The sequence below is a fragment of the Triticum aestivum genome, chromosome 1B (assembly GCF_018294505.1).
Source record: "Triticum aestivum cultivar Chinese Spring chromosome 1B, IWGSC CS RefSeq v2.1, whole genome shotgun sequence".
Taxonomy (NCBI): Eukaryota; Viridiplantae; Streptophyta; class Magnoliopsida; order Poales; family Poaceae; genus Triticum; species Triticum aestivum.
The window spans coordinates 176,993,954-177,066,042 of record NC_057795.1 but is presented as its reverse complement, the minus strand read 5'-3'; the positions used below and the strand labels follow the sequence as shown (position 1 = coordinate 177,066,042).

Genomic DNA, 72,089 nt, shown 5'->3' with positions numbered 1-72,089 from the left:
ACACCACGTGATGATCGGGTGTGATAAGCTCTACGTTCACATACAATGAGTGCAAGCCATTTTTGCACGTGCAGAATACTCGGGTTAAACTTGACGAGCCTAGCATATGCAGATATGGCCTCGGAACACTGAGACCGAAAGGTCGAAAGTGAATCATATAGTAGATATGATCAACATAGAGATGTTCACCATTTAAAACTACTCCATCTCACGTGATGACCAGACATGGTTTAGTTAATTTGGATCACATGATCATTTAGATGACTAGAGGGATGTCTATCTAAGTGGGAGTTCTTTAGTAATATGATTAATTGAACTTTAATTTATCATGAACTTAGTCCTGATAGTTTTTTGCACATCCATGTTGTTGTAGATCAATGGCCCATTCTACCGTTCCTTTGACTTTTAATGCGTTCCAAGAGAAAGCTAAGTTGAAAGATGATGGTAGCAATTACACAAACTGGGTTCATAACTTGAGGATTATCCTCATTGCTGCACAGAAGAATTACATCGTGAAAGCACCGCTAGGTGCAAGGCCTACTTCAGGAGCAGATGGTGACGTTATGAACGTCTGGTAGACTCGATCTGATGACTACTCGATAGTTCAGTGTGCCATGCATTACGGCTTAGAATCGGGACTTCAAAGACGTTTTGAACGTCATGGAGCATATGAGATGTTCCAAGAGTTGAAGTTAATATTTCAAGCAAATGCCCGAGTTGAGAGATATGAAGTCTCCAACAAGTTCTATAGCTGCAAAATGGAGGAGAATAGTTCTGTTAGTGAACACATACTCAAAATGTCTGGGTACCATAACCACTTGACTCAGCTGGGAGTAAATCTTCCTGATGATAGTGTCATTGACAGTGTTCTTCAATCACTGCCACCAAGCTATAAAGGCTTCATTATGAACTATAATATGCAAGGGATGGAATAGACTATTCCCGAGCTCTTCACAATGCTAAAGGCTGTGGAGGTAGAAATCAAGAAGGAGCATCAAGTGTTGATGGTTAACAAGACCACTAGTTTCAAGAAAAAGGGCAAAGGGAAGAAGGGGAACTTCAAGAATAATAGCGAGCAAGTTGCTACTCCCGGGAAGAAGCCCAAGTCTAGACCTAAGCTTGAAACTGAGTGCTTCTACTACAAAGGGACTGGTCACTGGAAGCAGAACTGCCCCAAGTATTTGGCAGATAAGAAGGATGGCAAAGTGAAAGGTATATTTGATATACATGTTATTGATGTGTACCTTACTAATGCTCGTAGTAGCGCCTGGGTATTTGATACTGGTTCTGTTGCTCATATTTGCAACTCAAAACAGGGGCTACAGACTAAACAAATATTGTCTAAGGACGAGGTGACGATGCACACCGGAAATGGTTCCAAGGTCGATGTGATCGCTGTCAGCACGCTACCTCTACATCTACCTTCGGGATTAGTTTTAGACCTGAATAATTGTTATTTGGTGCGAGAAGGTCATTCATTTAAATCAGATAATAATGGTTGTTCTATTTATATGAGTAATATATTTTATGGTCATGCACCCTTGTTGACTGGTCTATTTTTGTTGAATCTCGATCATGATGATACACATGTTCATAATATTCAATCCAAAGGATGAAAAGTTGATAATGATAGTGCAACTTATTTGTGGCACTGCCGTTTAGGTCATATTGGTGTAAAGATCATGAAGAAACTCCATGCTAATGGGCTTTTGGAATCACTTGATTATGAATCACTTGGTGCTCGGGAACCATGCCTCATGTGCAAGATGACTAAAACTCCATTCTCCAGAACAATGGAATGAGCTACTGACTTATTAGAAATAATACATACCGATGTATGCGGTCCAATGAGTGTTGAGGCTCATGGCAGGTATAGTTATTTTCTGACCTTCACAGATGATTTGAGAAGATATGGGTATATCTACTTAATGAAACATAAGTCTAAAACATTTGAAAAGTTCAAAGGATTTCAAAGTGAAGTGGAAAATCATCGTAACAAGAAAATAAAGTTTCTACGATCTAATCATGGAGGCGAATATTTGAGCTACGAGTTTGGTCTTCATTTAAAACAATGTGGAATAGTTTCGCAACTCACGCCACCTGGAACACCACAGCGTAATGGTGTGTCCGAACGTCGTAACCATACTTTATTGGATATGGTGCAATATATGATGTCTCTTACTGATTTACTGCTATCATTTTGGCATTATTCTTTAGAGACGGCTGCACTCACATTAAATAGGGCACCATCGAAATCCGTTGAGACGATACCATATGAATTGTGGTTCGTCAAGAAACCCAAGTTGTCGTTTCTTAAAGTTTGGGGCTGCGATGCTTATGTGAAAAAGCTTCAACCTGATAGGCTCGAACCCAAATCGGAGAAGTGCATCTTCATAGGATACCCAAAGGAAACTGTTGGGTACACCTTCTATCACAGATCCGAAGGCAAGATATTTGTTGCTAATAATGGACCCTTTCGAGAGAAGGAGTTTCTCTCGAAAGAAGTGAGTGGGAGGAAAGTAGAACTTGATGAGGTAATTGTACCTTCTCCCGAATTGGAAAGTAGTTCATCATAAAAATTAGTTCTAGTGATTCCTAAAACAATTAGTGAGGAAGCTAATGATGATGATCATGAAACTTCAGATCAAGTTACTACCGTACCTCGTAGATCAATTAGAGTACGATCCGCACCAGAGTGGAATGTTAATCCTATTCTGGAAATCATGTTACTAGACCATGATGAACCTACAAACTATGAGGAAGCAATGATGAGCCCAGATTCCGCGAAATGGCTTGAGGCCATGAAATCTGATATGGGATCCATGTATGAGAACAAAGTGTGGACTTTGGTGGACTTGCCCGATCGGCAAGCCATAGAAAATAAATGGATCTTCAATAAGAAGACTGGCGCTAATGGTAATGTTACTGTCTACAAAGCTCGACTTGTTGCGAAAGGTTTTTAACAAGTTCAAGGAGTTGACTACGACGAGACCTTCTCAACCATAGCAATGCTTAATTCTGTCCGAATCATGTTAGCAATTGCCACATTTTATGATGATGAAATTTGGCAAATGGATGTCAAAACTGCATTCCTTAATGGATTTCTTAAAGAAGAATTGTATATGATGCAACCAGAAGGTTTTGTCGATCCAAAAGGTGCTAACAAAGTGTGCAAGCTCCAGCGATCCATTTATGGACTGGTGCAAGCCTCTCGGAGTTGGAATATACGCTTTGATAATGTGATCAAAGCATATGGTTTTATACAGGCTTTTGGAGAAGCCTATATTTACAATAAAGTGAGTGGGAGCTCTTTAGCATTTCTAATATTATATGTGGATGACATATTGTTGATTGGAAATCATACATAATTTCTGGATAGCATAAAAGGATACTTGAATAAGAATTTTTCAATGAAAGACCTCGGTGAAGCTGCTTACATATTGGGCATCAAGATCTATAGAGATAGATCAAGACGCTTAATTGGACTTTCATAAAGCACGTACCTTGATAAAGTTTTGTAGAAGTTCAAAATGGATCTGTCAAAGAAAGGGTTCTTGCCTGTATTACAAGGTGTGAAGTTGAGTCAGACTCAATGCCCGACCACTGCAGAAGATAGAGAGAAAATGAAAGTCATTTCCTATGCTTCAGCCATAGGGTCTACCATGTATGCAATGGTGTGTACCAGACCTGATGTGTGCCTTGCTATAAGTATAGCAGGGAGGTACCAAAGTAATCCGAGAGTGGATCACTGGACAGCGGTCAAGACATCCTGGAATACCTGAAAAGGACTAAGGATATGTTTCTTGTTTATGGAGGTGACAAAGATCTTGTCGTAAATGGTTACATCGATGCAAGCTTTGACACCGATTCGGATGACTCTAAGTCGCAAACCGAATACACATTTATATTGAATGGTGGAGCTGTCAGTTGGTGCAGTTCCAAGCAGAGCGTCGTGGCGGGATCTAAGTGTGAAGATGAGTACATAGCTGCTCCGGAAGCAGAAAATGAAGGAGTCTGGATGAAGGAGTTCATATCCGATCTAGGTGTAATACCTAGTGCATCGGGTCCAATGAAAATCTTTTGTGACAATACTGGAGCAATTGCCTTGGCAAAGGATTCCAGATTTCACAAGAGAACCAAACACATCAAGAGACGCTTCAATTCCACCCGGCATCAAGTGAAGGAAGGAGACATAGAGATTTGCAAGATACATACGGATCTGAATGTTGCAGACCCATTGACTAAGCCTCTTCCACGAGCAAAACATGATCAGCACCAAGACTCCATGGGTGTTAGAATCATTACTTTGTAATCTAGATTATTGACTCTATTGCAAGTGGGAGACTATAGGAAATATGCCCTAGAGGCAAGTTGTTATTTATATTTCCTTATATCATGATAAATGTTTATTATTCATGCTAGAATTGTATTAACCGGAAACTTAGTACATGTGTGAATACATAGACAATACATAGTGTCCCTAGTATGCCTCTACTTGACTAGCTCGTTAATCAAAGATGGTTATGTTTCCTAACCATAGACATGTGTTGTCATTTGATGAATGGGATCACATCATTAGAGAGTTATATGATGGACAAGACCCATCCATTAGCTTAGCATTATGATCGTTACAGTTTTTTTGCTACTGCTTTCTTCATGACTTATACATGTTCCTCTTACTATGAGATTATGCAACTCCCGAATACCGGAGGAACACCTTGTGTGCTATCAAACGTCACAACGTAACTAGGTGATTATAAATATTCTCTACAGGTGTCTCCCAAGGTGTTTGTTGGGTTGGCATAGATCAAGATTAGGATTTGTCACTCCGTGTATCGAAGAGGTATCTCTGGGCCCTCTCGGTAATGCTAATCACTATAAGCCTTGCAAGCAATGTGACTAATGAGTTATTTACAGGATGAAGCATTATGGAACGGGAAAAGAGACTTTCCGGTAAGGAGATTGAACTAGGTATGATGATAACGACGATCGAATTCGGGAAATTAACATATCGATGACAAAGGGAACAACGTATGTTGTTGTGCAGTTTGAGCGATAAAGATCTTCATAGAATATGTAGGAGAAAATATGAGCATCCGGGTTCCGCCATTGGTTATTGACTAAAGATGTGTCTTGATTATGACTACATAGTTCTCGAACCAATAGGGTTCACACACTTAATGTTCGATGACGATTTGTATTATGAGTTATGTGTTTTTGATGACCGAAGTTTGTTCGGAGTCCCGGATGATCACGAACATGACAAGGAGTCTCGAAATGGTCGTGACATAAAGATTGATATATTGGACGAAGGTATTCGGACACCATAATGGTTTCAGGATGTTTCAGATATTTATCGGGGAACCGAGGGGTTACCGGAACGCCCCGAGGAAGTTATGGGCCTTAATGGGCCATAAGGGAGTAGGAGAGGGGAGCCCACAGGGTGCCCCCCAAGGGAGTCCGAATTGGACAAGGGGGAGGGCGCGCAGCCCCCACTTTGCCTCTCCCTCTCCCTATCCTCCCCTCTTTCTCCTTGGAATAGGAAAGGGAGACCAACTAGGATTGGGAATCCTAGTTGGACTCCCCCTTGGTGCGCCCCCTCTAGGCCGCCGGCCTCCTCCCTCTCCTCCTTTATATACGGGGGCGGAGGGCACCCCAAAGGCACACCAAGAATTCTCTTAGCCGTGTGCGGTGCCCCCCTCCATAGTTTACTCCTCCGGTCATAGCGTCGTAGTGCTTAGGCGAAGCCCTACGCGGATCACATCATCAACACTGTCACCACGCCGTCGTGCTGGCGGAGCTCTCCCTCGACCCTCTACTGGATCAAGAGTTCGAGGGACGTCATCGAGTTGAACGTGTGCTGAACACGGAGGTGCCGTACGTTCGGTACTTGGATCGGTTGGATCGTGAAGACGCTTGATTACATCAACCACGTTAACTAATGCTTCTGCTTTCGGTCTACGAGGGCACGTGGACACCCCCCTCTCGTTGCTATGCATCTCCTAGATAGATCTTGCGTGATCGTAGGAATTTTGAAATTGCATGCTACGTTCCCCAACATTGACATGGTATCGGCTATGTGATGATATTGGATCATGGAACTACAACCGATTGAAATTGGAATTTCATCAAAAGTTTTATCCTATGCATCTGGTTCATTGTGATCAGAATTTTATATATATATATATATATATATATATATATATATATATATATATATATATATATATGATTTTTGGCCTCGTGAAGGAGAAAGTATCGCTCAAGCTTGGGGGAGGCTTAAGTCAATGTTATATTCATGCCCCAATCATGAGCTCTCAAGAGAAATTATTATTCAAAATTTTTATGCTCGGCTTTCTCATAATGATCGCTCCATGCTCGATACTTCTTGTACTAGTTCTTTTATGATGAAGACTATTGAATTCAAATGAAATTTATTGGAAAGAATTAAACGCAACTCTGAAGATTGGGAACTCAACGAAGGTAAGGAGTCAGGTATAAACCTTAAGTTTGATTGTGTTAAATCTTTTATGGATACCGATGCTTTTCATGAATTTAACACTAAATACGGACTCGATTCTGAGATAGTAGCTTCTTTCTGTGAAATATTTGCTAGTCATGTTGATCTCCCTAAGGATAAGTGGTTTAAATATCATCCTCCCATTGAAGTGAAAGTAGTAGAACCTATTAAAGTTGAAGAAGAAACTATTACTTATAATGTTGATCCTATTGTTCCTACTGCTTATATTGAGAAACCACCTTTCCCTGTTAGAATAAAGGATCATGCTAAAGCTTCAACTGTGGTTCGTAAGAGTAATACTAGAACACCTACACCCCCTAAACAAATTAAAGTTGAACCATTTGATGTTTTGGGCCTTGATTATATGGGACCTTTTGCTTCCTCTAATGGGTATACTCATATTTTAGTTGTTGTTGATTATGTTACTAAGTGGGTAGAAGCTATTCCAACTAGTGGTGCTGATCATAACACTTCTATCAAGATGCTTAAAGAAGTTATTTTTCCGAGGTTTGGAGTCCCTAGATATTTAATGACTAATGGTGGTTCACATTTTATTCATGGTGCTTTTTGTAAAATGCTTGCTAAGTATGATGTTAATCATAGAATTGCATCTCCATATCATCCTCAGTCTAGTGGTCCAAGAAACTTGATGATGCATTATGGGCTTATAGAACTGCTTATAAAAATCCTATGGGTATGTCTCCATATAAAATGGTTTATGGAAACATAAGGCATATTGGGCTATTAAAGAGCTCAATTATGATTTCAAACTTGCCGGTGAGAAGAGGTTATTTGACATTAGCTCGCTTGATGAATGGAGAACCCAAGCCTATGAGAATGCCAAGTTGTATAAAGAAAAAGTTAAAAGATGGCATGACAAAAGGATACAAAAGCATGAGTTTAATGTAGGTGATTATGTTTTGCTATACAACTCTCGTTTAAGATTTTTTGCAGGAAAACTTCTCTATAAATGGGAAGGTCCTTACATTATCGAGGAGGTCTATCGTTCCGGCACCATCAAAATCAACAACGCCGAAGGCACAAATCCGAGGGTGGTAAACAGTCAAATAATCAAACATTATATCTCAGGTAGTCCCATAAATGTTGAAACCAATATAATTGACACCGTAACACCGGAGGAGTATATAAGGGATACTTTCTAGAATGTTTCAAACTCCGGAAAGGAATATGTATGAGGTACAGTAAGTAAACTGACTCCAAAACTATTCTAATAGCAATTTCTCTCCATTTTTGAATATTTAAAAAATTAGGAAAATTAAAAGTAGTCTGAAAGAGACACGAGGCATCCATGAGGGTGGAGGGTGCACCCTACCCCCAGGGCATGCCCCCTTGCCTCGTGGCCACCTTGTGTGCCCTCCGGACTCCGTTTTCTTGCATGATACTTCTTATGGTAGGTAAAAATTCATTATATAATCTCCCAAAGGCTTTGACCACCGTACCACGACAAAATCCTCTATTTTTGTTTCGAGCTATTTTTCTGACAGATCTAGATCACCATGACGTCTCCAAGCGCCCCCAAGGACAAGTTTTTCGAGAAGGTCATCAACCCTTACCTCGCGGAGGTGCTGCAACACCCTCAAACCATTGAGATGCGTGAGGGGGTGCTGCACATCCGTGATGTTGAGGGACCGAAGAGGACCGGAAGCGTGGAGACAAGACTCGAAGCAATGGAGCAACAAGTTTTCAAGTGCCAAGGGATGGTGGAACATGGACTCAACGCCAATCACATGATGATCGTGGAGTTCACCAAGAATCACAAGCTGGATGCCAAGAACGTCGGGGAGGCCATCTTCAAGCTTCATGGGAAAATCGAGCACCTCCAGGCCCAGATCTATGACCCGCAAAACCAAAACTGTGAGTATGAATATAGATTCAAGAGGATGAGTTTGGCTGCAGATCTGAGGATCCTGGAGACTCTTTCATCTTTCTATGATGGTGAGCCTATGCCTTCGAAGATGGACGACAAGCCTACATCATCAACAACTCCATCATCGCCGCTTCCGAAGAAAGATACATAAACACATGGGTATGTGCACTCCCCTTGGCAATTTCCAAGCTTGGGGGAGGTGCCCCGGTATCGTACCACCATCACACTTCTATATTTATCGTTTTTCTTAGTTTGATCCTTTTGGTTATATCTTGATCTTGTAGAATAAAGTTTTAGTATGATCTAGCTTTGAGCTTTGTTTTGATCTCTATCTATATAATCGAGTCCCTGAGTTATATAATAAAGAGTAGTTTTGAGTTGAGGGCTTTGCTATCTTGCTATGATCTTGAGGGAATTAAAGAAAGAATAAAAAGAAATAAAAAGATCATATTGATCTTATGGAGAGTAATGACTTCACATATAAAGAGTATGATGAGTAAGAGTTGTTGAGAGTTGACAAACATAGTTTTGGTTATCATTGCAATTAATAGGAAGTAATAAAGAAGAGAGGTTTTCACATATAAATATACTATCTTGGACATCTTTTATGATTGTGAGCACTCATTAAAATATGACATGCTAAATAGTTGATGTTGGACAAGGAAGACAACGTAATGGGTTATGTTTTCTTATATCCGAATAAGTTATATTGTCTTGGATCATCCAACATTTTGAGCTTGCCTTTCCCTCTCATGCTAGCCAAATTCTTTGCACCAAGTAGAGATACTACTTGTGCCTCCAAACATCCCTAAACCCAGTTTTGCCATGAGAGTCCATCATACCTATCTGTGGATTGAGTAAGATCCTTCAAGTAAGTTGTCATTGGTGCAAGCAATAAAAATTGCTCTCTAAATATGTATGATCTATTAGTGTGAAGAAAATAAGATTTATACGAGCTTGTGATATGGAAGAAATAAAAGCGACGGACTGCATAATAAAGGTCCCTATCACAAGTGGCGATATAAAGTGACATTCTTTTGCATTAAGATTTTGTGCATCCAACCATAAAAGCGCATGACAACCTCTGCTTCCCTCTGCGAAGGGCCTATCTTTTACTTTTACCTTCTATCCTCATACAAGAGTCATGGTGATCTTCACCTTTCCTTTTTACACTTTTATCCTTTGGCAAGCACTATGTGTTGGAGAGATCCGAATATATATATATATCCACTCGGATGTAGGTTTTCATAAAGTATTATTGTTGACATTACCCTTGAGGTAAAAGGTTGGGAGGCGAAACTATAAGCCCCTATCTTTCTCTGTGTCCGATTGAAACTTTGTACCCATAAGTATCGCATGAGTGTTAGCAATTGTGAAATACTAAATGATAGTTAAGCATGTGGACTTGCTGAAAAGCTCCTATATTGACTCTTTCCGATGTTATGATAAATTGCAATTGCTTCAGTGACTGAGATCATAGTTTGTTAGTTTTCAATGAAGTTTCTGATTCGTACTTTACATTGTGAATAGATTGTTACTTTAGCATAAGAAATCATATGACAATATATGTTGCTGTTCTAAAGATGATCATGATGCCCTAATGTCCATATTTATTTTATCGACACCTCTATCTCTAAACACGTGGACATATTTTTCGATGTCAGCTTTTGCTTGAGGACAAGCGAGGTCTAAGCTTGGGGGAGTTGATACACCCATTTTGCATCATGCTTTTAATTATATCAATATTTATTGCATTATGGGTTGTCATTACACGTTATATCACAATACTTATGCCTTTTCTCTCTTATTTTATAAGGTTTACATGAAGAGGGAGAATGCCGGCAGCTGGAATTCTGGATTGGAAAAGGAGCAAATAATAGAGACCTATTCTGCACGAATCCAAAAGTCCTAAAACTTCACGGAGATTAGTTTTAGAATATATTCAAAATATTGGGCAAAGAAAGCACCATATGGGGGCCACCAGTCAGCCACAAGGGTGGAGGGCGCTCCCCCTGTGGGAGTCCAGGATTAGGGGGTCCTCGGACAGCCGGACTATATGCTTATGCCGGACTGTTGGACTATGAAGATACAAGATTGAAGACTTCGTCCTGTGTCTGGAAGGGACTCTCCTTTGCGTGGAAGGCAAGCTTGGCAATTCGGATATGTAGATTTCCTTCTCTGTAACCGACTCTGTGTAACCCTAGCCCCCTCCAGTGTCTATATAAACTGGGGGGTTTAGTCCGTAGGACAACAACAATCATAATCATAGGCTAGCTTCTAGGGTTTAGCCTCTACGATCTCGTGGTAGATCAACTCTTGTAATACTCATATCATCAAGATCAATCAAGCAGGAAGTAGGGTATTACCTCCATAGAGAGGGCCCGAACCTGGGTACCCCCGCCTCCTGTTACCATTAGCCTTAGACGCACAGTTTGGGACCCCCTACCCGAGATCCGCCGGTTTTGACACCGACATTGGTGCTTTCATTGAGAGTTCCACCGTGTCGTCATGGTAAGGCTTGATGGCTCCTTCAATCATCTACAACGATGCTGTCCAGGGTGAGGTTTTCCTCCCCGGGCAGATCTTCGTATTTGGCGGCTTTGCACTGCGGGCCAACTCGCTTGGCCATCTGGAGCAGATCGATAGCTACGCCCCTGGCCATCAGGTCAGGTTTGCAAGCTTGAACTGCACTGCCAACATCCGCGGAGACTTGATATTCGACGGATTCGAGCCCATAACAGGTGCACCCTACAGTCACGATGAGAATGACCTAGATTTGCCATCGGAAGGTGTTCGGGAGATCGCACCTGCAGCTGCTCTGGCTTTAAATCCTAAGCAGATCGTGCCATCCGAGGACGGGTGGATGGACCCCGCCACGGAGATCGCACACTCAGCGACGATAGAGCCAAACACAGATCTCACTTCCAAGGAGGTCTGTGTTTTGGACCCTCGGACTCGTCTCCGGCCAGGGGCTCCGAACCGCGTGCATCCATGCCCACCAAACCTGACTGGGCACCGATCATGGAGTTTAGCTCCGCGGATATCTTTCAGCACTCACCCTTGGGAGACGTGCTAAACTCATTAAAATCTCTCTCCCTGTCAGGAGGCTCTTGGCTGAACTATGTCCGGCTTGAGTGGGAAGCGGACGATGAAGAAATTCGTTACCCACCCACCACTCACTTAATAGCCACTGTCGATGAATTAACCGACATGCTTAATTTCGACTATGAAGACATCAACGGCATGGACAATGATGCCGGAGAAAAACGGGAACCACCACCCCCAGGGCGCGAGAAAGCCACCTCATCATATGATATATATATATGGTGGACACACCCAAAGAAAGCAATGGCGATGATGCAACGGAGGATAATCCCCTTGAGAAGCAAACAAAGTGCCGACGTCAGCGGCGCCGCTCTAAATCCCGCCATAGCAAAAACAGCCATTCCGGCACAAGAAAGAATAATACCCCAGACGATGCTAAAGATAACGATGACCCCGTAGGCCCAGCGATGGAGCAGGATAAGCCAGGGGACGACGAGCACATTCCGGGGCCGCTGTCTGATCACAGCGATGCCGAAGACAAAACCTATAAACCCATCTCGGAGAGGAGAATAGTCCAGACGATGATGCACACATCATCCCGGAAAAACACTTGGAACAAGAGCACCTCCACAAAAGGCTTATTGCCACCGCGAGGAGCTTGAAGAAGTAGCACCGACGACTTAAGGCTGCACAGGATACGCTCAACCGCAGATGGAGCAAAGTGTTCAACACTGACAAAATATACGGCGGTGATCGCCACACAAAGAGTTACCCAAAGCGCAAGCTGCTGCCTGAATTCGACCATGACGCTATAGAGCCCATTCCGCCGAAAAACAATACGGTCGATTTGCTGGACCGACCACCCCGTGGCCGGGACAGAGTGGCTAACGACGCTGCACACAAATCAGCACACGACCTACGTGAGCAACTAGACCAAAGAGATGGTATGGCCAGTCCATCTATGGATCTAGGAAACACGTCCCCATGCAGGATCACGGCCACCGAATCGACTATACTGATCAACTACCAGCTCAGAATCAACACCGAACACTACAACCGTCGGACCCACGCCACGATACATCCAAGTATAGGGGTGCCGCACACCCCCTGTGCTTCACCGATGAGGTGCTGGATCATGAATTTCCAGAGGGGTTTAAACCCGTAAACATCAAGGCATACGACGGAATGACAGACCCTACAGTCTGGATTGAGGACTTTATTCTTCCCATCCATATGGCTCGCGGAGACGATCTCCATGCCATCAAATACCTACCCCTCAAGTTGAAAGGACCAGCTCGGCACTGGTTGAAAAGCCTCCCCGAAAACTCAATTGGAAGTTGGGAGGAACTCATGGACGCTTTCAGGGCTAATTTTCAAGGGATCTATGTACAACCTCCGGATGCAGACGATTTAAGTCACATAATCCAACAGCTCGGAGAGTCGGCCCATAAGCTTTGGAACAGATTTCTCACCAAGAAGAACCAAATCGTCGACTGTCCAGATGCCGAAGCCTTAGCAGCTTTAAAACACAGTGTCCGGGACGAATGGCTCGCCAGACACCTTGGCCAGGAAAAGCCAAGGACAACGGCAGCCCTAACAACTCTCATGACCCGCTTTTGCGCTGGCGAGGATAGTTGGTTGGCCCGCAGCGGCACCAACAACCTAGGCACATCCGAAATTAGGGATGACAACGGGAAGCCGCGACGCAATAAAAACAAGCGTCAAAATAATGAAGACATCCCAGACAACACGGCGGTAAACGCCGGATTCGGGGGCTCTCGACCCGGTCAACGGAAAAAGCCATTCAAAGGCAGTAGAGATGGACCGTCCAGCCTAAACAAAATTCTAGACAGATCATGTCAGATTGATGGCACCCCCGAGAAACCTACAAATCACACCAACAGAGAATGCTGGGTCTTCAAGCAGGCTGGAAAGCTAAACGCCGAACGCAAGGGGAGGGAGTCGCCAAGTGAAGACGAGGATGAACCTCGCCAGCCGAACACTGGGGGACAGAAAAAATTTCCACCGGAGGTGAAAACAGAGAACATGATTTATGCAACCCACATACCAAAGAGGAAGCGCAAACGCGTACTCCGAGACGTATACGGTGTAGAACCCGTCGCCCCCAAATTCAACCCATGGTTGGCCTGCCCGATCACTTTCAATCGCAGGGATCATCCGACTAGTATCCGACATGGAGGTTCGGCTGCCTTGGTGCTCGACCCAATAATTGACGGATACCATCTCACCCGAGTCCTGATGGACGGCGGCAATAGTCTTAATCTGATATATCAAGACACTGTCCGCAAGATGGGGATAGACCCGTCAAGAATCAGCCAAAGCAATACTACCTTTAAAGGAGTAATACTAGGCGTAGAGGCCCGCTGCACAGGCTCTCTAACACTAGAGGTTGTATTCGGTTCTCCCGACAACTTCCGAAGTGAAGAACTAATCTTCGACATCGCTCCATTCCAAAGCGGCTACCATGCACTACTCGGAAGAACGATCTTCGCTCGTTTCAATGCAGTACCGCATTACACTTATCTTAAACTTAAGATGCCCGGTCCACGTGGCGTCATCACAATTAGTGAAAATACAGAGTGTTCCCTGCGTGCGGAAGAATATGTGGCGGCTCTAGCAGCCGAACCACTGAACGGCCTCTCCAACCCAAGTAACTAATCGGTCGCCGAGACCACAAACATGGCTAGACGTCTTCGGCGCACCACTATTTGTAGCAGCCCAGATAAACCTGAGCTTGATTAATGGCTATGCCCCCATAGTTGGTGCTGGGGGCTGCCCGCACGAAAAGAATCCACAGTTCGGCTGGATCCTATTTACACTCAAGAAATTGAATTTTCACGGTTCATTAAGTTTAACCGATGTTACGCACGGTCACAAAAGATTCTTTCACCTGAGTTTTTCTTTCTTTTTACAGATGACTATCGTGCTATACCCTTCCAGGATACGGCACAACGGAGATAAAGGCACAGGCATGCAGTAGGGCCCCGTTCCAAGGTTTCTTTTTAGATTAAGACCCTGTGTAAACCTTTTTTATTGTCTCTTGTTGGTTCACACCCTCCTGGTACTTCAAATGACCAAGAGGGATATCGACGTTATTGGCAAGCTTATTATTCGCCGATCTAAAATGGACGTTACAAGGGCAGTATTCTATGTGTTTTTGGGATTTATGCCCTTACCGCAGCCGCTCTTTCGTCACGCCGAATTTATGCACGTACCCAGAAATTAAGGGATCATTAGCTCCGAATCATGTCTTTGGTCAATAGTTGGGTTTGCTCGGCTCCCGTGTTTTGCTACCTTACGTTCCGCTCTATCGGCTAAGGTGACACCGGGAGAACTACTACGATTGTGCCCTGGTTCATCTGGATGAGCACCTCAGTAGAGAAAGCCGAAAACTGACTGTCATGATAAAGCGAGAGACTAGTCAACCACTCGATGACCCATCGGAATCTTCGCGATCCCTCCGCATTAACGAAGGACCGGTTTCCCGGTCACATATGTACACGCACCGTATTCAGATGAGCGCGGACATACCAGGGGCTATATAGTAGCCCCACCGTCAAACTCCTATGGCTAAGTGAAAGTGTTAAAGCTATATAGTCTGATTGCCTTGTTCGCCGCGCTATCACCTCCTTAACGGACCAAGATGTTGGATCAAGTGTTATTACGCACTTTGCCAAACACCCCGACATTATATGCATGGGGGCTTAAGCCGACAACTGCAAACTTTCAGGAGGCACTACAACACTACAACACTTTACGGGCAAAATTATGAATATAGCCTTTATTATCACAAGCATTGTTTTTAAAATTAAGATACATGTCACTGGAACATGGTATTCTTTGAGCACTAAGCCTCTATTAAACAGGCACCCTCTAAGACTTCCTCAAAATAGTGCTCGGGCAAGTCCTGGCCCCCGGGCGGACCCCTGGTTGCAATATCGGTGGCCCCCATCTTCGCCCAATATGTCTTAACACAGGCAAGGGCCATCCGCGCACCCTCTATGCATGCCGACCTCTTGACAGCGTCGATATGCGGCACAACATGAATAAATCATTGCACCAAACTAAAATAACTATCCGGACTTGGCTCCTTCGGCCACAGGTGGTCCACGACGACCCTCATGGCAAGTCCGGATAACCTATGGAGCTCAGCCCACTCGGCCATTTGCTCTTTCAACAGCAGCGGGCGCCTTGGATTATTGAACTGCGACCAGAACAATCTTTCCACCTCATGATCTTTTTGATCTTTGAAACACTCCGTCGCATCAACAACACTCTTTTTCTAAATCCAAGTATACATCTGAAGAACTCCACAATTGATCAAGAGGGGCATACTTCGGATCGCCGAACTTTGTTCGCAATAAAAAGGGCTTCCCAGCCGCAATATCACCGGCTTGCCGAAGCTCCTCCCGCGCCACTCTGATTTCAGAGCGAGTTTCTTTTGCCGCTTGCAAGGCCTTCTTTAGGTCAGCCATCTTCGTTTGGTTTTCCTTTTCGAGAAGCTCATATCGGCTCGCGGCATTTTGCAGCTCAGGAGCCATGTTGGCTATTTTATCCTCACTCTGGCGATGAGCAGCCTGTTCGGCTTTTAAATCTTCGGCCGCCTTCAGGGCAGCCGCATCACTCCTCCTGGCTTGCTCCTTGGCCCGGGCAAGTTCTGCCCGGAGGGTCTCCACGGTGGCAGCTCCATCTACAGTCAAAGCATACTATAAATGCTAGCATCATGCTCTTATTAATATTTGCTGACCACCCGAATATACATACCTTGTGCCTCGTCAAGCCGCTTGTTCACAAGCGTGATGTCCGCATCCGCCATGTCAAGTTGCCGCCTCAATTCGGCAAATTCAGCAGTCTGGTTAGCCGCCGGATCTGCGATCGCCTGCACACAAAAGCAGCGCTATCATTACCTAAGACTATGATGCTCTGCTCGCCTCGTTTGGATGGCAACCAGAGTCCCAGGGGCTACTATCTATACAAAGTACACCTTGCATGTGCGGTACAGTCAAAAATATATATCACTTTACATACCTCAAAGCCTCTTAGCAGGCTCGTAAAAGCTTCATTCAACCCGCTTTTTGCGGATGAAATCCTCTCAACCACTGTACCCATTAAGGTACAATGTGCCTCTGAGATGGCCGCTTGCTCCAGAAGACCCATCAATGTGTCCGATTGTATACCGGACAATCCCGGGCTTTTTCTGTTGGTCTCCTTAAGAGCCAAGAACTCCGGACTTCGGGCGGCTGAAGAGTTATCTTCCGGCCTTTGCGGATCGGGAGAGATCATCCGGGACGACACCTCAGGGTCGTCTGCCTCATGAGGCAGGGAAGCAGGAGGAGGTGTTTCGCTCTCCATCATCTCCGGAAGAAGATCCCCCGAGGACGAACATTGTTGAGAAGGGCTATGAGCCGGATTGCAAAACATATGTCTCGGTTGTTATTCTCAGGAAAAGAGTAGGGCATGTACGAGAGTGCCTTTGTTCACTTACGGCTCGGTTGACGGCTGGCCCCCTTGTGGGCGCTGTGCGGTAAGGATGCCCTCCGGGGCAGGGCCCCCTGGTGAAGGTTTCTTCCCTCGTTTGGAAACCTCCGTTTCCAAGTCTTCAGGGGCGGTCCTTTTCTTCCCGTGGGGAGAGGGGATTCTAGATTCTCCTCCCCGATCATCCTCCAACACGGGGGCACTAATTCCCCCGGTTAGGATGCGTAATGTACCTCCAGCATGAAGCCCGCTTTTGGCTTCCCTATTCCTCCCCTCGTCCTCCCCTGATGGCACTTGATAAGGTGCGCGAGCCAGCATCCTGGTTAGTACAGGATCCGGCGAGCCTTCGGGAAGAGGGGCCGAACACCTGATCCTCTCCGCCTTTCTTATCCAGTCCTGGCCAAGGGTGGTTTTTCAGAATAATGTTGTGACAAATATAATGACAGCATGTTCGGTCGCGGAGTTACTTACTTGGGTATCTGGACGGTTGCAGTTGAGACCCGCATCCTCTGTTGTGTCCGGACACTTTATTCGTGATCCGAAGAATAATCGATACATCCCTTCGAGCGTCACGCCGAAGAAGTGTTGAATGGTTCGCGGTCCTTCCGGGTTGAACTCCCACATACGGAGAGATCGACGTTGGCATGGCAGGACCCGACGAACTAACATTACTTGAATTACTTTGACGAGACTGATATCCCTCTTGAGGAGATCTCGGATGCGGCTTTGCAATGTCAGCACGTCATTAACTGGTCCCCAGTCCAGCCCCTTGTTGACCCATGATGCAAGCTGTGGCGGAGGGGCAGAGCGGAAGGCCGGGGCGGCTGCCCACTTTGTACCTCGGGGTGCTGTGATGTAAAACCACTCCCGTTGCCATAGGTCAGACACCTCCGGGAAGGAACCCTTTGGCCATAAGGCGTCGGCACCTTTGCTTATTATAGCACCTCCGCACTCCGCGTGTCGCCCGTCGATCATCTTCGGCTTCACATTGAAGGTCTTGAGCCATAAGCCGAAGTGTGGGGTAATGCGGAGGAAGGCCTCACACACGACGATAAACGACAAGATGTGAAGGAAGGAATCTGGAGCTAGATCATGAAAATCCATCCCGTAATAGAACATGAGCCCTCTAACGAAGGGATCAAGACTAAAGCCTAGTCCTCGGAGGAAGTGGGAGATGAATACGACACTCTCGTTGGGTTCTGGAGTGGGGGTAACCTGCCCTTGAGCAGGTAGCCTGTGAAGGATTTCGGCGGTCAGATACCTAGCCTCCCTTAGATTCTTGATGTCCTCCTCTGTGATGGAAGAGGCCATCCACCGGCCTTGAAGGTTGGATCCGGACGTGGTTGAAGGTCCGGAGCGCTTAGACTGAACCTTGGGTGTTGGAACTCGAGGTAGAGGAAGGGAAGGATCGGGTGTGGAAAGAAAAGGACAGGTCTTGACCTCTTTATAAAGAGGATGAATATCAAGCGTCCTCCGCGTGTCCATTTGGAACTTGCCTAAACCGAGGAGTCATACTAACGGCACGGTTGGGTTACCCATGCCCGTATTGATGAGAATCCCGTGATAAGGGGAACACGATCTCTACTTCGACAAGACGTGCCAATAAAACCGCCTCGCAAGACGTGTAGTGCGAGGTTGGGGGAAACGGTTTTGATGATAACCGGGCCGCGCCGTGATATCACGCTAGGTAAAAGTTGTCAGCAGATTGGACTCATGGAATATTGTGCTCTCTATGGTGGTACGTGGAATTTTTTTTGCAGAGTCAGACACGATTTGTGTGTTCAAAATCTACCTTGGAGTATTCGGAGAAGGAACCCGCCTTGTAATGCCGAAGACAATCTATGCGCCGGACTCATCATCATTGAAGCCTGGTTCAGGGGCTACTGAGGGAGTCCAGGATTAGGGGGTCCTTGGACAACCGGACTATATGCTTATGCCGGATTGTTGGACTATGAAGATACAAGATTGAAGACTTCGTCCCGTGTCCAGGTGGGACTCTCCTTTGCATGGAAGGCAAGCTTGGCAATTCGGATATGTAGATTTCCTTCTCTGTAACCGACTCCGTGTAACCCTAGCCCCCTCCGATGTCTATATAAACCGGAGGGTTTAGTCCGTAGGACAACAACAATCATAATCATAGGCTAGCTTCTAGGGTTTAGCCTCTATGATCTCGTGGTAGATCAACTCTTGTAATACTCATATCATCAAGATCAATCAAGCAGGAAGTAGGGTATTACCTCCATAGAGAGGGCCCGAACCTGGGTAAACATTGTGTCCCCGCCTCCTGTTACCATTAGCCTTAGACGCACAGTTTGGGACCCCCTACCCGAGATCCGCCGGTTTTGACACCGACATTGGTGCTTTCATTGAGAGTTCCACCGTGTCGTCATGGTAAGGCTTGATGGCTCCTTCAATCATCTGCAACGATGCTGTCCAGGGTGAGGTTTTCCTCCCCGGGCAGATCTTCGTATTTGGCGGCTTTGCACTGCCTAGGTAAACATTGTGTCCCCCGCCTCCTGCTACCATTAGCCTTAGACGCACAGTTCAGGATCCCCTACCCGAGATCCGTCGGTGTTGACACCAACACCCCCTACCTCATGCCCCCCCCTGACAGGCCCCCGACTCTCATCTTCTGCTATATGGTGTCTTTCGAGATGAAGCGCTGCCGTCTTAAGGCAGAACCTGGGCATGACCAATCTAGGGCTCCGGCGGAGCTGTTCCGAGGAAACATCCCTCCGGAAGGGGGAAATCACCGCCATCGTCATCACCATCGATCCTCTCATCGAGAGGGGGTCAATCTCCGTCAACATCTTCACCAGCACCATCTCCTCTCAAACCCTACTTCATCTCTTGTATCCGATCTTTGTCTCAAAACCTTAGATTGGTACCTATGGGTTGCTAGTAGTGCTGATTACTCCTTGTAGTTGATGCTAGTTGGTTTATTCGGTGGAAGATCATATGTTCAAATCCTTAACGCTTATTAATACCCCTCTGACTATGAACATGAATATGCTTTGTGAGTAGTTACGTTTGTTCCCGAGGACATGGGAGAAGTCTTGTTATAACTAATCATGTGAATTTGGTATTCGTTTGATATTTTGATGAGATGTATGTTGTCTCTCCTCTAGTGGTGTTATGTGAACGTCGACTACATGACACTTCACCATGATTTGGGCCTAGGGTAAGTCATTGGGAAGTAATAAGTAGATGATGGGTTGCTAGAGTGACAGAAGCTTAAACCCTAGTTTATGTGTTGCTTCGTAAGGGGCTGATTTGGATCCATATGTTTCATGCTATGGTTAGGTTTACCTTAATTCTTCTTCTGTAGTTGTGGATGCTTGCAAGAGGGGTTAATCATAAGTGGGAGGCTTGTCCAAGGAAGGACAACACCCAAGCACCGTCCACCCACATATCAAATTATCAAAGTAACGAACGCAAATCATATGAGCATGATGAAAACTAGCTTGACAGTAATTCCCATGTGTCCTCGGGAGCACTTTGCTTTATATAAGAGTTCGTCCAGGCTTTTCCTTTGCTACAAAAAGGATTGGGCCACCTTACTGCCCCATAGTTACTTTTGTTACTTGTTACCCGTTACGAATTATCTTATCACAAAACTATCTATCACCGATAATTTCAGTGCTTGCACATAATACCTTATTGAAAACCAATTGTCATTTCCTTCTGCTCCTCGTTGGGTTCGACACTCTTACTTATCAAAAGGACTATGATAGATCCCCTATACTTGCGGGTCATCATCGACCAACCCTAAAGTGGCCAAATTAGGTCACCTTGGGTGGGAACTTGTCGACCAACCCTAAAGTGGCCAAATTTGGTCATCGGGGGGGGGGGGGGGGGACTTGTCGACCAACCCTAAAGTGGCAAAATTTGGTCACTTTGGGTGGCAACTTGTCGACCAACCGTAAAGTGGCCAAATTAGGTCAATTTGGGTGGCAACTTGTCGAGCCAAACCTAAAGTGGCCAAATTAGGTCACTTTGGGTGGCAACTTGTCGACTAACCCTAAAGTGGCCAAATTAGGTCACTTTGGGTGGCAACTTGTCGACCAACCCTAAAGTGGCCAGATTAGGTTACTTTGGGTGGCAACTTGTCGACCAAACCCTAAAGTGGCCAAATTAGGTCACTTTGGGTGGCAACTTGTCGACCAAACCCTAACAGATCAAACCTAAAACATCAAGATTTGGCCATCTAGGGACCAAACCCTAACAGATTAAACCTTCACTAGATCAAATCATGCATACACACAAATATAGATAAAACATTCACTCATAAATTGCATCATAGATAGATTGATTCATCACATAGATAGATCATTCAACATTTTTCCTACACCAACTTCATACATTGCATCATAGACAACTTGATTAATCACATACATAGCTCATTCAACATTATTCTTACACCAACTTCAAACATCACATAGATAGAAAGACAGATTTAGGACCACAGAAACATAACAGCAATATTATGTGTACAAAATCCTAGTCCACCTCTGCCTAGTGACCTGAAAAGGATGGAAATTTGCCCTCCTCCTTGTCCAGTAGATGATATCATCATCATTAGGGTTCGATCCAGGGGGAATCCCTCCAGGAATTGCTCTATGTCCTTGAGGTTGCGTGCTGCAAGGATCATCTCAGCAAGTTGCCTCCTCACCCTCCTTCTTGCATCTCTGTGCCTGGCTCCCCTGGGCACATCTTCTTCTCCATCTATGACCTCTCCAGGATCCATTTCTCCCTGGGATTCTAGGATTTTCTTTGGCGGCTGGGGGTTGGAGAAGGGTGTGTGTGTGTGGGGGGGGGGGGGATTGACGGCGGTTTCTGCCAAGGGGGTGGGTTTTACTTCTTCTTCTCATATTTCTCCATCTTCATCCCCAGCTCTAGCTCTTACTTCTTCTTCTCATATTTCTCAACATCCATTGCTTTCTGGTAGTCAATCTTGCCAACACCATCCTGCCAGTCAAACATCTTGCTAACATCATCAACCATTTTATGATACTCAGTGCAGAGATGATCATACTCCTTTTTCAACTTGGCAACTTCATCCTCATATGAATGCTTGTCTTGAATCCTTCCAAAGTTTTGCTCATGGAACATTTCCCACAACTTGATGAGGCAGTTCTTAAGTACATCAGACCAGACATGATCAACCCACTGAACTACACCACAACTCACACCTCCCTGTAGTTTGATCAGACAAAACATACTTCAGTTCAATTCAGTACTAACTTCAGTTCAAAAAGGGTATTGCTATACAAGGAGGAGATGTAACCATAAATTTAGTACTAAATTTAGTATTATAACTCAATCACTTACTTTCTGCAAACTAAAAAACAGCTACACATTAACTGAATCCACCTAGCATAACTGAATCCACTAGGCATAACTGATAACCAGAAAGCTTAAATGAATCACTGAATTCATATATCAAGTACAAAACCACTCTCTGCAAATAAGAACACTGACTTCAGATAACAATGAGCTACTGATTTACTAAATTACTCACATGAACAAGGCATCCATAGAACCTCCTCCCAGTGTTAGCACCTTCAAAAGTAACACACTTCATAGGCTTCATCTGTTGCAGAGTGCACTTGGCAACTTCCTCCATGGGAGCACCACACTAGAGTGGCTCACGGATGGTGTTGGGTGTGTCCTACATGCAATACAAGGAAGATCAGAACCAATGCATCAAATAGTTCCACTTGAGTCAAGCTTTGCCTTGCTCAAGGTCAGATTCACAAGGTAGATCATATCAGACATCACCGTGGCATCCATACCCTAGATCAAAACTAATAGTTTACCAAACCAAACGAAACCATCCATACAAATATGCAGATCATCAACCCTCATTCCCAAATCGAACCGTAACCCTAACCCTAGGTAATGACAGAGAGGAGGAGGATGAGGCTTACAAAGTACTCCATGTCCATCAGGTTGCCCCCCAAGCTGTCATCGTCAGAGCTGTCATCCCCATCATTCCAAGAAGGCATCCTGGCCGCCGACGAGGAACGGAGGTGGTCGGCGACATGGCGAGCTCGGCCAAGGGAAACAGAGTGAGGAGGGAGAGAGTGAGAGTGAGTGAGCGCGAGGAAGACAGAGCGAGGGCCGGATCCGTCTTGACCTGGTCGGGACGGCTCGTGCGCCCTAACGGCCGTCACCCGCACGCCGTGAGCCCTGTGGCCGACAAAACCCTGACGGGCGGGCCCCACATGTCATAACCCCACTTAAATTGTAACCGTTCGACCACTTCTTTTTTTATCAGCCCACCACTTTTGTGGTAGTTTTTTGGAAAATTAAAAAATGTAGTTTTTCGGAACGATAGCCCGTAATGTAGTAGTTTTTTGCTATTCACTCGAATTTTCCAGTTAATTAGCTGATTAATCTTTTAATCGATTACTTGGTGAGCCTCTGAGCATTAATCAACTGTTTTTTGAACAATGCATATCCTTTTGAGCTTCAACTTTATCCTTTACCAACTGCACATTTCTCCTATGTTCAAAAAAAATGCACATTTCTCCTCCTGAAGGGCATTTTTGTCATTGCCAATTGCATCGGTATCAACTGAGCATTATTGTCGACTTTTACAGGGTTTATGTACTCTTGGCAAAATGTTTATGTTTCTAGCGTTATTGTTATATAGCCCCGCTAAATCGTATGAGATTAGGAAACTATGGAAATTTTGATGAAAGAGTGTTTTACAGTATATGACAAACCTTACTTTGACCATTGCTTTCACAATTCATGCGTTTTTCGTATTATTGCGCGTCGAAAACTCAACTATGCAGATTCATGTGTTTTCACAATCCTCTGCTTTGCACGTGTCATCCTATATTATTTTTGTATTTTTAGATCCTTCTCCTACGAATCAAATAAGCCCTAAGATAGAAAACTATAAGAATTTGGGTGAGAAAGTGTCTGCTATCACATGAAAAACAAATGAATTGTACAAAGACGATTGAGTGGATGAAAATTTCATCCAGAAATAGAGTGCAAGTGAATGATAGGAAAAAAATCCCAAGGATACCATTACTATGAATCAAATGACTAACACAGGAAAAAAACATAAGGATCTAAATCCTCAAAAAATCCTGTGAAATTATTTTCAATCAAAGGAGCCATCAGAAGTAATAGCGTGCCCTGGAATCCAGCAACCTGGATTGGTAACAGGATGTAAAACCTGCTCTGCCTAACCCAGCAGTGTTCTGGACATTGCACAGATCTGCGTAATCTCTCGGCACATGGAGAGCACCCTGCAGCACAGCAGCAGAAAGAAAAGCTACATACCATGCCGCTGGGCGGGCTGGCCTCCACTGAGATCTAGTAAAAGAAAGACCAAAAGTGCAGCAGCGTGGAGTGGGAGAGGGGACAGGAGCTAGGAAAAATGATGGAGGCATGGCTACGCGTGGTGCTCATTTCGAGACAATTATGCTGTGCTGGTCCGTCGCACGGAAGAAAAAGGCCTGCAGGTTGGTGAGCCAAATCAGCCGCCCACCGGAGCGCAGAGACGGCCAAATGACCTGCTGATAATTCCGTCTCGCTGCTGGTTCGTTTAGCGCCATTCTCCCAGGTATCTATCCATCTATGGATGCCTGTATCTGTATTTATAGCCAGCAGGAGGGCGGCAGGAAGAAGACAACCGCGCCAATGCTGACGCCTTAGAAGAGTATTAAAGCTTCTTCTTCTTCTTCTTCTGATCCTAGGCTGCTACGAAATTCAGGCCAGCTCTGCTCCGCGTCTGCGTCCATGGCTTCTTGCTGCCGCCCAATCATTGCCTCGTTCGTCTCTTTCCTCCTCGTCTTCCCCGTCCTCGTCTCCTCCGCGGCGGGCAATGGCAGCACATTCGGGGAGGAGCAGCTCGGGCTCCGGCGGATCAAGGTCCGGCTCGCCAGGGTCAGGGAAGCCTCTGTCAAGACGATCCAGGCACGTACAACCCACGTTCTGCTCCTTTGTTTCTCACATCGTACGTATTATTTGTCCCATTTCTTGCCAGGTACGTAGTACTAACTGATCTTCATCGTTTCGCAGAGCCCTGACGGCGACGTCATAGACTGCGTGCCCTCTCACCTGCAGCCCGCGTTCGATCACCCCAGGCTGAGAGGCCAGAAACCAGAGGTACGCGTAGTGTTGTTCTGATTGACTGGCAGTGACTGACCGGCTGCAATGTGCATCGTGTTGCCACGTCTGTCCTTGAGGTGATCAGTAATGGAATGCTTGGTGTGCGGCTGCAGGACGAACCTGCGGCGAGGCCAGGCAATGCCGGCGCCTTGGCAGACGACGAAGAGGAGGTCTTGCCGCAGACGTGGAGGAGCTCCGGCGAGTGGTGCCCCAAGGGGACCATACCGGTGAGGCGGACGTTGGAGGGCGACCTGCTCCGGGCCAGCTCCGTCCGGAGGTTCGGGATGAAGCCCCGGAGTGCCGCGGCGCGGCGGGACTCCACCAGCAACGGCCATGAGGTCAGTCACCGGCCAGAATGATGATCGCTCCCTCGATTCAGGCTATGATTGGCACTCCGTGTCTCCATGTACGGAAGTCCATTTCATTAACAACCCGAATGAAGGTTCCTTATGACTGATCTGATAACCAGAAGTAGCTAGAGTCGGTAGCTAAGCTAGAGCTCGATTGGTCAGTCATTCGGACACGGATGCATCCAAAATTATACGGCAGACTGTACTGGTGCTCTACCTGATAAATGTCAATGGTTTGTCTAAAAAAAGTCAAATTTGTGGTCGCATGCAGCACGCGGTGGGGTACGTGAGCGGCGGGCAGTTCTACGGCGCGAAGGCGAGCCTGAACGTGTGGCCAGCGCAGGTTTCGTCGCCGGCGGAGTTCAGCCTGTCCCAGATCTGGGTCATCTCCGGCTCCTTCGGCAACGACCTCAACACCATCGAGGCCGGGTGGCAGGTACCACACATGCTCTGCTCTACAGAGCAAGTCAGCAACACATGCTCTTGTAATCTTCTGAATACCACTAATCTGTATCTCCCTCTTGTCATTTTACCTTCATTCAGGTGAGCCCTGAGCTATACGGGGACAACAGCCCCAGGTTCTTCACCTACTGGACCGTAAGCTCACTAACCTTACCAAATGATGTCGTTGCAAAGTTTCTCAGTGTTCGTCCATGAAAAGTCAAGAAAAGAAGGTTAAATTCTTGTGCGAAATGTATGTGTGCGATGCAGAACGACGCGTACCAGGAGACGGGGTGCTACAACCTGCACTGCGCGGGCTTCGTGCAGACCAACGGTCGCGTGGTGATCGGCGCCGCCATCACGCCGGTGTCGGCCTACGGCGGCCGGCAGTTCGACATCACGCTCATGATTTGGAAGGACCCCAAGAAGGGCAACTGGTGGCTGCAGCTGGGCCCGTCGGGCGCGCTGGTGGGCTACTGGCCGTCCTCCCTCTTCACCCACCTGGGCGCGCGCGGCCGCGGCGGCGCCGACATGGTGCAGTTCGGCGGCGAGGCGGTCAACACGCGGCCGTCCGGGTCGCACACGCCCACCCAGATGGGCAGCGGCAGGTTCCCCGGGGAAGGGTACGGCCGCGCGGCCTACTTCCGCAACGTGCAGGTGGTGGACTGGGACAACAACCTCATCCCGGCGGCGGGCCTCCGGCTCCTCGCCGACCACCCCGGGTGCTACGACATCGCCGGCGGCCAGGGCGGCGCGTGGGGCAGCTACTTCTACTACGGCGGGCCAGGCAGGAACGTCCGGTGCCCCTAGCTAGGATGGAACCGATACGGCTTACTCAGGCCACAGATGCTAATTCCAGAAAATTAATATACCACAAAAGTCTTTAATTATAATTTCTTTGCATGCATGCTTGTTTATGATCATAGATTTATAGGGTTTTTTGCACTCCAATTTAACAAAAATGCTACACTGAGGTAAGTTACGTTCTCCTCTTATGTAACCTTCTTAATAAACCACTTCATCCCCTGATTTCAAGTGGGCGGGCCCCTCTCTTCTAATTCATCCAATAGAAAACGGACAACGTTAACACCCACACATATGGTGGAAGTTAAACCCGCCCACACGTCCTATAACACATAGATTGCGCCACGTCACCGTATGCATGCATGTGGATTTTTTTTTTGAATTTTCAGTTTTTAAAATGTTTTATCTCTTAAATGAAAAATTCAATTGAAGATCCGTTTTCATCATTAAATCCCTCACGACGAGATCTTCGAAACTGATATGATATCAATATATTTTGACGAAATCTTTTTTGGTTAAAAATTGCCATGTGTATTGCACATGAATTGCCATGATGTTTACACTGAAGTTACCATGACATGTTTCGGCTATTTTCTTCTACATTTAAAAGTAATTTTTGACATATTATAAAACGGGGAATTAAGAAACTAGACTTACCATGAACCATAAATTAAAATTGTTATGATATATACACTTAAAATTGCCATGGTTCATACAAAAAATAATTTTCATGGTCAAATTACTGAAATTGCCATCATTAAAAAACTAAAATTGCCATGCTCTACAAACTAAAATTGCCACATGTCAACTTTAGTTTAAGCACTATGACAGCTACAGTGTAAACATCATGGCAACTTTTGGGTAAAAAATAATTTCGTCGAGACATATCAATATGGGGTCTAGTTTTGAAGATCTCATCGAAACGGATTTAATGATGAAAACCGATTTTTAATTTGATTTTTTAGTTACGATTGATAAAACATTTTTAAGCCAAAAACCAAAAGGATTCTGTAACATCCAAATTTTCAATTTGGATGTTCTACATAGATCATCATATGCATATCATATTTTTATTGCGTTGAGATCCGTGAAATCTTAAGCATCTCAAGGACCCAAGGAGAGAGTCGGAGGTTTCACAAAATTTTCATATTTGAATTTATTTCAAATTTGAAAAGAGGATCAATTATGTTTTTCAATAATTTTCTCTTCAATTATTTCCAACAATAAATAAATGAGTGAAGATAAAATGACTCAAAACAAAGGAGGAATATTGGAGAACAAATTTTGAAATCAAATTATTATTTTATTTGTATTTTATTTGAATTAGAGAAAAACATGCATTTAAAAAAATTGCATTTAGTCTAGAAAAATGCTTATATTGTCCCAAATATTAGGTAGGGACGGTGAAAATTGTTTCTGGAATTTTTAGATTTTTATTTTTATTTATTTAGAATTTTCTCACGAAATCGTTAAAAAAAATCTTCCTGGGCCGGGCGAGCCGAGCCGGGCCACGGCCCATCGCCGCGCCGCCGCCTTCCTCCCCTCGGGGAGTCTTGTCCGCCGCCGCCATGGAGTCCATCTTGGACTCCACATCACCGACGCCGCCCCCTCCCCAAGAAAGCCCCCCGGCCCCCTTCATAAGGAGCCCCACCCCGGCCCCCTCCACCTCGTCAGCCACCACCGCCTCCGCAGCCATCGCCGCGCCGCCGCCGCCTCGCGCTGTCGCCTCGCACCGGAGCCGCCGCCCTGCCCTGCCGATTTCGCCGCCGCTTCGCCGAACCTCGTCGTTGACCTCGCCGCCGTCGGACCGGTATAACCGTTCGGTTTTTCTCCGGTTCTTTCGGTTAGTTAGGTTAGATCGGTTTTTCATTTTTATTTTAAGTTAGTGAATGTTCACTCGTTAGTTTATTTTAACGAACGAATTCGTTCATTACGATCTGTTAGCGGACGTTCGTCCGATAGATTTTTCCTTTTACTTTTATTTTTGGCCAGGGACCTATCCGCGAATAGTTTTCTCATGATTTAGCCACTGATCTTAAAACTAGCATAACTTTTTGCCCGTTTATCTAAATTAGATGAAACCAACGCCTAAATCTACGTAACAATCTCTTCTTTCCAATAGACCAACTTGAACATGATTTTGACAATTTAAAATTTGAGTTTAGTTCAGATTAGTATGTGTTCTTGTTTCGTTCGTATCTTGAGTTTCGTAACTCCGTTTAAGTTGTTTCTTTTTGCAAATCGTAGCTAATCATATGTACCTATTGTTAAGATCTAATCCACATGAAAATATTGCTGTTAGGTTTTGTTTTCTGTTTAGTTTAGTCATTTGCTTGTTTTGAGTTTGATTTGGATCTTTTTCTTGTTTTTCTCTTTGTTTCGTTTGAGTGATTGCTTATGTATGCTACTGTTTGTCTACGCTAAATTACCCGGAGTGCGAAGCTTGTTAATACAAATCTCCAGAGTTTGTAGATCGTCAACAAGGCAAGTTACACTTTGATCATACTCTTCTATACCCAGTTTTTACTATGCATTAGTTTTGCCCCTCAAATATTTGCATGAGTAGTATTGGGAACATGTGGTTTGGTTGTAGTATAATGAGGTAGGAACCTAATACCTTTTGATCACCCCGAGAATATACGTTATGTTCTATTATTGCTTAGCCATGCTCGCAGACGGGGATTGGATCATGATACACATGGAAGTTATGAGAGTTATTAATCCTGGATAACATTAAGGTGGCAACTTTAATACACATCTGGGTGGATTGGTTGGGGCACCTGGAGAATCTAGTGTTTGTCCATTTGGGAAATCCCGGAGTAACCGTGTGATTTTTCCTTGGTTTGCCACCCAGGCTCAAACTGATCATATGATATTTCATGCCTAGAAACTTCCATGTGCAGCCACAAGCCATTATGGGATCTAGCATAGTTGAGTAAGTTGTATGAGATCTCGAAGAGGTGGACTAGCAGATGTAGGGAGAAGTAGGTGTACCGGTCTACCCGGAGTAGAGAGTTAATGCTTCAGAAAGACTATGTCTCGATCTTCCGATCATGGATGCGGTCGAGTCTTGTGGGGAAAAGTGCGCAACCCCTGCAGAGTTTATAAACTAATCATGGTTAGCCGTGTCCCCGGTTATGGACATCTTGAGTATCTGAAATTGGATATTATTGTTGATCTCATCACTCTTTAATTAATTGAATTGGGTTTAATGATGATACTTGTTTAATTGTGATTTGAGTCAAAGGAACCTTCTTAAATATTGGTACAACTTGGGAGTAGTAAATAAATTTATTCCTTTGTTGTAGGGAAAAAATAGCTTTATGCAAAATCTTAAATTTAGAGCCTCCACCAGCCAAAATTTGCATGTAGATATAGTTCTTGCATTTATTGCTTTACAATGTAACTCTGCCAGCATATTCAATGTGCTGACCTACATGATTGTAACATCTCATGTTGCAGACTACTCAGATGATGAATAAGGTGCGATAGGTCGTTGTCGTGCACTCAGCTATGCTGTTGGAGTTGATGGACTCATTTACCTTCGAAGCTTCCGCAGTTATTTAGTTTAGATGGCCTTTATCCATACTATTTTGTGTAATCATACTCTTTATGAGGATCTCGATGTAAAAGTGTGTGATTGAACTCTGTTATAATTCCTCAAGTACTGTTTGTGTCAGCATTACTGATCCAGGGATGACACTTAAGCACAGAGGCTTCGGTCCATTGGGATTGTGGTCGCTACAAGATGGTATCAGAGCACACGCTGACTGTAGGGCGCGACCACTAGGATAAGCCACATGATGTCTCTTCTTTGCTCATTTCCAATTCTCCTCTATTTCTACTCTATAGATGGCGGACCCAGGAACAATTTCACTCAACCGGATGAGGACACTCCATTCGGACGACACTTGAAGGAAGTCACTAGGTACCCGAACATTGGACTACCAAGCTTCACTGGGACTTGCTCTGCAACTTTACCGGAAGAGGAGCGCTGGAAGATCAAAGTCTGGGTACCTGGGAGGACATTTACGCCAACAACGGAGCCTATTAATTTCTACCTGGATGCACCAAGTTGGAGTTTGGGAAAGAGTAGTAGCCCACATCACCTTTGGACACATATGTGAAGTGTATCACAAGGAGCTTGAAAACACCATCTATCAAATATGTGGACGCCGAGACGAGGAATGGGAGATGATTCGTACCAGGAAGATGGATCAATTGCAGCATACATTCACGAGATGGGTGATCACATTCGCCGATACGAGAATCAACTGTGCTTCAACATGAATAAGATCAAGAAGCTTATGAAGAAGAATATCGAGCTAGAAGAGGAACTCAAGTCAACACGCGATGGATATGACGATGAAATTGTTGTACTACTCGAGAAGCATGAAGACCTGAAGAGGAAGCTAGGACTACCCGTGGAGAACCATAAGTGAGAACCTAAAAAGGAGACCCGTTCGAAGGACTACATCATCTTGGATGACACCGACACAGACAGTGATGACGACTACGTAGACGAAGCTGGAGCAGATATCATGGAGTCTTCCTCCAATCAAAATTTTTAGACGACCACCATGTTACTAGTAGTATTCTTCCAAGTAGTTAGCATCGGTCAATTTGTAATCGTAGTTAGATCGTTTGTGTGAACCTTGTTTGATATTGAATGAAGTGAATTGATTGAATTTGCCTCATGTGCATATGGGTAGTGAATCTCTCTTAGACCTTACTCTATTCTGTTTTCTCACCCCTTCTAACCTGTAAGATGCCTCCAAGACGTGACACCGGATTCATGTTCCCACTGGAGCTCACCCAGTTAATCCAGTAGCGGAATGCCTTGATGCAGATGCTAGTTCAGAACTAGAACCAAGGCAACAAGAACAACAACAACCCACCGCCACCACCCCCTGTTGACAACCTAGCCCATTTTCTGAGGTTGAATCCACCGGTGTTTTCTAGCAGCACCGAGCTGATAGTTGCAGATGATTGGCTCTGCAAGATTGGAAGAGAGCTGACTACTGCAGGATGCACAGATGCGGAGAGAGTGCGCTTTGCCGCACATCAGCTTAATGGACCCGCAACATCTTGGCAGGAGAACTTCACCACCACCTACCCCATTGATACAGTTACGTGGGATCAGTTTCAGCAGACTTTCCGCACTGCCCATATTTTAGCAGGAGGTATGAGCATGAAGAAGCACGATTTTCGCAACTTGCGCCAAGGGAGTCATACAGTGGGACAGTATGTGGATGAGTTTAGCAAGTTAGCCTGTTATGCGCCAGATGATGTGGCCACAGATGCCGCAAAGCAGGAGAAGTTTTTTGATGGACTCAATGATGAGTTAAGCATGCAGTTGATGGTGGCAACTTTCAACAACTACAAGGAGTTGGTAGACAGGGCCCTCATTATAGAAGGCAAGCAACAATAGATTGACAATTGCAAGAGGAAGTATGGATAGGGGAGGTACACTTCTGGAGCTCAGCAGAAGCCCCGCTATTCCCCGTACTCGGGAGGACATACTCATAACCATGGAGGGCATACACACAATGGAGGAAGTTCGCACAACCACAATGGCCCTAAGAATGGCAATGGGAATGGAGGAAGCAACAGTTAGAACCGTTCCAACCTCGCAACACCAGCCAAGAGGGATCAGAGTCACATTACCTGTTTCAAGCGTGGGAAGACCGGACATTACGCCACTGAATGTCCTGAAGCAAAGAATGGAAATGGCAATGTGAGTTCTGCAAAGAAGCCCAACCCCTTCACCAAAGGTTATGTGAACCACATCAGTGTGGAGGAGATTGAGGATCAGCCTGACGCAATTGTTGATAAGTTTTTGATTAATGCATTTACAACACTTGTTCTTTTCGATACTAGTGCATCTCATTCATTCATATCAAGGGGATTTGTGGATAAGTATAAGTTTCCACCAGTAGCCCTTAAGTCACCTATGTTAGTAAGTTCCCCAGGGGCGGAGTATATGGCTAGTAGGGGATGCTATCAGTTGCCAGTAACCATAGGTAGACATGTTTTTCCCACCGACCTGATTGTGCTGGAGTCACAAGGATTGGATGTGATACTAGGCATGGATTGGCTATCCAAGTATGAGGGAAACATCGATTACGTTAGTAAATCAATTTTTCTCACCACACCGGAAGGAAAGAGGATCAAGTATGTGTCTAGGCATGCGCCGAGGAGGACTCAGGTGAATTCCTTATCAGGAGTTGTTCAGGAGGAAGTACAAGTGGTGAACTATTACCCCGACGTATTTCTGGATGAGTTACTAGGCATGCCACCAGATCAAGACACTAAGTTTTTGATTGAGTTATTCCAGGCACCAGACCAATATCAAAGAGACCGTATCGGATGCCCGCAAATGATCTGGAGGAAATTAAGAAGCAGATTAAGGAGTTACTGGAGAAAGGTTATATTGGACCAAGTTCATCACCTTGGGGAGCCCTGGTGCTTCTAGTGGAGAAGAAGGATGGATCTTTGAGGATGGTAGTTGATTATCGTGCGCTGAATGAGGTGACAATCAAGAACAAATACCCTATACCGATGATCAATGATTTGTTTGACCAGTTACAGGGAGCTAACATTTTCTCCAAGATCGATCTTTGATTAGGTTATCACCAGTTGAAGATCCGAGAGAAGGATATACCTAAGACAACTTTTACCACAAGGCATGGGCTATATGAGTATACAGTTATGTCATTTGGTTTGACTAATGCCCCTGCCCATTTCATGAGTATGATGAACAAGGTGTTCATGGAGTTTTTGGATAAATTCGTTGTGGTGTTCATTGATGACATATTGGTCTACTCAAAGAATGAAGAAGAGCATAAGGAACATTTGTGTTTAGTTCTTGAGAAGCTCAGGGAACATCAGTTGTATGCCAAGTTTAGCAAATGTGAGTTTTGGTTGAAGGAAGTTGGATTTCTCGGACATGTTATATCCGAAGAAGGAATAGTAGTAGACCCTACCAAGGTTGCTTCTGTCACTAAATGGTTGGCACCCACCTCAGTGGGAGAGATCAGAAGTTTTCTTGGACTCGCAGGTTATTATCGGAGATTTATTGAGAACTTTTACAAGATTGCGAAGCCCATGACGGAGTTATTAAAGAAGGACACCAAGTTTAAATGGACTGAGGATTGTGAGGCCAGTTTTCAGGAGTTGAAGAAACATTTGGTTACAACTCGAGTGCCGATTCTCCCAGATATACGCAAGGATTTCCAAGTGTATTGCGACGCTTCATGTCGAGGACTTGGAGGAGTGCTTATGCAGGATGGAATAGTTGTTTCATATGCCTCACGACAGCTTTGACCTCATGAGTTGAATTATGCTATGCATGATTTGGAGTTAGCAGCCATAGTGCATGCGCTCAAGACATGGAGACATTTTCTCATCGGAAACCGTTGTGATGTTTACACGGATCATAAGAGTTTGAAATACATCTTCACGCAGAAGGAGTTAAACCTCAGGCAAAGGAGATGGTTGGATCTCATAAAGGATTATGATATGAGATTGCATTATGACCCAGGAAAGGCCAATGTCTTAGCAGATGCGCTAAGCCACAAGAGTTATGTTAACACACTCATAACCGGTGGATTACCTAACAAAATTCAGTCCACTTTGTTGGGTAAGATCAGAAAAGCCCAGAAGACGGGCAAGGAAATTGCTGAAATAAGGGAAAGGATGAGTAAAGGAAGGGCTAAGGGATTTCATGTGGATGAGCACGACACTTTATGGTTTGAAGATCGTATTTATGTGCCTAATGACCATGAGATCAGGAAGTTGATTCTTTAGGAGGCTCATGATTCGCCTTACTCGATTCACCCAGGCAACACCAAGATGTATCTGGATTTGAAGGAAAGTTTCTGGTGGACTAGAATGAAAAAGGATATTGTCGAGTATGTAGCAGTATGTGATGTATGTCAGAGAGTTAAGGTAGAGCATCAGAAACCAGCAGGGTTGCTACAGCCGTTGCCGATACCCGAATGGAAGTGGGATAAACTTGGCATGGATTTTTTTATTACTGGATTACCCAGGACCCGTTCAGGCTATGACTCTATCTGGGTTGTAGTTGATCGCTTGACGAAAGTAGCCCATTTCATACCCGTGAAGACAACTTATACGAGTGCTAAGTTGGCAAAGATATACATGAACAGAATCGTATGTCTGCATGGATTTCCGAGGACCATTGTATCAGATAGAGGGACACCATTTTCTTCAAAGTTTTGGAATCAGTTGCATGAAACTTTGGGTACTAGGCTAGAGTTCAGTACAGCCTTTCATCCATAGACAGATGGACAGACCAAGAGAGTCAACCAAATTCTGGAGGACATGTTGAGAGCTTGTGCGCTAGATTATGGATCTAGTTGGGATGATAATTTTCCCTATGCGGAGTTCTCTTATAACAACAATTATCAAACCAGTTTAAAGATGGCCCCTTTCGAAGCTTTGTACGGAAGGAGGTGCAGGACATCATTATCGTGGGATGAAGTTGGAGATCGACAGTTGTTCGGACGAGACCTAATCAGAGATTTTGAGGAGAAAGTTAAGTTGATTCGAGAGAGACTCAAGGTAGCCCAGTCCAGGCAGAGGAGTTATGCAGATACTAAACGCAAGGAGGTACCTTACGAAGTCGGAGCATAGCATATCTTTGTGTGTCCCCACTTCGAGGAGTTAAACATTTTGGAGTCAAGGGAAAGTCAGCACCACGTTTTGTGGGACCATACAGAGTTTTGGAACGCATGGGAGAAGTTTCCTACAAGTTGGAATTGCCCGAAGGATTATCAGGAGTTCATGATGTGTTTCACGTTTCCCAGCTAAAGAAGTGTCACGTAGAGATGGCCGACATTCCTCTGAGAGATACAATGCCACTGGAAGCAATTCAGTTGGATAGTGATCTGACCTATGAAGAGAAGCCAGTCAAGATTCTCGAGTTTTCCAGCCGTGTTACTCGCAGCAAGGTTATCAAGTTTTGCAAGGTTCACTGGAGCCACCATACCGAGGAGGAAGCCACCTGGGAGCGAGAAGAAGACCTCCGCAAGGACCACCCAAACCTTTTTGCTGACCAACCCGAATCTCGAGGGCGAGATTCATCTTAAGGGGGTTAGGTTTGTAACATCCCAATTTTCAATTTGGATGTTATACATAGATCATCATATGCATATCATATTTTATTACATTTGGTTGAGATCTGTGAAATCTTAAGCAGCTCAAGGACCCAAGGAGAGAGTTGGAGGTTTCACAAAATTTTCATATTTGAATTTATTTCAAATTTCAAAAGAGGATCAATTTGATTTCAATAATTTTCTCTCCAATTATTTCCAACAACAAACAAATGAGTGAAGATAAAATGACTTCTTCAAAACAGAGGAGGAATATTGGAGAAGAAATTTTGAAATCAAATTATTTTTTTATTTGTATTTTATTTGCATTTTATTTGAATTAGAGAAAAACATGCATTTTGAAAAAAATTGCATTTAGTCCAGAAAAATGTTCATATTGTCCCAAATATTAGGTAGGAACGGTAAAAATTGTTTCTGGAATTTTTAGATTTTTATTTTTATTTATTTAGGATTTTCTCGCGAAAATCATTAAAAAAATTCTTCCTGGGTCGGCCTAGCCGAGCCGGGCCACGGCCCATCGTCGCGACGCCGCCTTCCTCCGCTCGGGGAGTCCCGACCGCCGTCGCCATGGAGTCCGGCTCGGACTCCGCATCGCCGATGCCACCCCCTCCCCAAGAAAGGCCCTGGCCCCCTTTATAACGAGCCCCACCCGGCCCCCTCCACCTTATCAGCCACCACCGCCTATGTAGCCATCGCCGCGCCGCCGCCGCCGCCTCGCGCCGGAGCAGCCGCCCCGCCCTGCTGGATTTTGCCGCGCCGTGCCGAACCTCACCGTTGACCTTGCGGCCGTTGGACCGGTATAACCGTTCGATTTTTCTCCAGTTCTTTCGTTTTTTTCGCTTAGTTAGGTTAGATCGGTTTTTCATTTTTATTTTTAGTTAGTTAGTGATCGTTCACTCGTTAGTTTATTTTAATGAACGAATTCGTTTGTTACAATCTGTTAGCGGACGTTCGTCCGATAGATTTTTCCTTTGAGATTATTTTCGGCCAGAGACCTATCCGCGAATAGCTTTCTCGCGATTTAGCCCCTGATCTTAAAACTAGTGTAACTTTTTGCTCGTTTATCCAAATTAGATGAAACCAACGCCTAAATCTTCGTAACAATCTCTTCTTTCCAGTAGACCAACTTGAACACGATTTTGACAAATTAAAATTTGAGTTTAGTTCAGATTAGTATGCGTTCTTGTTTCGTTTGTATCTTGAGTTTCGTAACTCCGTTTGAGTTGTTTCTTTTTGCAAATCATAGCTAATCACATGTACCTACTGTTAAGATCTAATCCACATGAAAATATTGCTGTTAGGTTTTATTTTATGTTTAGTTTAGTCGTTCGCTTGTTTCGAGTTTGATTTGGATCTTTTTCTCATTTTTCTCTTTGTTTCGTTTGAGTGATTGCTTATGCATGCTACTGTTTGTCTACGATAAATTACCCAGAGTGCGAAGCTTGTTACTACGAATCTCTAGAGTTTGCAGATCGTCAGGAAGGCAAGTTACACTTTGATCATACTCTTCTATACCCAGTTTTTACTATGCATTAGTTTTGCCCCTCAAATATTTGCATGAGCAGGATTGGGAACATGTGGTTTGGTTGTAGTACAATGAGGTAGGAACCTAATAACTTTTGATCACCCCGGGAATATATGTTATGCTCTATTATTGCTTAGCCATGCTCGTAGATGGGGATTGGATCGTGATACACATGGAAGTTATGAGAGTTATTAATCCTGGATAACATTAAGGTGGTAACTTTAATACACATTTGGGTGGATTGGTTGGGGCACCTGGAGAATCCAGTGTTTGTCCATTTGGGAAATCCCGGAGTACTCGTGTGATTTTTCCTCGGTTCGCCACCCAGGCTCAAAGGGATCATATGATATTTCATGCCTAGAAACTTCTGTGTGTAGCCACAAGCCATTATGGGGTCTGGCATAGTTGAGTAAGTTGTATGAGCTCTCGAAGAGGTGGACTAGCAGATGCAGGGGAAAGTAGGTGTACCGGTCTGCCCGGAGTAGAGAGTTAAAGCTTCAGAAATACTATGTATCGATCTTCTGATCATGGATGTGGTCGAGTCTTGTGGGGAAAAGTGCGCAACCTTCGCAGAGTGTATAAACTAATCATTGTTAGCCGTGTCCCCGGTTATGTACATCTTGAGTATCTGGAATTGGATATTATTGTTGATCTCATCACTCTTTAATTAATTGAATTGGGTTTAATGATGATACTTGTTTAATTGGGATTTGAGTCAGAGGAACCTTCTAAAATATTGGTACAACTTGGGAGTAGTAAATAAATTTATTCGTTTGTTGTAGGGAAAAACTAGCTTTATGCAAAATCTTAAATTTAGAGCCTCCACGAGACAAATATTGCATGTAGATATAGTTCTTGCATTTATTGCTTTACAGTGTAACTCTGCCAGCATATTCAATGTGCTGACCTACACGGGTGCAATGTCTCATGTTGCAGACTACTCAGACGATGAATAAGGTGCGATAGGTCATTGTCGTGCACTCAACTATGTCGTTGGAGTTGATGAACTCATTTACCTTTGAAGCTTCCGCAGTTATTTAGTTTAGATGGCCTTCAACCATACTATTTTGTGTAATCATACTTTTTATGAGGATCTCGATGTCATAAGTGTGTGATTGAACTCTGTTATAATTCCTTGAGTACTGTGTGTGTCAGCATTACCGATCCAGGGACGACACTTAAGCAAAGAGACTTCAGTCCATTGGAATCGTGGTCGCTACATATTCCTGCTGATGTCATCTATTCGTACATGGCAAAATGAGTGGTGATGAAGGCGTCTGGGTGATGTGCAAGATGCCACACATGTGGGCGTTAGTTTTCTCGTATAAAACTGCTACGCAGATCATTATGTTAATCACGTTAAACTATTTACATAGGAGTGGCATTATTTCGATTTTTTGAGAAAACTTTCGATCTATTCATCTTCAATCATGGCAGTACAATGAACACTAGAAATAAAAATTACATCCAGATCCGTAGACCACCTAGCGACGACTACAAGCACTGAAGCGAGTTGAAGGCGCGCTGCCGTCATCGCCCCTCCATCGTCAGAGTCGGGCACAATTTGTTGTAGTAGACAGTCGGTAAGTCGATGTGCTAAGGCCCCATAGGACTAGCACCCCAGAATAGCAACCACCGCAGATGAAAAATAACGTAGATCGGAAGGATCCAACCCAAAGACACACGAACGTACATGAACAATGACGAGATCTGAGCAAATCCACCAAAGATAGACCTGCCAGAGACACACCTCCACATGCCCACAAACGATGCTAGACGCATCGCCAAAACGGGGCTAGGCAGGGAGACCTTTATTCCATCTTCAGGGAGGCACCGCCGTCTCATCTTCCTGAGCAGGACAAAAACCCTAGCAAGATTGAACAAAAAAACTAAAAATGGAGCACTCCCGCCGGCCCTTGCCAGGATCCACCGCAACACCATGGCCTAAGGCCACCAAAGATGAAAGAGCTAGTTATCGACTAGAGGGGGGGTGAATAGGCGATTTTTATGAAAGTCTTCAAAACATGGGAGTTTCAAAGACAAACAAAAGAAATGACACTATTCGTATGCAGTGGAAGGTAGACTACACTAGACAAGCCATAGTCAAGTTTTCAATGAAGTGAAAGACTATTAGCAGCTAGGTAGTAAGGATCAGGATGGAAGATAGTATGAAGCCAATCAGGACAAGTAGTCACACAGTGAAGTCATACAGATAATGCAAGCGGGCAATGACTTCACAAAGACAAACTGTAAGTAAAGAGAAGTGAGAGATAGAACCAGTAGCTTCAGGAGGACAAAGATTTGTTCGACCAGTTCCAGTTGCTATGACAACTGTACGTCTGGTTAGGAAGGCTGAGATTCAACTCAGAAGACCGCGTTTTCACCTTATTCCCTTTGAGCTAAGGACACTTAGTCCCCACCCAATCACTCTGGTAAGTCTTCAAGGTAGACTTCCAAACCTTCACAGACTTCGTTCACCGGCAATCCATAGTGACTCTTGGATGCTCAGAACGTGGCGCCTAACCGGCTGGAGGATTCACAGTCCTCCAGTGTAACAAGTCTTCAAATCACGTGGACAGAAAGACTTCAGTGATGCCAAACACTCTTTGGGCTCTGGGTGGTTTGGGCTTTGTCCTCGCAAGGATTCTCTCTCAAATGCTTCGGAGGTGGGTTGCTCTCAAACGACAAAAGCCGTGCACTAACTCTGAGCAGCCACCAATTTATGGTGTAGGGGGTGGGCTATTTATAGCCACAGGGCAACCCGACCTGATTTGTCTGAAATGACCCTGGGTCACTAAGGAACTGACACGTGTCCCGACGGAACACAAGCGGCAGCTTGACTTGGGCTACAAGTAAAGCTGACTCATCCGACTCTGGATAAGATTTGCTCTCATAGTCTTCGCTCGAAGACATAGGATTTGGTTGAGCATCACTTCAGTCACTCTGACTTTGTTCACTTGGACCCCACTTAACATTGCGGTGGTTCCTATGACTCAACAAAGAAGAAAAGGAAACAACGAAACAACTAAGTCTTCGCGCTCCATAGTCTTCATGCGATGTCTTCTCATGTCATAGTCTTCAACGTGAATAGCTTCACAGACCACCACTGTCTTCCATGTCTTCACACATTTTTAGGGGTCATCTCCAGTAGGTAAACTGAATCAATGAGGGACTACTACCTGTGTCAGCTTGCAATTCTCAGAAACACATTAGTCCCTCAACCAGGTTTGTTGTTAATACTCCAAAACCAACTAGGGGTGGCACTAGATGCACTTACAATCTCCCCCCTTTTTGGTGATTGATGACAAACTGGTTGAAGTTTTCAACGGGGATAAAAGTATGTGAAATTGTAAAGGATTAAGATATTGTCTTCATAGGTGGCAAAAAGGCTCCCCCCTGAAGATGTGCATATAAATGTTTTGTGTTGGAATGCAAATGCACATGGCAGGTTGTACTTGTGGAGATCCTCTTCACCATATGAAGACAATACATCATGCATGAACAGATATACAAGAATAATGACATGCATAATAAAAAAATGGACGTCTGCAGAATTACTTCATGCGGGATTTATCATCGCACATGCGGAATTTATCGTCGCATCACAGAATAACAGAAAAGGTAGCAGACGACCATCAAGTTTAAGTGTTACAACTCAAAAAACCAAATGTATCAAAAGCGAGAGTTGTAACCACTTGGCAAAAGTATAGCAACCACCCATATGGACCCACTTGAAGACTATCAACATATGCTTCTCCCCCTTTTGTCAGTAAGGACCAAAAAGGTTTGAAGACATAGTCTCTAATCGTTCCCATGAGGAGTAGGTGAGGCAGCAGGGTTGACGTTGAGGTTTGGTGGTGCTGACGAACTTGGTGCAGTGTCGATATGCACCGAAGGTTGAGGTGGTGAAGTAGCATCATCAGCGTCATCAAGAACTCTGACACTAACTATTGCCGCGGATGAGGAGTACTCAGAGTCTTCAAGGGATGGAGTTCGACGCAAGACAACATTCCTGGGAGGAGTGGTGTCGAACTTGAATCTCTCTATGAAGCCATCGTCTTGAAGATCAGCTTCAGCACTGAGCAATGTCAAACTCTTCCAAGACCGCCGACAGGTTTCATGAGTGACAAAGGCATTCTTGGTGGCAAGGTTGCGAATGCGATTAATATCCACTAAGAGGCTTTGCATCTTACGCTTTAGCTAGTAATGATGCTTATCGTGTTTCTAATGCAGGGCCACGAGAAGCTCTCGGTCATTGAGCACACGAGATCGCTTCCGAGGCCTTGGAGCAATAGTGCTTTCAGTGGCTTCAATACGTGCATGATGAGTATTGCCAGCCAGCGGATAAACACGAGAAGCAGCCTAAACTCCTTCAACATGCTGAGAGAAACTTCGACATTGTGAAGATAAATTGCCTGCTTGGCAGGCTCTGGGTAAATGACTTCGACTGACATATCAACCTCTAGCAGAAATATGAGATGGTTGCGTGCAGAGGGCTAATAGTCAACAGCAGAGTGAAGCTTGATCAGTCGCATTACCCAGGGAGCATAGAATTTCAGACCAAATATGTCTGAGCTAGATGCAGCAAATTGGCGAATGAAGAAATCCTGAGCATTGAAGCTGATGCCGTTGACAATATAGAAGACCAATGTCTTCATTGCACCTTCAAAATTTGCTGAGGAAGAATGTCCTTTGATGGGCCATAGAGTTCGCCTGATAATGTGATAGATGGTGCGGGGCAGATACTCTAGGTCTTCAACAAAGAATTCCTTGGGATATTCAGCATCCTGCGGCAGTGGCTTCATCATGCTTAGCATTTGACTCATATTGGGCTCAGGCTTCTGGAAGATGCTTTCCAATGCATTGCAGTGATGCTGACAACCAGGTTCATAAAGTTTACCTGGAGTGGACAGGCCAGTAAGCTCAATGAGATCAAGAGCTTCGGCTTCATGGTGTACATTGCCTGTCATCCACTCAAGGACCCATGTCTTTGGATCCCTGTTGTAGCCACAAATGTGGAGAGTTGCATAGAATTGCAGCAGAAGCTCTTCATTCCAATTCTCCTTATCAGTCACAAACTGGAGAAGGCCCGCATCTCTGAAACAGTCGAGGGCTTCTTCTAAGTAGGGCAGACCAACAATGGCTTCAGAGTCCAGACGCATATGAGGAAATATGCGCCCTTCATTGTATAGGACACATGAGTAATAGCTGCGCCACTGATAACTCCAGAAACGATCAGAAGATATTCTTGGCATGGAATATGGGTTCTTGGCTCTATCAAAGAAGGTGTTGTGTGCAATGAAGCCATTTACGTTGAATGATCCTGGTGCAGATGCAGTACCTGGAAATCTTGGCAGTCTCGGTTTTGGCTTCTGAACCTGTGGCCTGTGCTCCACATGGTAATCAAACTATGGTCCGGGAGCAGGCGGAGGAACCAGAATTGGCCATCTAACAGTGACAAGCTTGCCTTGTTAGAATGCTTGCTCAATATTGTGTGGCCTTGGTGGCGGAACAGGGGCAATGGCATTAGCAAGGGCGTCAGGCTGCACATTTGTTGCAGGTGCATCATTGGCTTCATGCACGGTGTTCATTGCAGGCGCCACATTATCTTCAGCCATGACAACGTCATTGGCTTCAGTAGTGTTGTTGGTGGCCGCCTCAGGATTTTCAACCTCCACTTGAGTAGCTGGAGGGTCGAGCACAGACACGTTCTCCTAGAGAACATCTTCTTGGTTGGTAGGGGGTGTGGCAACACGTTCTTCTTCTTGACGGGGTTCTTGATTTTCCTCGGCTGATGCAGCCGGTAAGTCTTCAGCAACATTGGCTTCAGTCGCAGAGACATTCGCAGAAGGAGTGGCTTCAGGAAACTCTAGCTGTGCTACCACATTGGGTTGCACTTCTCCTTCGGGAATGCTCGATGGAGCGACTTGTGGCCTTGGTCCTTTGCGAAGCCTGTGAAATGCGAGCGACGCCTTTGGAGTAGGACTGGGATGGACCACATAGTCGTCATCATCATCAATCACCGGATTGGTGACTTGAGGTGGGGGAGTTCGTGGTGAGTCTTGACTTGGTGTAGCTGGTTGGGGGCGATCAGCCCATGAGGCATCCTGAGAGATTGGTGTCAAAGGACGACCAATACTGATGAGTTTGCTATTTGTGAGAACAGGCGATGATACCATTGGGCGCTCAATCTGAGGAAGGACTTCATCATCAACTACATTGTCTTGGCGACCAATGTCTTCAGCCGTGATGGGGTCAATGGCTGGACCTTCTTCAGCTTCAGGAGCCTCTGTGGAAGCAGGCTCATGAACTATCAACTAACGCTCTTGGTGTTCGGATGCAGGACGAGCAAAAGTGATGGGCTCGACAACGAGGGGCTCTATGGGAGGAGCCCGATCTTTCTTCTTGGTTTTTCTTTTCTTGGTGGGTGGGGCATCATCAGTGGTGTTCTTGAGTTTGTGCTTTCTGGCTTCGGCTTCAGCTGCCCTGGTTTTCTTCTATTCTGAAGCCACTGTGGGGACCTTAGGCTTCGAGCCTGTCATACTGGCAGGGAAGACAATGCGAGGTTCTTCCCGCCTTGGTGCTTCAGCTTGGGCCACATCAGGCTTCTTCTTCTTGGCAGCCAGCTTGGGGTCTATGCCAGGACGCCCAGGTGCCTTGCGCTTCTTAGCTTCATTGTAAGCTTGAACACACTTGGCAGCTAGATTCTTCATTCGCTCGCGTGAACCTTTGGCTTCTTCGCACTTCTTGCGAAAGGCCTCCTTGAGGTCATGCAGCATCAGCTTGAAGTTTTGAGATCAGCTACACTGAGCTTGGCCACATGCTTCTTGAACTGGTCTTTCTCAAAGTCAATTTTGTTCTTCAGTTCAACTATCCACTGAGCCAGAGCCAGCTCAGGAGCAATGGCACCTTGAAAGGCAACGCTGATGCCAATTGGGAGATGAAGATCATCAAAGCTGAGATTGGGGTTGTCAAACCATTCATCAATGAAGTTATCCAGAATGTTTACGTCGAAGAGGGGCAGATCATTGAAGATCTCCGCCTCTTGCTTGCTCTTTATTAGCTGCTCAAGAGCATCATCGCCACACTCATCATCCGATGGCAGATCAATAGCTTCAGCTTTGTTCCTCAGAACGGCAACATGTGTTAGGGCTTGACCAGAACTTTGGACATCTTTCTTCTGGGGCTTCTCTTTATTCTTGGAGATGCGAGAGAGATCTTCAGAATTGATACTTGGAGCAGGAGGGGCAGTTGCCAATGGCTTCACTCGAGAAGCTTTTGGTGCAGCAGTAGGTTTTGAAGCCTTAGATTTCTTTTGCTTCTGTGGCTTAGGAGGAGGAGCAGGTGCATCATGAGAGTCAGCATCATCAGAGTCAGCACCATCACCAGATTGATCCACATTTGCACCTTGGACGGAAATGAGAGTAATGAGGCCTTCGAGGTTGTAGAAGGGGCCGATTCTGTTTTCATTGGCTTCACGGGTGCCATCTTCCCGAGGAGCAGACGGACCTGGGTTAAAGTCATGTCCAAATGCCTTCTTGTTCTTCACAGCAGAGTCTTTCACGAACTTGAAGTTGCGCTTGAACAGATTGTCTTCGTGACACCACAACAGAGAAGAAGGGTCATCATTCTCTGGCTGTGATCCGGGAACCATGCACGGATAGAAGCCTTGATCAATAGCTTGAGTCTTGGACCTTGGAGGAAGATTCTTGTATAGGATATCTCCCCAAGGTCTTGATGGCATTCTTCTCGGCATACTCAACAGTGACAAATCTGTATTTGAACCATTCCTCTGCCCAATATCTTCGAATCCATTGGATTCGATTCTTGCGTTCTCCATAGGTCTTGTCTGGGCCTGTCTTGTATAGTTCATGCAGATCTGGTGGCAAATCTTTGGAAGTATTCCCACGGTGCTATCTGCCACCCTTTCTTGCTGACTTCTCAGTAGTAATGAAGCTTAACCTGAAAGGCTTCAGAACTAGCAAAGGCTTCCGACGGCTGGTCAGACAAGAACTGGGTTCAGGAGAATTTATGTGACTCTGTAAGAATTCTGCAAATGAATGCAGACTATGAGAAGCAAGGGATTCTCCCATGGACACATACCTGCGACAGCATTAGAGGTGCGAGGGAAGGGGAAGAGGTCATATGCATTCTAAGAAGATTTTGAAGATAAATCAGTTTGAAGACATTGACCTCATAATGCGAATACATTCACTTATTTGTTGAGAGTTGGTTCCAGAATTGTACGAATCCAAGAATAAGTACAAGTGAGGAATCTAACTTGTAGAGAAGCATAAGTGAAGAGACTAGGCAAAATATGAGATGCAGAATGGGATAGATTCAACTTTGGAAACATAGAAACCACTTTTGGTAAAGAAGGATGAATCTATCAGATCAAAAAGACGGTAAAAAGTAAGTTTTAATTACCACACGATGAATTTCTAGACAGAGCGAAGTTGGAGGCCGAGCAGCTCGATCTCCCATGCGCTAACTTGGCGACGGAAGACACCTACGGCGGCAGCGGAGAAGATGAGTTCCGCGGCCGGCGTTGGTGAGGTTGCGGCAGCTAAGCGCTTCGTCGCCGGCGTCATCGACAGCTAGCGGTGGCGCTAGGGTTTGCAAGAGGTGGCGAGGTGGAAGAAGGATTTTGACTGTGATGTGATGGGTATTTATAAGGAAAGGGACGACACAATGCAATTACGCAGGTGCCCCAAGCGATTCACATCTGAAGGGCATGTGGCAAGGATGCAACACCTTGGAAGTTGTTCCATGTTCCCACACACGCATGGATTGTCGGGGTGGTCGTTCTGAATTCTCCAGCTTTCAGGCAATAAGGATATAGCATTAGAAGCAGATATAAATGTTTGTCAGATTGACTTCAGCTGACAAGGTCTCAGTGAAGACAATCGACAGTTTTCAATAGAATGCATATGATTTGGACAGATAGAGTTGAGGTAGAAGCATAAATAGGTTACGGTCCGATCGCATTCACTTAGATCAAAATATTCAGCAAGAAGCCATAGCTATAAGTGAATGCTGTAGAGGACAGAACACAAATATGTATATAAATAATATAAGACCAAATCAACAAGATGAAGATAAACTTGAACATAAGTCAGGGATGAAGACAAATCAAATATGAAGACTTTGCAATCAAAATGCCAAGGGAAACACTTCAAACAAAAGTTTGGTGGTGGCGTTACCCACCGTATAGGAAATATTGGACCCAGACACGGTGCACAATTATTGTGGCGCTCTGAAGTCAAATTCCCCATTAATGTATTCACACTTAGAGTGTATGTCTTCATTGATTGAAGATATACATTACTTCGTGTGTTGCACATCTAAGTCATCAAAATGCATAAGTGTTAGGATGTGTGTCCAATTACAGGACATTTGAGGATTCCAAGATATTTAGCTCACACCGCAACTTGCAAAACCTTTTCTCATCCAAGGGCTTTGTGAAGATATCGGCCAATTGCTCTTCAGTGTTGACGTGAATGATATCAATATCTTCCTTCAAGACATGATCTCTGAGAAAGTGATGACGAATTTCAATGTGCTTTGTCTTCGAGTGCTGAACTGGGTTGTTGGCAATCTTGATGGCGCTCTCATTGTCGCAGTAGAGTGGCACATTCTTCAGGTGGATACCATAGTCCTTGAGAGTTTGCTTCATCTAGAGAAGCTGAGCACAACAAGATCCAGCAGCAATGTATTCAGATTTAGTAGTGGAGAGAGATACACAGTTCTGCTTCTTTGAAGACCAACAGACAAGAGATTGTCCCAGAAAGTGACATGTGCCTGATGTGAACTTGTGATCAACCTTGTCACCAGCATAATCAGCATCTGAGAATCCAACTAGATCAAACTCTAAGCCCTTTGGATACCATAATCCTAGTGTTGGGGTGTAAGCCAAATATCGAAGAATTCGCTCCATAGCTAAGTGATGCGATTCCTTTGGTGCCGCTTGGAATCGGGCACACATGCGAACACTAAGCAATATATCTGGCCTAGATGCACATAAATAAAGCAAAGAACCAATCATGGAGCGGTATACCTTTTGATCGAACTCTTTACCATTGGCGTCGGGACTCAGATGGCTTTTGGTTGGCATTGGCGTCGTGTATCCTTTGCAGTCTTGCATTCCAAACTTCTTCAAGCAATCTTTGAGGTATTTTTCTTGAGATATGAAGATGTCGTTGCATTGCTGACGGATTTGGAGACCCAGGAAGAACTTCAGCTCGCCCATCATGGACATCTGATATTGCTCTTGCATCATGTGACCAAACTCATCACTGTATTTCTTGTTGGTGCAACCGAAGATAATATCATCCACATAGATTTAGAACACAAATAGTTCACCATCATATGTCTTCGTGAAGAGTGTAGGATCTAGTGAACCAGGTTTGAAGCCTTTGCTCTTCAGGAAGTCTTTGAGTGTGTCATACCAAGCACGAAGGGCTTGTTTGAGGCCATACAGTGCCTTGTTGAGCTTGTATACCATATCAGGATGTTTTGGATCTTCAAAGCCAGGAGGTTGTGCAACATATACTTCTTCTTCAATCTTTCCATTGAGAAAGGCACTCTTGACATCCATTTGATACAGAAGGATGTTGTGATGATTTGCATAGGCTAGCAATATGCGAATGGCTTCAAGCCTAGCCACCGGAGCAAATGTTTCATCGAAGTCAATCCCTTCCACTTGAGTGTAACCTTGTGCAACAAGACGAGCCTTGTTTCTGACAACTTGACCATGCTCATCTTGCTTGTTGCGATATATCCATTTGGTGCCAATGATATTGTGCTTACGAGGATCAGGACGCTTGACCAATTCCCACACATTGTTCAGCTCAAACTGTTGAAGCTCTTCTTGCATGGCTTGAATCCGTTCAGGTTCCATGAAGGCTTCAGCGACTTTCTTGGGTTTAGAGATTGAGACAAATGCAAAATGCCCACAGAAATTTGTTAGCTGTGTTGCTCTTTGAGTAGCTCTTGAACGAGTGAGTGGACAGGTGCATTAATGCTGTCTATTATCTTCTCAATCTGCACTTCATTTGCAACACGAGGATGAACATGACGAAGATTTTGCTCTTGCTGATCAATGTCATCATTTGGAGGATTGTCTTCAGGCTGAGCATTGTCTTCAGGTTGATTAGGTGCAGAAATGATAAGTTCCTCTTCAGTCTGAGCCTCAGAAGGTATGATCTATCCATTTCCCATCTGCTTGATTGATTCACTTGGACGTACTTCATCTAGCACATTTGGCAGGTGCTCTCTTTGCGAGCCGTTAGTCTCATCGAACCGCACATCAATAGTTTCAACCACTTTATAGTGAAAGAGGTTGAAGACTCTGTAGGAGTGCAAATCCTTTCAGTAACAAGCATAAAACCTTCATTTGCTTTCGGTGCAAATTTTGAAGTGTGATGTGGATCCTTGATCCAGCACCTAGCACCAAATACTCTGAAGTGGCTTAAATTTGGCTTCTTACCAGTTAGGAGTTGATAACCCACAAGTGTAGGGGATCGCAACAGCTTTCAAGGGTAAAGTATTCAACCCAAATTTATTGATTCGACACAAGAGGAGCCAAAGAATATTCTTGAGTATTAGCAGTTGAGTTGTCAATTCAACCACACGTGGATGAATCTACATCAAAGTATTTAGTAGCAAAGTAATATGATAATAAAGGTAACAGTAGCAAAAGTAAAGATAAATGTTTTTGGGTTTTTGTAGTAGTTGTAACAGTAGCAACGAAAAAGTAAATAAGTGAAGAATAATATATGACAAGCTCGTAGGCAATGGATCAGTGATGGATAATTATGCCGGATGCAATTCCTCATGTAATAGCTATAACATAGGGTGACACAGAACTAGGTCCAATTCATCAATCTCAGAACATAGCAAAGTCATAGCAACATTAATCTCATAACATAGTGGATATTAGGGATCAAACCCTAACAAAACTAACTTGATTACATGGTAAATCTCATCCAACCCATCACCGTCCAGCAAGCCTACGATGAAATTACTCACGCATGGCGGTGAGCATCCTGAAATTGGTGATGGAGGATGGTTGATGATGACGACGGTGATGAATCCCCCTCTCCGGAGCCCCGAACGGACTCCAGATCAGCCCTCCCGAGAGAGATTAGGGCTTGGCGGCGGCTCCATGTCGTAAAACGCGATGAAACTTTCTCTCTGATTTTTTTCTCCCCGAACGTGAATATATGGAGTTGGAGTTGAGGTCAGTGGAGGTCCAGGGGGCCCACGAAATAGGAGGGCGCGCCCTAGGGGGGCGCCCCCCTGTCTCGTGGACAGCCTGTGGGCCCCCTGGTGTTGATTCTTTTGCCAAAAATTCTTATTAATTCCAAAAAGTGCCTCCGTGGATTTCCAGGACATTCCGAGAACTTTTCTTTTCTACACATAAAACAACATCATGGCAGTTCGGCTGAAAACAACGTCAGTCCGGGTTAGTTTCATTCAAATCATGCAAGTTAGAGTCCAAAACAAGGGCAAAAGTGTTTGGAAAAGTAGACACGTTGGAGACGTATCAGGAGTTCATAGGATGTTTTCTTCAGAAGCTTGTGAAGATAAACACACTTGATGACGTGGCAAGCAGTATCAATGGCTTCAGGCCAGAACTTCTGTGGAGTCTTGTACTCATCGAGCATCGTTCGGGCCATCTCAATAAGGGTTCTGTTCTTGCGCTCCACAATGCCATTCTGCTGAGGTGTGTACGGAGCAGAGAACTCATGAGTGATACCCATAGTATCCATATAAAGGCCGAGGCCGATGTTCTTGAACTCAGTGCCGTTGTCACTTCTGATATGCTTGATCTTGACACCATAGTTCGTCATGGCACGATTGGCAAAGCGTCTGAAGACATCCTGCACTTCATTCTTGTAGAGGATTATGTGCACCCAAGTATATCTTGAATAATCATCAACAATGACAAAGCCATAGAGGCAAGCAATGGTAGTGAGAGTAGAGTAGTGAGTAGGGCCAAATAAGTCCATATGTAGCAGCTTGAAGGGTTGAGATGTAGTCATGATTCTCTTCGAGGGATGCTTGGCCCCAGTCATCTTTCCAGCTTCGCAGGCACCACACAGATGATCCTTCTTGAACTTGACGCCTTCGATGCCCATAACATGCTTCTTCTTCGCGAGAGTGTGCATGTTCCTCATGCCAGCATGCCCTAGCCTTTGATGCCAAAGCCAGCACTCTGAAGCTTTTGCTAGAAGACATACATCCATCTGTGGTCCTGCTGAGAAATCTACCATATACAGATCATCTTTCCGATACCCTTCAAAGACTAGAGACTTGTCAGATTCCATCAGTACAAGGCAACGATAGTTTCCAAATAGCACAATCATGTTTAAGTCACAAAGCATTGAGATAGACATTAAGTTGAAACCAAGGGATTCAACAAGCATCACTTTATCCATGTGTTGATCCCTTGATATTGCAACTCTACCTAGACCCAATACCTTGCTTTTACCAGTGTCAGCAAATGTGATGTGACTCTTGTCTGATGGACATAGCGTTGAATCCATCAGAAGACTTCGATCGCCAGTCATGTGGTTAGTGCATCCACTGTCCATAATCCATTTCGAAGTACGAGGTGTCATAGCCTACAATGCAGTTTGGGGGATAGGCTTCACCAAGCGAGTTGTGAAGCATAAACATTTGATGAACAAGTGGAACATGGAAATTCAGATCTTGGTTAGGGTAGATAGGATGAGTGTCAAGGAATCCCAGAATGAAATACATAGTAAGACCATTTGGGCATTTTATCTTGCGCCCCACAAGATGTTTAAGATCCCCAGCATTAGCATTGGACGCCTTTGATTTCCGGCTGGAGACCTTTCCCTACAAAAGAGAGTTAAGTTTTCTTAACCACCCACATTTTCAGGGGTGGCTTAGAAGCTATGAGTCTAAGTGCAACATCTGAGAACTTTGGCTTTGGAGCCCTAGTAAATAGCCTTGCAAGAGGTGAATAATACTCATAGGAATAAGCAGAAAAGTTCTTAGTTCTATGAACATAGCGGTTTGAGGAAACACGCTCATATTCATGGGTCTGAGTATGATTTTCCTGCAAAACATTGACGTTAGGGTGACTTAGATGAGTCCTCGGTCTGTATGAAGCTTTAGGACCATATGAAGCCTTTGGTATGGGGTTTGTCTTCTTCCCAGGTGGTGTCATGATGATATTCACTGGAAGATTGTCAAGACAACTTATGGGTACCCATATCTTCTTCATAGGTGGCCCATTCTTGCAGTTAGTACCAATATACCTGGCAAACACTTCGCCATTCTGATTCTTAAACAGTTTATAGTTTGCATCAAAGGATTCATCAATGATAATAGGGTTAGCACAAGTGAAACCAGATAAGGTGGATGGATCTACTGAAGGTTCCTTTGCAGCAACCCATGTGGTTTTGGGGTACTGCTACCCATCAACATTCATTTTCCTCTCGAACCCAACACCCTCTTTCCTAGGGTTTCGGTTCAGAATCTGCTTTTTGAGGACATGACATAATGTCTGATGCCCTTTGAGACTTTTGTACATCCCTATCTCAAGCAGTGTCTTCAACCTAGCATTCTCATCAGCAATAGTAGTGGTATCCTCAGCAGAGGGGTTAGTTACCACATCAGCAGTTGAAGATATTGCAACAGTAGTAGCAGTAGAACATTCAGCAACAGAGGCAGCGTTATCATGCTTAATGCATTTTAGACATGGTGGTTCAAATCCTTTCTGAGCGGGATTGGTCTGTTGAGCGTGAAGTGACTTGTTCTCTTTTTGAAGATCTTCATGAATCACTCTCAACTTCCCAAGATCTTGCTTCCTTTCAAGATAATCGTAGGAAAGCTTTTCATGAGTTGTTGTGAGCGTTTCATGACGACTTTCAAGTTCTTCGTACTTAACATGAAGATTTTTGATGTCTTCAATTAAGGACTGATATCAGGTCATTTCCGCGTCCAACAGGTCATCGCTTTTGCCTAACAGTTTTTGAATATGTTCCATAGCTTTCTGTTGTTCAGTTGCAATTTTAGCAAGTGTTTTGTAACTAGGTTTGGATTCACCATCAGAGTCATCTTCACTTGATGTCTGAAAGTAAGCATCGCGTGATTTCACCTTGGCACCACGTGCCATGAAGCAGTAGGTGGGAGCCGAGTCGTCCTTGTCATTATCATCAGCGTTGGTGACGGAGCCATTGTCTTCAGTGTTGAAGATGGATTTGGCGATGTAGGCTGTAGCTAGAGCCAGACTCGTAACACCAGAGTCGGACTCCTCCTCAGACTCCACCTCCGCCTCCTTAGAAGCAGACTCCTCCTCCTCTGAATCCATCTCCTTGCCAACAAAAGCATGAGCCTTGCCAGATGAGCTTTTCTTGTGTGATGAAGACTTGGAACAAGACTTGGAAGAAGACTTTGAGGATTTCTTCTTCTTCTTGTCATCAGAATCATATTCTTTGCTCTTCTTCTTCTTCTTCTTCTTCTCATTGTACCACTATGGACACTCAGAGATGTAGTGACTAGGTTTCTTGCACTTGTGGCAGGTTCTCTTTTTGTGGTCATGGGTGGAAGCTTCATCATTCCTTGAGTTGGATCGTGAAGACTTTCTGAAGCCTTTTTCTTGGTGAATTTCTGGAACTTCTTCACAAGCATAGCAAGCTCCTTTCCAATGTCTTCAGGATCACTAGAACTACAGTCAGATTCTTCTTCAGATAAGGAAGCAGCAGCCTTTGCCTTCAAAGCGCGAGTTCGGCCATAGTTGGGGCCATAGATATCTCGTTTCTCAGATAGCTGGAACTCATGTGTGTTGAGCCTCTCAGGTATGTCAGACGGATCGAGATTCTTGAAGTCAGGGCGTTCTTGAATCATCAGGGCTAAGGTGTCAAATGAGCTGTTAAGTGATCGCAGTAGTGTCTTGACTATTTCATGCTTCGTGATCTCAGTGGCGCCAAGTGCTTGGAGCTCATTTGAGATATCTGTGAGGCGATCAAATGTGAGCTGGACATTCTCATTGTCGTGTCTCTTGAAGCGGTTTAAGAGGTTGCGGAGAACACTGATCCTTTGATCTCGCTGAGTTGATACGCCTTCATTGACCTTGGAGAGCCAGTCCCAGACTAGCTTCGATGTTTCCAGAGCACTCACATAGCCATACCGTCCTTTGGTTAGATGACCACAAATGATGTTCCTGGCGGTAGAGTCCAGTTGAATGAACTTCTTAACATCAGCAAGGGTGACACCTTCACCGGTCTTGGGAACGCCGTTCTTGACGACATACCATAGATCAACATCAATGGCTTCAAGATGCATGCACATCTTATTCTTCTAGTAGGGATACTCAGTGCCATCAAAGATGGGGAACGCAGTGGAGACTTTGATTATCCCTGCAGTCGACATAGCTAAAATTCCAGGTGGTTAAATCGAATCACACAGAACAAGGGAGTACCTTGCTCTGATACCAATTGAAAGAGCTAGTTATCGACTAGAGGGGGGCGGTGAATAGGCGATTTTTACGAAAGTCTTCAAAACATGGGAGTTTCAAAGACAAACAATAGAAATGACACTATTCATATGCAGCGGAAGGTAGACTACACTAGACAAGCCATAGTCAAGTATTCAATGAAGTGAAAGCATGAAGACAATTAGCAGCTAGGTAGTAAGGATCAGGATGGAAGATAGTATGAAGCCAATCAGGACAAGTAGTCACACAGTGAAGTCAAACAGATAATGCAAGCGGGCAATGACTTCACGAAGACAAACTGTAAGTAAAGAGAAGTGAGAGATAGAACCAGTAGCTTCAGGAGGACAGACATTTGTTCGACTAGTTCCAGTTGTTTTTACAACTGTACATCTGGTTAGGGAGGCTGAGATTCAACTCAGAAGACCGTGTCTTCACCTTATTCCCCTTGAGCTAAGGACACCTAGTCCCCGCCCAATCACTCTGGTAAGTCTTGAAGGTAGACTTCCAAACCTTCACAGACTTTGTTCACCGGCAATCCACAATGACTCTCGGATGTTCAAAACGCGACGCCTAACCGGATGGAGGATTCACAGTCCTCAAGTGTAACAAGTCTTCAGATCACGCGGACAGAAAGACTTCAGTGATGCCAAACACTCTTTGGGCTCTGGGTGGTTTGGGCTGTGTCTTCGCAAGGATTCTCTCTCAAATGCTTCGGAGGTGGGTTGCTCTCAAACGACAAAAGCCGTGCACTAACTCTGAGCAGCCACCAATTTATGGTGTAGGGGGTGGGCTATTTATAGCCACAGGGCAACCCGACCTGATTTGTCCGAAATGACCCTGGGTCACTAAGGAACTGACACGTGTCCCAACGGTCAGATTTCAAACACACGCGACAGCTTGACTTGGGCTATACGTAAAGCTGACTCATCCGTCTCTGGATAAGATTTGCTCTCATAGTCTTCGCTCGAAGACATAGGATTTGCTTGAGCATCACTTCAGTCACTCTGACTGTGTTCACTTCGACCCCACTTAACAGTGCGGTGGTTCCTATGGCTCAACAAAGAAGAAAAGGAAACAACGAAACAACTAAGTCTTCGCGCTCCATAGTCTTCACGCGATGTCTTCTCATGTCATAGTCTTCAACGTGAATAGCTTCACAGACCACCATTGTCTTCAATGTCTTCACACATTTTTAGGGGTCATCTCCAGTAGGTAAACCGAATCAATGAGGTACTACTACCTGTGTTATCCTGCAATTCTCACAAACACATTAGTCCCTCAACCAGGTTTGTCGTCAATACTCCAAAACCAACTAGGGGTGGTACTAGATGCACTTACAGAAGATGAGGCGGACTTGTGCCAGCGCCGACGAGAGGCACGGACCCTTACGTTCTTTCAGCATTATTTTGAATTTAATTGAAAGGGCGGATGTTCACTCACATTGCATCACAAGCATGACCGGGAGGTAATTCATGGAGGATCAAGACCAAAGTTCGCAATCCTTATCTCCTTGGCTACATAGCATTGAAGGATAGGCCATGAATAGATTTGGAGTAGAAATTTAGTTTGCTATTTTCTCCCAAGGGTGGTGTTGGGGATATAACTATTAGGTATGACCCGCCTAGGAGGGGTCGGGTTATACCTACGGCGATTCATAATATGAAGCCCAAGACCATACTTAAAGATGGCGGTTCAGTTAAGGGTCCAAGGCCCAAAGGCGGCTTAAGGCCCGTAGAGACAAACCGCCATATGTGTATGACTTGTATTGTAAGGTTGGAATAGATAGTCACCGAGCCGGACACTGTTTATGAGCCGGCCGAGACTCTATGAGCTGCTGGTGTCGACCTCTTTATATAAAGGGACGACCCAGCGGCGGTTCAGGACAAGTAACATCAGATCGAAAGCTAGGTCAAGCGGATTCACTCCTTGGTAATCGAGACATAAGCAATCCCACCCCAAACTGGATTAAGCCATTACCTTCACCGCAAGGGGCCAAACCAGTATAAACTCCCGTGTCCTTTGTCTCATTTTAACCCCTTTAAGCTTCCTAGTTGTGATGGCTCCACGACTAAGTCCTTTTGCTAGGACCTCTACCGTGACCTTTCAACGACAGTTGGCGACCACCATGGGGACAACGCACGGTGGATTTGAGTTCTTAAAGGACAACTTCGAAGGGCTCAAGGGATACGCTGTGGGCCAGATGATCAAGAGTCGTCGCGGCAAGCTCTACATCGACGATGCAGGCTGGGGCCCCGAGGCCGGCTCAATTGAGTAAGGGTACCGGGCCCCCTTCAGCAGAATCCACGTCTTCATCGGCAAGATTGCCGAGCCGGGCCCTGAGCCGGACATCTGCACCAACATTGTCGAGATGGCTCAGCGTGCGAGACCCGCCCGGGCTTAGCCCGCCATGAGGCATGCCTTCGTGGGATGCATCCACGGAGCAGAATTTGATGAAGGTTCTATGTCTGGCGGTGAGACAACCATCTACTCTGATGGTGAGTCGTCCGTGGGTAAGACGGATTTGTTGTATCAACTGCAAGACAGTGGGCTTGGGGGCTGTTCTAATGGCAACAATATTCCGGACCCCTTTGAGCTGCCAAACAGAGTTGGGATCTTCATGGCTGGCATGCAACCCGGGCAGAACTCTACAGCTGCGGCAGCGATGACTTCTGGGCCAGCAGCGGTGATGACAGCTGGGGCAGGTGGCCCTGCGCACCCGTCAGCTCAGGTTCTGATGGCTCTAATGGATAAGATGATAGCTCTGTTAACCACCATGGTCAATCCGACAAATCAAGCTCAACATGATGCGGAAGTGGCACAGTTACGTGAGGAGGTAGCAAAAGCCAAGGAAAACCTGGCGGCAGAGGATGTCAGGATGGCCACAGAGCGGGCGACTTTGGATGCTCGGCCCCAGTAGATTCAATCAGAGGCTTTCCAGCTTACGATGGATCAGAACACATCAAATGAGATCATGAGGAGAAGGCACCAGAAGGCTCAGTCCCGTCTGCCTACGGTTTATGAGCCTAGAAACCTCTTCCATATGCCTGGGGCAGGGCCCAGTAACCCGCCCGAGGTAAACCGGGCTGTGGCGCCCGGGGGTGGGACTCCGGTTCAGCCACGTGTGACGGAACCCCCTCGTCTGAACACTGCTCCGCCTCACCATGTACCGACACCACCGGGTCATTATTCTAACCCTTTGGAGAACATGATCGCTGCGGCGACACAATTGGCGGCTCTCCCGGTGGATGGTGATTCTCCGACGGCGGTTGAAACACGAAGGGTCAGAGAACTTCTTCAGACAGCTCTGGTGCAACAAGAGGCATATTCTTATAGTTGAGACAGGATTCATTCGACCCCTCGACCAAGCCAGAGCCGGAGCTATAGAAGGCACATGGACTCACCAGCCATTTAAAGCAACGCCCAGCGCCGAGACTATCCGCATGGGCATGACTCGACGCATTATGGAGTTCCTAATTTGGTTGATCAGGACAGGATACGTCAAGAAGCCAAGCAGGCGGCTCAGCAGGCGGCTCAGCGGGCGGCTTACCAGCCCTTCCCGGTTTATCCAACGAGTTCGGTTGAGGCAGGTGTGACTTATAGATCTGCTGGTGTACCCTGTTTGGTGCCAGCTCTGCGTAATGAGTGTTTGCCCAAGGATTTCAAAGGACCTCGAAAAGTGCCTAATTACACGGCCGACTTACCCCCTGAGGCGTGGATTGAAAGTTATGAGATGGCCATGGAGCTACTGGATGTCAGTGATGCGGCATGTGCCAAGTACTTCACCATGATGTTGGATGGGACGGCCCGTACTTGGTTAAAAGGGTTGCCGGCTAATTCCATCAGCTCATGGGCAGAGTTAAAGGCCCGGTTCATTCAGAACTTCAAGGACACATGCAAGCAGCCCATGTCAATTGTGGACTTGACTAATTGTAAGCAAGAAGAGGGTGAATCCATGACCCATTGGGTGCGCCGGGTCAAAGCTATCATACATTCATCCGATAACATGCCGGCTCTGCAATCTTAATGTTGGAGAAAAATTGCCATTTTGAGTCTCTGAGGCAAAAGCTGGGGCGGCTCAAGCGTGATTGCAATGACATGAGCCAGCTGATGGCGGCTCTAGTCAAATATGCCGACTCTAGTCAAATATGCCGACTCTAATAGTACCAAGGACCCCGAGTCTGACGATGAGAAGACATGGAAGGGAAAGAAGAACGGTAACACCAAGGTCAGCAGCATCACCCGGCGAATTAAGGAGGCAACGGTAAGCGCAAGGCGGATGGTAGTTCAGAGTTTGTGGCTAACACCAACGCACAGTGTAATAACCAACATCGTAAGGGGAGGCCGCCTCCTCAGAACGGTGGATCAAGTCCTACTCTTGAGTAGTTGTTGAATGAGCCCTGTCCAAGGCATGGCACGCAGGAGAAACCAGCCACTCACCTTTGGAAAAATTGTACGATTATGAAGGCTTTCAAAAACTCTAACGCGTTCGACGGCAATCATGGGCCGGGCGGCGGTTCAGGCGGCGACGATTTTCATGGCCCGGGTTATGGAGGTGGCGGTTCTAATTCGAACTTCCAAGGCCCCCAAGGTCATCAGGGCAGTTTTAATCAAGGAAATCAGGGAGGTCAGCAGCAGCAGCAATCCGGATATCAGAGTAATCTAAAGCAACTGAATAGTGGACAGTATCATGTGTTCACCACCAGTTTGTGCAAACGGGACCAGAAGCTTCATAAGAGGGCTGTGAACGCTGTTGAGCCGGCAGTTCCTCATTACTTGCGATGGTCTAAGCAGCCTATTCTGTGGAGTAGAGGGGACCACCCTCCCCGGGTTGACAATCTGGGTCACTTGGCCTTGGTGGTAGTGCCTCAAGTTGGTGGATATAAATTTACTAAAGTGCTCATGGATGGAGGCAGTAGCATCAACATCCTTTATTATGAGACTTTCCGTCGCATGGGGTTAACTGATAAAAATCTTAAGACGTCCAACACTGTTTTCCATGGAGTGGTGCTTGGTAAGTCGGTGTACCCAGTGGGTAAGATTGAGCTGGAAGTGGCCTTTGGAGATGAGCATGATTCCACGGCTAAGAAGTTAACTTTTGATGTGGTCAAAATCAAAAGTCCGTATCACACTCTGTTTGGACGGCCGGCTTATGCAAAGTTCATGGCACGGCCATGTTATGTTTATCTGCAGCTCAAGATGCCGGGTCATAAGGGAACCATCACAGTGCATGGGAGTCGGAAGATAGCCCTGGAATGTGAGGAAAGCGATGCTGCTTACGCTGAGTCTGTCTTTGCAACAGAGGAATTGAAGTTTTACAAGGACAATGTTGACCCGGCGGACATGACGTCTTTGAAAAAGCCAACCACAGAGCATGAGCCGGTGATGAAGTTTAAATCAGCCGACAACACCAAGCTGGTTGATTTCATTCCTGGCGACTCATCTAAGCAGTTCAGTATCAGTGCTAACCTGGATCCTAAATAAGAAAGCGCGCTCATCGAGTTCATCCGTGAGAACCAGGACATATTTGCATGGAAACCTTCTAACATGCTGGGTGTACTGAGAGAACTCGCTGAGCACACTCTCAATATTGATCCAAAATTTAAGCCGGTCAAGCAGATTCTTAGGCGGTTCAATGAGGAGAGGCATAAGGCCATTGGTGAAGAGGTGGCCCGGCTCTTGGCAGCCGGGTTCATTGTTGAAGCTTTTCATCTAGAGTGGTTGGCTAACCCGATGCTAGTGCTTAAGAAGAATGGCACCTGGCGTATGTGTGTGGATTACACAGACTTAAACAAGGCTTGTTCGGTTGATCGTTTGCTCTCCCTCGTATTGATCAAATCATTGATGCTATGGCGGGTTGTGAGCATTTGAGCTTTTTGGATGCTTATTCTGGTTATCATCAGATCAAGATGGCAGTTAAGAACCAGGAGAAGACAGCTTTCATTACTCCCTTTGGAGCCTTCTGCTATGTTTCTATGCATTTTGAGCTCAAGAGTGCCCAGGCGACTTATCTGCGATGTGTGGAGAACTGTCTTCACGGTCAGATTGGGCACAATGTTCATTCTTATGTGGACCACATTGTGGTGAAGTCCAGAGAGAAGGAGACCTTGATAGATGATTTGAAGGAAACCTTTGGTAATCTCCGGGTCTACAAGATGATCTTAACCCGGCCAAGTGCGTTTTTGGTGTGCCAGCAGGCAAGCTTTTGGGTTTTCTGGTTGCTAACAGAGGCATTGAGGCTAACCCAGAGAAGATCAAGGCCATTACCTCCTTGTCTAAGAGGGCGTGTATCAGTGATGTTCAGCATCTGGCGGGTCATATTGCTGCCTTAAGCCGGTTCATAAGCCGGTTGGTGAGAAGGCTATACCACTGTATCAGATGATGAAGAAAACGGATAACTTCGTCTGGAGTGATGCTGCTAATGACGCGTTCGAGGACCTGAAGAGACAGCTAGCTGAGCCGTCAGTTCTTGCAGCTCCCATTGATAAGGAGCCATTGTTGTTATACGTGGCTGCTAACACCCTGCTGTCATTGTGGCCATTGTGGTGGAGCGCAAAGAGGTTGGCAAGGAATATCTGGTTCAACGACCGGTTTACTACATCAGTGAGGTGCTTATTGAGTCCAAGCAGAGATATCCACATTGGTAGAAGCTCGTCTATGGGGTGTTCATGGCTAGCTGGAAGCTTAAACAATATTTCCTGGGTCATCCCATCACTATGGTCAGTTCTGCTCCCTTAGGAGACATCATTCAAAACAGAGAAGCCATAGGACGAGTCGCCAAGTGGGCCATTGAGCTTGGGCCTCATGGTTTGAAGTATATGCCTTGCACTGCTATCAAGTCTCAAGCACTGGTGGATTTCATCAACGACTGGACAGAGCTGCAGATGCCTGAAGAGAAGCCGGATAACACATATTGGACTATTCATTTTGATGGGTCCAGGCAGTTGGAAGGCTCGGGGGTTGGAGTTGTCTTAGCTCCCCCTTGAGGTGACAAATTTTTGTATGTGCTAAGGTTGATGTTTCCCTATACTAACAATGCAGCTGAGTATGAGGCCTTGCTCCATGGTCTTCGGATGGCTAAGGAGATGAGCTTAAGCTAGGTGAGGTGCTTTGGCGACTCATATTTGGTGGCTCAACAAGTCTCAGGCAAATGGGATTCCAAGGATACCCTCATGGCGGCTTACCGCCGTGAAGTTGATGTTGTGGCTGGGCACTTCAAGGGTTATCATGTGGAGCACATTGATCATAGAAAGAATGAGGCAGCTGATGCTTTAAACCGGTTGGGATCTCAGCGTAAGCCGGTGCCACCTAACACTTTCTTGGATGTTTTGCATAACCCTTCTGTCAAGTTGCCTATAGAGGAAGACCTGGTTGTTCCTAACCCGGAAGCACAGTTAGTGGCGGCTCTTCATGTCATCCCATATTGGACAGTGCCATATTTGGCTTATATGACCCGGGGAGAGTTACCTCGGGATGAAACCTTGGCCAGGCAGATAACCCGATGGTCTAAGTCAATGACAATTGCCAATGGCGAGTTACATCATCGCAGTGTCACTGGGGCGTTTCAGGGTTGTGTCTCTCCTGAGGAGGGTCAAGAGATTCTTCATGAGATTCATGAAGGAGATTGTGGCCATCATGCCGGTTCAAAGTCCCTTGTGGCCAAAGCTTTTCGTTATGGATTTTATTGGCTGACGGCTCACGCTGATGCAGAGGATCTGGTTAGTAAATGTGATGGTTGTCAGAAATTCTCACGGCAAGCTCACGTGCTGGCTCAAGAATTGTGGATGCTTCCAATTACTTGGCCGTTTGCAGTGTGGGGACTTGACATGGTTGGGCCTTTTAAAATGTCCAAGGATAAAAAGACCCACCTCTTGGTGGCGGTTCACAAATTCACAAAGTGGGTTGAAGCAGAGCCGATCAGTAAGTGTGACACGTCAACAGCGGTTTAATTCATGAAAAAGGTGATTTTCCATTTTGGCTTTCCCCACAGTATCATAACTGATAATGGCACTAACTTGTCCAAAGGTGCTATGAAAGAGTTTTGTCAACGTGAGCATATACGTCTTGATGTATCATCAGTAGCTCACCCTCAATCCAATGGTCAAGATGAAAGAGCCAATCAAGAGATCTTGAGAGGCATCAAACCCCGGCTTATGGTTCCTTTGCAATGAACGTCGGGTTGTTGGGTGGAGGAGTAACCTTCTATCATATGGAGTATCAATACTACCCCCAATAGGTCTACGGGTTACATGCCTTTCTTCATGGTTTATGGAGCAGAGGCGGTTCTCCCTAGTGACATCCGTCATGACTCTCCTTGCATGGCGGCTTATGTTGAAGCTGATAATGAGCAGACACGTCAAGATGCACTAGACCTCTTGGATGAAAAGTGTGACCTTGCAGCAGCCCATTCGGCGATTTATCAACAAGACCTGTGCCGCTACCATAGCCACAGGGTTAAGTCCAGAACCTTTCAAGAAGGTGACTTGGTGCTCCGGCTCATCCAGGATCAAACGAATATGCACAAGCTATACACACCTTGGGAAGGGCCCTTTGTGTTCAGCAAGAATTTGAACAACGGGTCATACTACCTTATCGATGTTCCAGAGCACAAAGACTCACGTAAGTCGGAGGAGGAGACCCGTTGACCGTGGAATATCGCTCATCTTTGGCTTACTACACTTGAGCCGTCTTATGATGTACATATTTTTAACGATGTATATATTATGATAAGTATAATAAAGCAGGACCTCTGTCCTTTTCATACTCAAACGGTCATATGTCTTCATCATCATAATTCCAAAGACCAATTGGGGGCTGATCATATTCAAATATAGCTTAACCCCTTTGGCATAGCTTCCTGATCATATTCGAATCATAGCTGTTAAAACCTCTTGATCATTTGGGGGCTGAGCATATTCGAATCCTAGCTTAACCCCTATGATCCGACTTTGGTCGTATTCGAATCAGAGTCGTTAAAATTTTTAAGACCACTAGGGGGCTGATCGTATTCGAATCTAGCTTAACTCCTTTGGCACAACTTCCTGATCATATCCGAATCATAGTTGTTCAAACAACTTGATCATTCAGGGGCTGGATCATATTCGAATCATAGCTTAACCCCTTTTGATCCGACTCTGATCGTATGCGAATCAGAGTCGTTAAAAAATGTTTCAAGGTCATTTGGGGGCTTCCTTTTCAAACATAGGTCGTATTCAAACCAAAGAGAACATAGCTGTCAGTACCCTCTTGATCGGTGCAATGCCAAACCCACTAGGGGGCTTCTTGATTGTATTTGAATCATAGCTTAACCCCCTTTGGTCCGGCTTACTGATCGTATTTGAATCAGAAGCCTTGCTTTTTCTCTCTGTCTGACTTAAGTTTTTTGGGTTTGTCTTGAGACTTTTTGTTCATATTAGAATACATATGTGTGGTTTTTATTTAACCCGGCTCGACTTTCGATGATAAGTCGCCAGCATATGATGATCATAAATATTTGGAAGTCTTGGCTTCTAAAAGATTGGGTTATCACCCTTACTACATAGGTCACATCAACCGGCAGTGCACATTCAATATCACAGGTATGATATTGTTTTTATAGTTATGTTTCAAAGTTATGATTCATACCAGGCTTATCTGTGACTCCTTTTTTACACCTCAGTGGTTATATGTGAGATATTATGACCCGCCCTATGGTAAACCGCCAAGGGTTCTTGTGATCTATTTCTGTGTGCAGGATAATTCAAGGATTTTCTTATGCATAAGGAAAACAGATGATAAGTATAACAAGGGTAAATATAATAGGGCGGCTTAACAGTGTTGAGCACCAAAATGTGCATGATGGCACGACAGAGCAAAGTCATTTCTACCCTATTACATGACTCTCCGAGTCTAAATGATCAATTGTTTTTCAAAGTCACAAGTATGAACCGCTCCGCGACTCAATCTTCCTGCTGATGCTGGCCTGAGGCTTCTGGATCAACCCTATCTGCTTCATTGTCCTGTTCCATGTGCTGGAAAGTTGACGACGACCAGTCAATGCCGTTCAAAGCTTCAAACTCAGCTTCATCATCAACTAGCTTGGACGGGTCAACTTCAGGGGCAAAGGTGTGCTTACAGATTGGGGGGATCAGGCTTGTCACTTTATACGTTGGTGTTGGCTTCCTCTGATTTCCCACATCGTAAGCTGGATGATACTTGGTGAGGTCCGTCTTATTGGCGACCAGGCTGGCCAGAGGACGTATCTCCTTCACACAAGCAGCAAAATCTATCTGTTCAAACAGAGAGCGTCCTCCTTAAGGCTTGGATAACCCGTAGAAAGGTCAGTCGTGTCTAGTTCTGGTAGCCATGCTTTGGCCCGGCTTAAGGCAGATACGGGTCCGGCTCTCGTAGATGATTGTTTAATTTCATTAAACCGCTGGGGCAGCATAGACAGTTTCCTTAGCACATCAACCAAGAGCGCGGGGGATTCATTGGACAGAGCAACTGTGGCCAATGCGCGCTGGGCACCAGTGTAAAGTTGCTCTATCAATGTGTAAACCGCCTTTAGCTTTATGAGCATGTCTTGGTTGAGGTTGGTGCTCCTGGGGCCTGCATAGTAATAATAGGCGAGTTAAAGACAGTTCATATGATCAAGAGAGATATTCAACACTTGACACTTGTAAGGCAACTTACCAAAGATAGCCGAGACCATCTGAGTCACATGGCATTTTAAGCCGGACAATTCAGTGGTCACCTCTTCAAGAGCCACCTCTGCTTTTCCAGCTCGATGGGTCAAGGCAATCTTTTCTTCAGCTCAGGCCTTTTTCTCAACTTCAAAGCCGGCCTTCAATTTTTCTTGTTCAGACACGCTGAATACAAATTTGGAGTTTTCCCTCTGGGTTTCAGTCTCCTGCATCTCCAAGCGGTTCTTTACTTCAGACTGCTCTGATTGAAGTTGAGCAGTGGTGGTCTGTACAAATACCGGATCAAAATCATGAATATTAGCATACAATTTTAAGTCGCAAGCCTTTTGCAAGCAACAACACTTGGCACTTGGGGGCTAATGTCTACCAAAAGTTTTGTTTAAGTGGCGGCTTATGAGAGTAAGTCCCAAGAACTTTGCAAGCAAGAGTACTTGGCACTTGGGGGCTAATGCATATTGCTATTAAAAGCTACACAAGTACTGTCTTCTACACAAGCATATGAAGGACCGGCTCATTCATGCTGATTAAACCGACCCTTGGGGACTATGGATTAAGTCGGATTTTTGAGGATCCTACTAAAGGATATTACTGATGCTCATAAATTTGTTCTAAGTCTACAACATATTCATCATAAGTAGTAGACTTCGGGCTGGCATAGTAAGGATAATTCAACAAAGGGAAGAATTTATACCTCAAATTTCTGGTGCATTTGTTTTACCATGTCAACTTGAAGATCGCGGCTGCTGTGCACTTGGCTAAGATAACCAGAGAAAACTTCACCAATGCTCAATTGAGTATAGTTAGCAACATCAAATCTGACTTTACGGTGTTCAATGTGCTCCTCCTTGACAGAACACTTGGCTAGCACAGTAGGTCTCCCCGACTCAGTATAGCCGGTCTTGGTGATTTCCACATCAACATCTTGTGGGTCGGCTGTCTTAACCGGGCTTGAAGCTTTAGGGTTTACAAAGTCGTCGGCGGCTTGATTGACAGGCGGGTCAGTAGTCATTGTTGGCATGTTATGAACCAGCTCAAGTGGTAGTTCAGGAACAAAGGCCTCAGGCGCTGCGGTTTGGAGCTCCGGCTCATTGATGGTCGGCTCTTCGACCGGCTTGTTTTTCTTCACCCTCTTGCTGGGCTTTGCTTTTCCACTGTATAAGTCAAAAAGGTCAGTACAAGTATAAATGATTATAGTGATTAAAAGATAAGTAAACTATCATTACCCAGGAGCGGTCTTGAAAGCCGACATATTCGACTGGATTGAGTCGCCGGAGGAGGAATGTGACGTTTCCTGATAATTTGAATCAGAAGAGTTGAGCGGTTGACGGGTGAGACCCACTAAAGGATAAAAAAAGTGTAAGTCGGAGATGACCTCGGCGCTTCCTCGGCGTATTCGATAAGCCGGAGGAGAGTTCTGCATTATTGCTGGTCCGGGTCTGCCTCCGGTTCTCGACTAGCTGTTGCTTCAAAATAAAGTGAGGATCCAGATGAGCTAAGGGGTGTGAAAATCTTACTTTCTGGGTTACTCTTCGGATTTTTTTCTCTTAGAAAAGGCTCGGAGTCGGGGGAAATAATAGTTACCTCTTCTTCCACTCCCTGGCTCGTCCCCGTGTCCTCTTGATGATAGTCAGTGTCAATAAGATAGTTGAAAAAAGAGCCAAGAGAATCGAGGGCTACCTCCGACTCAGAGGTGTCTTCTAGCCGAAACAATTCAGAGGCGCTGGGCTTCTTTCCTATTTTCTTGGTGGCGGCTCTCCTAGCGGCTTTCTTAGCCTTCCTGGCTCTCTTTGCAGCCTCATGGTCATATTCTTTCTTCCAAAACTCATCATCAGCCTGTGAAAGTCAGCAAAGGTTGGAGTAAAAGACAAAACATCAAGGATAAAGATAAATTAACTCAGTTTGGCGGCTTACCCCTGGAGCCGCGTTAGCTTTGCAGAAAGGGCTTAAGCCCACCTTGCCACAGTCTGCTAGGCTTTCATTCAAAAGTGACTTCATCATATCATTGACAACATCATCAAGTAAATCGTCAGGGCTGTGGCGTAGTGGATCCTTCTTCTCGCCCGTGTAGGTGCACATTAAACCAGAGAGACGGCTCAACGGGATGATCCGCCATGCGACCCAGCACTGGACCAAGTCAATACCATTTAAACCGTTCCCTAAAAGAGCCTTGACTTTAGCCATGGTAGGGGCGAGCTTCTGGCAATCAACAGCTAACAATTTGTCTGGAAGAGGATGATTGGACTCGAGGCGCAGGGCGCGAAGGCCGGGCAAAGGGTTCTCATCAGTCGGAGAAGTGTCTTGGCAGTAGAACCATGTCTGGTTCCAGTCTTTGGGGTGACTCGGTGGATGCGCGTAAGGGAAAATGGCGTCTCTCCATCATTGGATTGAGACCCCGCCAAGTTCCAAACTAGGTCCGTTGGAGTATCCATTCTGGCGGTTCAAATAAAACAAATCTCTGAAAAGCAGCAAGCTGGGCTCTTCTTCAAGATACACCTCACAGAACACTTGAAAGTTGCATATGTTAGACACGGAGTTGGGTCCGATATCTTGAGGACGGAGGTCAAAAAAGTGCAGAACATCTCTGAAGAACTTTGAGCCGGGTGGCGAAAAGCCCCAGTTCATGTAATCAGTGAAAATAATGACTTCCCCCTCTTTGGGCTGAGGCTTTTCTTCTGTTGGATTAGGAGCACGGTACGACATCACATCCTTTTTGGGCAGATAGCCGGTTTTCACAAAACTCTCCGTGACGATGGATTTGACCCAATTACATGAAGTGGTTGTTTTGGGCGACATGAAGAAGGAAGCCTAAAAAAGAGTAAATTTGCCAGTTCAAAATTTAAGCCAGAGGAAAAGTATTACAGCGCATATTTAGAATGGCGGCTTATAAAGGGGCCTAATGGTATATGACCAATTACGTCAGGTTATTTAAACCACCATGAGCAGTTAGGTTATTTAAGCCGCCGTGAGTAATTGGGTGTTATCTATTGAGCATTGCAATTTAGGCCGGTGGTTTGAACCGCCATGGCTAGGTGGATCTATCAAAGTGCAGTTTTTTGGCTAAGTGTCACACAAACAAGTTTCATAGATTGCAATCGTTATTTTAGATCAGCGGCTGTTCAGAAAAAATCTAGACCTAAAAAATCAGTACAGATGAGTTCATAAGCTCTAAGGGGATCTTTTCTTCCAGGAAAGGGGATCTGTTGGTATTGAAGGTGAAAGCAAAACAACTACCGCATAAGCTTTGTACTGTTTCTAGATCAAAAGGTGCTGCGGTGGACAGGCTAAGAGGAACGCTATGAAGAACACGATGAACAAGTCGAAACCCTAATGCGGATCTGGGATACAGAAGAATGAGTGCTTACAGATGCAGGTTGACTGCGGAGGAGCGCCGTTGTTCTCTGGTTCATTCAGGGTGATACAACGGCCAGGGACGAAGACGACGGTGTGCTCTGCGGCGGCGGCGGAGCTCGAGCGGCAGAGGTCGCGAGAGGAAGAAGATGATGGAAGGGGGAGAATGAGAAGGAGACTGGTCGTGGCTATTTATAAGGAAGGACTCATAAGTGGGTGCAAAAAACAAGGAGACCAAAACATGGTTATCCAGCTGTTCAGGCGTCTCGATTCTCGGACGGGTATTAAAATAAAGATTCATTGAGATATGTTGATAAAGTATGAATTAATGACAGATGACGTCATGGCGGTTATCACAGATCCAGAAGATGACGTCATGGCGGGTTATAAACTCTCGCGCAATGAAGAGCAGAAGATTTTTTCCAAGTGTTGAAGATTGAAATGAACCAGTACAAATCAATCTAGGGCCTAATGTTTGGGATATAACTATTAGGTATGACCCACCCAGGAGGGGCCGGGTTATACCTACGGCGATTCACAATATGAAGCCCAAGACGATACTTAAAGATGGCGGTTCAGTTAAGGGCCCAAGGCCAAAAGGCGGCTTAAGGCCCTAGAGATAAACCGCCATATGTGTATGACTTGTATTGTAAGGCAGGAATAGATAGTCACCGAGCTGGACACTGTTTATGAGCCGGCCGAGACTCTGTGAGCCGCTGGGCGTCGACCTCTGTATATAAAGGGATGACCCGGTGGCGGTTTAGGACAAGTAACATCAGATCAAAAGCTAGGTCAAGCGGATTCACTCCCTGGTAATCGAGACATAAGCAATCCCACCTCAAACTGGATTAAGCCATTACCTTCACCGCAAGGGGCCAAACCAGTATAAACTCCCGTGTCCTTTGTCCCGTTTTAACCCCTTTAAGCTTCCTAGTTGCGATGGCTCCATGACTAAGTCCTTTTGCTAGGACATCTATCGTCACCTTTCCACGACAGGTGGGATATTACAACCTTTTTTAGATATTCTATTTTTAGATATTCTATAAGGCTGAGGAAACTAATTAGTTGGCTAAAAGCTGGCGTTTCCACTAGTACCAAATCAAACTAATAAGAAAAGATCCCCGAGTTCTTGTAGACCATGGTTAGAGCTTGAATTTCAAGGCGTACAACTTGTCAAAGGCACAATGAGGCATTCATCATGCTTCTGCCCAAACGCCACGACGCCACGACGCTACTAGATTTCCAGCCGATCAACTTAATTCATCTCTTCCCCAAGTGTTACCAAAGCTCGAGCCCAGGCTATGGACAATGGTTTCGATTAATCAGAGCGCATTCATGTCTGAGCATAGCATCCACGACAATTTTCTGCTCGTGCTAAGAATTCTGTTTGTACGAGACATAATACAAACCCTAGATCTGAAAATTTTCGGATGCAAGGGACTTCTACAAAACCACATCCGCACAAGTTACCTATCAGTAAGGATCTGAGAAATGTGGTAAATAAAGGTAATTTCTACCGCGGACAAACTTGAACAAGATGAATGGAAGAACGAGTTCGCACTACACATACCCTAACTCGGTGATGTGCAGCAACTACGGCGGCGAGGGGGGAAGATGATCTACGGCGCCAAGGAATGACTCCGGCGACCTCTTTCCGGCAGCAAAGCGGCGAAGATGTTCGACGTCGTCCAGCTCAAGGTGGAGCGGTGCGGCAGGGCTTGGGAAAGTGACGGTGGCGAAGAGGAGAAGTGTATTTGGGGAATGTTGGCTATAAGGTATGTATATGTGAGGAGGAATAACTGCATCCAGTGAATTTGATCGAACGGCCACATTGAAAGGACTATTGTGATTCAACGGACCAAATGAAACAATAGTTGATGAAGAGCATGTGGCAACCATCATCAAAGATCGTGGTCCTCACTTGGGTGGGAAAACCCCAAATTTTGTACGGCTTTCGCCAAAACGAATTAAGTTTGGAACGAACCTTTAACATGGTCGAGGACACCAGATAAAGTATCGTTACCAGATGAAATTTGAGCAGTCATAATGGAACATTATAGACTGGAAGAGATAGAATAGAGGGAAAAACAGGGTCCTAGGTATTTCACTTAGACAAAGAAACACAAACACCCGAGAGAAAAGCTATGAGTGAAATACATTCGGACTAACACAAAATCCTTCAACCGAAAGGAAACTCAATGAAGGGAAATTGTGGTGGCATGACCCACCGTATAAGAACTATATGGCCCCGAGCATCGCACAATTATCGTCGCACCCGGTTAGTCTAGTTCTTTGTTAATGTATTCACTCTCAGAAAGAAAATTTCACTTTGTCGAAATTTTCAAACTCTTCGAGTGTTGTGTACCCATTCCTTCTAAGATGTGGAAGTGATGGTACGAGTGCCGACTCCAACTTATTGCACGTTTGCGGAATCAAAGATATTTAGCTCACACCATAACACATATAATATTTTCTCATCGAGAGGCTTGGTGGAGATATCAACGAGATTTTCTTCAGTATTGACGTGACTGATAACAATATCCTCTCGAGCAACATGATCGCAAAGAAAATGATGTCTGACTTCAATATGCTTGGTGCGAGAATGTTGCATTGGATTGTGTGCAATTTTGATCGCACTCTCATTGTTGCACAATAGAGGAATCTTCTTGAACTGGATGTCATAATACTTCAGAGTCTGCTTCATCCATAATAACCGAGTGCAACATGCGCTAGCAGCAATATATTCGGCCTTAGCTGTAGAGAGAGAGACACAATTCTGCTTCCGTGATGACCAACATACCGAAGATCTACCGTGGAAATGGCATGTCCCCGAAGTAGATTTCCTATCAACCCGGTCACCTACATAATTTGAGTCTGAATATCCAACGGGATCAAACTGTGCTCCCTTAGAATATCATAAACCTAAGGTGGGGGTGTGAGACAAATATCTTAGAATACGCTTGACCTCTTGGTGATGCGATTCTTTCGATGCAGCTTGAAAACGAGCACACATACAAACACTCAACATAATATCGGGTCTGGATGCACATAGGTAGAGTAAAGAACCAATCATCGAACAATAAGCTTTCTGATCATAATCTTTACCATACACATCTGCGTCCAGCTGACCATTCATGGGCACTGGATTTTTGTAGCCCTTCAGTTTGCAATCTTGCATTTTAAACTTCTTCAGACAGTCTCTCAAATATTTCTCCTGAGATATGAAAATTCCATTGTCTTGTTGACGTATTTGTATTCCGAGAAAGAACTTAAGTTCACCCATCATAGACATTTGATATTTCTCGGACATCATTCGCCTGAACTCCATGCTGCAAGCATTGTTAGTACAGCCGAAAATAATATCATCCACATAAATTTGACACACGAATAGATCACCACCAATAGCATGAGTGAAAAGAGTGGAGTCAGTGGATCCTGGCTTGAACCCTTTTTCAAGTAGAAACCTCTTCAGGGTGTCATACCTAGCTCGAGGGGCTTGCTTCAGCCCATATAGAGCCTTTTTCAACCTGAAAACTTTGTTAGGAAACTGAGGGTTTTCAAAGCCAGGTGGCGATACGTCTCCAACATATCTATAATTTATGAAGTATTCATGCCATTATATTATCATTCTTGGATGTTTTACAATCATTTTATAGCAATATTATATCATTTTTGGGACTAAGCTATTGACCAAGTGCCCAGTGCCAGTTGTTGTTTTTTGCTTGTTTTTTACATCGCAGGAAATCAATATCAAACAGAATCCAAACACAACGAAACACTACGACAGCGAGGAGGGAGTAGTTCACCCTCAGGGCTGAGGGTATGTACCAGTAGCTATGTGTTTGATCTCTCTCTCTCTCTCTCGTGTTCATGAGGTGATACGATCTTGATGTATCGCGAGCTTTCCATTACATCATAGTTGGATCTTATGATGTTTCTCCCCCTCTACTCTCTTGTGATGAATTGAGTTTTCCCCTTGAAGTTATCTTGTCGGATTGAGTCTTTATGGATTTGAGAACACTTGATGTATGTCTTGCCGTGCTTATCTATGGTGACAATGGGATATTCACGTGATCTACTTGATGTATGTTTTGGTGATCAACTTGCGGGTTCACCTTGTGAGCTTATGCATAGGGGTTGGCACACGTTTTCATCTTGACTCTCCGGCAGAAACTTTGGGGTACTCTTGGAAGTTCTTTGTGTTGGTTGAATAAATGAATCTGAGATTATATGATGCATATTGTATAATCAT

At 45.1% G+C, this 72,089-nt stretch overlaps 2 protein-coding genes across 3 annotated transcripts; one reads left to right on the top strand and one right to left on the bottom strand.

Annotated features, from left to right (window-relative positions):
• Positions 1–21,814: 21,814 nt before the first annotated feature.
• On the bottom strand, positions 21,815–22,622 carry LOC123114387 (uncharacterized). The gene is made up of 2 exons (XM_044535837.1): positions 22,471–22,622; positions 21,815–22,145 (listed from the first exon to the last, which is right to left on the bottom strand). Exons 1-2 carry the CDS (start codon positions 22,573–22,575, stop codon positions 21,852–21,854), a joined length of 399 nt encoding a protein of 132 aa, XP_044391772.1. The 5' UTR covers positions 22,576–22,622; the 3' UTR covers positions 21,815–21,851.
• A 1,674-nt stretch (positions 22,623–24,296) lies between these two features.
• LOC123114373 (uncharacterized) lies at positions 24,297–26,780 on the top strand. 2 transcript variants are annotated; one of them, XM_044535826.1, is made up of 7 exons: positions 24,297–24,510; positions 24,668–24,887; positions 24,993–25,079; positions 25,196–25,420; positions 25,704–25,868; positions 25,976–26,029; positions 26,144–26,780. In XM_044535826.1, the coding sequence occupies exons 2-7, from the start codon at positions 24,711–24,713 to the stop codon at positions 26,681–26,683; spliced, it is 1,248 nt and encodes a 415-aa protein (XP_044391761.1). In that variant the 5' UTR covers positions 24,297–24,510; positions 24,668–24,710; the 3' UTR covers positions 26,684–26,780. The 2 variants fall into 2 exon arrangements, with proteins under 2 accessions (XP_044391761.1, XP_044391752.1); XM_044535817.1 differs by having other exon boundaries at positions 24,297–24,534.
• The last annotated feature ends 45,309 nt before the right edge of the window (positions 26,781–72,089 follow it).

Bases quoted from the DNA above. Each gene is read 5' to 3' on its own strand.
- LOC123114373 (XM_044535826.1), top strand. From the start codon at position 24,711: ATGGCTTCTTGCTGCCGCCCAATCATTGCCTCGTTCGTCTCTTTCCTC. The intron at 24,888-24,992 runs GCACGTACAACC...ATCGTTTCGCAG, and splicing joins CCTCTGTCAAGACGATCCAG to AGCCCTGACGGCGACGTCAT. The intron at 26,030-26,143 runs GTAAGCTCACTA...TGTGCGATGCAG, and splicing joins GGTTCTTCACCTACTGGACC to AACGACGCGTACCAGGAGAC.
- LOC123114387 (XM_044535837.1), bottom strand. From the start codon at position 22,575: ATGGAGGAAGTTGCCAAGTGCACTCTGCAACAGATGAAGCCTATGAAG. The intron at 22,146-22,470 runs GTGAGTAATTTA...ATCAAACTACAG, and splicing joins TCTATGGATGCCTTGTTCAT to GGAGGTGTGAGTTGTGGTGT.